Source organism: Mytilus californianus, unplaced genomic scaffold, assembly GCF_021869535.1.
Source record: "Mytilus californianus isolate M0D057914Y unplaced genomic scaffold, xbMytCali1.0.p SCAF_6, whole genome shotgun sequence".
Taxonomy (NCBI): domain Eukaryota; kingdom Metazoa; phylum Mollusca; class Bivalvia; order Mytilida; family Mytilidae; genus Mytilus; species Mytilus californianus.
The window spans coordinates 67,245,121-67,317,209 of NW_026262712.1; the positions used below are offsets into that span (position 1 = coordinate 67,245,121).

General features: G+C 33.2%; 3 protein-coding genes and 1 long non-coding RNA gene across 9 annotated transcripts; 3 read left to right on the forward strand and 1 right to left on the reverse strand.

The window, feature by feature from the left end:
• Positions 1 to 3,482: 3,482 nt before the first annotated feature.
• Positions 3,483 to 12,739, forward strand: LOC127706077 (galactoside alpha-(1,2)-fucosyltransferase 2-like). 6 transcript variants are annotated; one of them, XM_052210529.1, is made up of 6 exons: positions 3,484 to 3,569; positions 5,168 to 5,519; positions 6,177 to 6,531; positions 7,191 to 7,545; positions 9,708 to 9,747; positions 11,751 to 12,739. In XM_052210529.1, the coding sequence occupies exons 4-6, from the start codon at positions 7,525 to 7,527 to the stop codon at positions 12,653 to 12,655; spliced, it is 966 nt and encodes a 321-aa protein (XP_052066489.1). In that variant the 5' UTR covers positions 3,484 to 3,569; positions 5,168 to 5,519; positions 6,177 to 6,531; positions 7,191 to 7,524; the 3' UTR covers positions 12,656 to 12,739. The 6 variants fall into 6 exon arrangements, with proteins under 6 accessions (XP_052066491.1, XP_052066492.1, XP_052066494.1 ...); XM_052210531.1 differs by lacking the exon at positions 7,191 to 7,545 and having other exon boundaries at positions 3,483 to 3,569; XM_052210532.1 differs by lacking the exon at positions 5,168 to 5,519 and having other exon boundaries at positions 3,483 to 3,569.
• Positions 12,740 to 20,820: 8,081 nt separating this feature from the next.
• LOC127706074 (fatty acyl-CoA reductase 1-like) lies at positions 20,821 to 43,011 on the forward strand. Its single transcript, XM_052210528.1, has 14 exons — positions 20,821 to 20,860; positions 21,130 to 21,340; positions 25,421 to 25,596; positions 26,225 to 26,297; positions 28,481 to 28,587; positions 29,452 to 29,629; positions 30,711 to 30,755; positions 31,387 to 31,505; positions 31,801 to 31,868; positions 34,953 to 35,034; positions 35,431 to 35,520; positions 37,270 to 37,399; positions 39,599 to 39,726; positions 40,249 to 43,011. The coding sequence occupies exons 2-14, from the start codon at positions 21,140 to 21,142 to the stop codon at positions 40,406 to 40,408; spliced, it is 1,557 nt and encodes a 518-aa protein (XP_052066488.1). The 5' UTR covers positions 20,821 to 20,860; positions 21,130 to 21,139; the 3' UTR covers positions 40,409 to 43,011.
• An 8,957-nt stretch (positions 43,012 to 51,968) lies between these two features.
• On the reverse strand, positions 51,969 to 63,103 carry LOC127706082 (uncharacterized). Its single transcript, XR_007984204.1, has 3 exons — positions 63,073 to 63,103; positions 62,873 to 62,954; positions 51,969 to 53,834 (listed from the first exon to the last, which is right to left on the reverse strand). It is a non-coding gene; the product is annotated as an uncharacterized LOC127706082 (long non-coding RNA).
• A 492-nt stretch (positions 63,104 to 63,595) lies between these two features.
• Positions 63,596 to 64,885, forward strand: LOC127706578 (uncharacterized; the record flags this gene model as incomplete). The annotated part of the gene is made up of 2 exons (XM_052211235.1): positions 63,596 to 64,107; positions 64,378 to 64,885. Coding segments are annotated over 2 exons (1,020 nt in total), but the record flags the coding sequence as incomplete, so codon positions are not given.
• Between the last annotated feature and the right edge of the window lie 7,204 nt (positions 64,886 to 72,089).

A 72,089-nucleotide genomic window follows, 5' to 3' on the forward strand; every position in this document is an offset into this window, starting at 1 on the left:
AATGTCGATGTTTCTGTTTGAGCTCGTATAACACCGAAATCCGAGTGAATCGGATCCAGGTTTTACTCCACCGTTTGTGGTCTCGTGTAATTGCTCCTCGGAATTGATTGATCCCTCCGAGGATTTTTGGCGGTTCAAAACTAATAACGAAATTGATCTTCCTGTTTGTATGAGGCGCCGTTTTACTATTCATTCCTTATTTTGTGATATCAAAAAAAATTCTTGATATCAGGAATTCTATTTTTTGATATAAAAAAATCCCTTTTTTGATATCAGGAATTCGATTTCTTGATATCAGAAAATAATCTATATTTCTTGATATCAGAAATTCGAATTTTTGATATCAAAAACATTTTCTGATATCAAAAAATGATTTTTTTATATCAAATATTCGAATTCCTGATATCAAGAAATGATTTTTTGATATCAGAAAATAAGAAAAATATCAATGATTGCTCCCTGTGTGCCAACAAAAGCATCCGAGCTCACCCATAACCCTAACATTAGGTCTGGTGTTTCGGTCGTGTTTAAGGAAAGAATATCTCAGAGTTCGGCTTCATCAGTCATAAGAAGTTGTGTGTGTTTGTGTTTCTCACATATTAATTATTTTAAGGTTTATAGTCAACAATTGTAAGTTCCCGCTTCTTTTATAAGCAATTATTGGTTTCCTCTGAAACAGAATTGTGCAGCCAGGTTTTTGTGAAATTAATTAAGCCCCAGTGTTTTGGTAATATTGTTTTTAGTTTTTTTTCCCGTTGTTTATGTTGCAAATTTAGTAAGTCAGTTAGTTCTGTTTAGTATAGAAATAAAGAGATGTGGTATGATTGCCAATGAGACAACTATCCACCAAAGTTCAAATGAAGTGGATGTAAGAAATTATAGGCATCCATTCGACCTTCAACAATGAGGAAACCCAATACCGTATAGTCGGCTATAAAAGGCCCCGACATGAAAAATATGAAACAATTCAATATAGAAAGCTAACGGCCTAATTTATAACAAAACATATTACGAAAAACAAATATGACAGACATGAACCAACGACAATTACTGAACTACAGGCTTCTGACTTGGGACAGACACATAAAGAATGTAGCGGGATTAAACCCTAACCTAGGACACTGGTGTTACATCACAACATAGTGTACGAAGAAATTATAAAAATCATTTGAAAAGGGCTTTACTCATCAGATCGATACAAAGAAGAAAAACAGCTAGCAAAAACACAGGCCGGACGTGGCAGGGTAACAACAACAAAAAGACACAAAGTACAGATGTGAGAGTACTCTCAGTTACTGGCAGCTAGTACAAAGCCAAAAACAACTAATAAAAAAAATGCATGTCTTGTATTTTCAAATACTTCGTCTATTCATAGGGGTGCGTATCATAGATGTTTTGGGATGGAAATATATGACAGTCGACTGGTATGCGTTATACATTGTGAAATATATGCCAGTCGACTGGTATGCATTATACATTGTGAAATATATGCCAGTCGACTGGTATGCGTTATACATTGTGTTAATCCATATTAACAGAATGTATAACGCATACCAGTCGACTGGCATATATTTCCGCCCCAAAACATCTATGATACGCGCCCCTGTGGTCTATTTCGTCTTTTTACCAGCGTTTTTTGAAAGACTGCTAGTATTTCTTATGTACCGCGCCTTGCATATATCCTTTAAATTAATACATTTATTTTATATGAGCTTTTTCTGTGAAGTATTGCAAAGTTTCAGTAGGCTTGATGTACGTTTTCATTTCTAAAATACCTTCATTTTGGAAGCGTTTGTCTTTGTATTAAACGACTGTCACGAAAGTTACACTTCATTTTGAGAAAATTGGTATGTACAATTTAGGTGGGTATATGCATTGTATTAGATACATAAGGCGAAAAGATCGTGTATTACGTCAGTCGAACTTGAATATATCATCCAGACATATCGTATTTAAATCTTAAACACAACAGTGTTTTTTTTTCGATGTGTCAAGCTTTGTTAAACATTTAGTAAATTCTTAGGTCGATTAATTCCGCCGATTGGGATTGTTCGACGCAAAAGTAAATATGTTATTTTCTAGAATAATTTCAAAAATCTTCAATATATTGTCTTGTAGTGCATGGGACTCGAATTTCGTAATTAGTTGGATCGAGGTAAATCAGTACTCGTTCAGTTTCGTCAAACTGAGGATTTGTGTACATGTTTTTGCTTCAAATATTGTTATTAGATAGCAGTTTTCTGGAGACTTTGAAGTCTAAATTATGTTTATAAAACTTGAAGTGTATAAGCATTTTGTTTTTGTAACAATGGACCCTTTGTCATCAATATAATGACCAATATCGTGAGCGGTACTCCACATTATAAAACAATTGGTCTACCGGAAATATTATTTCAGATATTTCCTGATGTTTGGGCTCATGGGTGAGCTTGGATGCTTTTATTGACACACAGGGAGCCATCATTCATTTATTTTTTATTTTCTGATATCAAAAATTGATTTTTTTTTATATCAGGAATTCGAATTTTTGATATCAAAATCATTTTTTGATATCAGGAAATCTATTTCTTGATATAAAAAAATAAATCATATTTTCTGATATCAAAAATTCGAATTTCTGTTATCAAAAAATCGATTTCCTGATATCAAAAAATGAATTTTTGATATAAAAAAATTGAATTTTTGATATCAAAAAATTGAATTTTTGATATCAGAAAATATTTTTTGATATCAGAAAATAAGGAATAAATAATAAAACGGCGCCTCATATGTTTGACCCAAGTTTCACTTTTTCGGTTAACATTCTTTTCAATAACTGAACTGGCTATGTTGTTTTTATATAATAAAAAAAAACGTCGTTTTTCAGTAAACAGTTAAGATGTAAGTTAACAAATAATCTATTGATGAGCGTTTTAATTTATATGACCAAAATCATCGTCATTCTATATATGTAACCGTTATATTTAAAATGCATTCAGAGACTTAGGATACATCATGTTCCTTCATACTCACGGTCGGTTCAAAATGTATTTTACAAGGTGCCTCTTAAAAAAATCTTTCCCAAAACATAACTGCTTCAATTTTAGTCTTAAAAATTGCACATATTATATATGAATTGTTTTTTTTAACTATTATTAGTTTAATTTTCAAATGAAACCTTATTGAAGATTGCAAAAGGTAAATCAATAGACATTCTGTTCAAAACCCGAAATTAACGGTATAGAAGAAGAGAAAATGTAATTTATCTTTAATCATGATCTCAGTTATTTCGATAATATACATTCGACCGAAACAATTAAAGAAATGAAGAAATAAATAGACAAATGTAAAACTTTCTTCCTTGTTCTATATGACATTAGCGGTGCATGATCGTATCCGTCAAACAAAACGATAATGGTCGGTTGTACTGTGTGATAAATAGAAGAATTCAATAACATACACTTATACCCGTATTGAATTTCCGTTCGATAAATCACATAAAAAGGTATATTAAGTTAAAAATACACACACTATTTGTACAGGTACAATATGGTTAATTGTTAGATTTCCTCTACTGATGTACCCTGTCGGTAAGAGTGGTTTCTTTTAACACTTTTTATTTACATTTTTTGTTATCTAAATGTTGAAGAAGTATGCCTTTGTTTTGTATGCTCAATTATAGAAATTTTTTTATGATAAAGCTGTTTAATTTTGGAATTGAAATGTTCAGTTTGGATGTTCGGTTTTACAGCTACATATTGATTACACGTGAACCTACACGATTAAATGATTGATTTATTTTTTGCTTAATATGAAAATATTCCATATAATATAAAAAATATGGTCGTTTCTTGGACTTCTCCCGTTCGGCAGTTAAGCTTTGGCTAAAGTTGGTGTATACAGTGGAAGTATAAATATGCTGCCACATCATGACATCCATGACATCCGGTCCGAATAAAGACAGTAAATTCTATGCCTCGTGTTGATAGAAAGTATGTCATTATTAAACATGTTAATGAACCCTTGCAACTTCTCTTTGCGGACCCAAGGGGGGGGGGCGTTGCATGGCGATCCAAGTCAAGAATACCCTCCTTTTCCTGTGGCAGTCGCAATTCTTGTCCATCATCTTGGTCGAAGCTCTTTGCAGAAATTACCTATTGCATCAATCGTTAATTTGTTCTCGTTCTGAATATACATACACTATTTGCCACTGGACGTCTAAAAAAGCAATGTATCTTAAAGACATTAGTATTTTATGTAATAAGAACAACAATTGACTTGGCAAGGGATCAAATGCACGAATTCCGTACTTGATGTCCTTTTCAGCCTAAGAAATAAAGCATTACAAAATCAATTGTTTTTAACTTTCAGATTATTGATAGGTATGTTCAAACTTTATAGATTGTAAGAACTTTTAAATGTTATGAATATTTACGAATATTTACGGTCGATTTATGAAGAACATACGATATTACTAATTTTCATTATGTTGAATCTTTAATCAAGACGATAGAATTTCTTGGGTACTGAAGGTACTGCTGCAGATCAGAAAAAAGAGGCTAGTATATTTCCTATCTTTGTGCATTCTCTCAAAAACTCATTTCAAAACACTATAACATCACGTACTTTTAAGACAAGACATTAACATTTGTATACAATTTTTATTTCATGGCAAGTGTTTGTTGAGAATAATAAATTTTATTTTGACAAAGGGAAATCTGTATTTTAATCAGTTTGTGAATCACTATTGTATATTTTTTCAGTACTGATTTTTGTAGATCCGATTTTGGAGCTTTGCATATGTATAGAATCCTCTCTTTTATTGACCGCATGCTGATTTCAATATTTTCGGTTTTCTGACAGTTGGATTTCTGTCTTATTGGCGTATAACCAAATTCGCCTTTTATTTGAAACAGCACTACGACGTTAAGAAAAAGAACAGGCGAACAACAGTCCAAAATCTTTACACATAAAACTGAAGATTGTGCTACATAAATCCTATAAAAAAAACTGGCAGTGAACTAAAGTGGTCTGGGCTGGTTAACAGTTTCTACTCAACTAAAAGCTTCGTGTTACTTATGTTACAATCGTTGATAATGGAGTCATAATCGACGAAACGGTAAAATAATGTAACAATTCTAAAATGCAACTGAATAATACTAAACCCCTTATATCTATTGACCTATAGGTGTAGACTTGTGTAATTATTTTGGAATACAGAAGACAGAGTCGATTGAAATAGACAAGACAGTCACTTGGAATAAATCAACAGAGTCTATTAAAATATAGAAGATAGGGTCGATCGGAAGAGAGAAGACAGAGTCACTTGGAATAAAGAAGACAGAGTCGATTGGAGTTAATAAGACAGAGTCGATTGGAATAAAGAATATAGGGTTGATTGGAATAAACAAGACAGAGTCGATTGGAATAAACAAAACAGAGTCGATTAGAATAATCAAGACAGGGTCGATTGGAATAAACAAGACAGTGTCGATTGAAATACAAGATCAAGCCGTAGCATGAGAGGGTGGCTACCACAGGTACCCTTTGTTTCAAGATTTATTCAATGGGGACTTTTTTTATCGTCTCATATCTCTATTTGGAGCAAATTACAGAACACTCCTTAAACTTAATGTGAATGAAAAATGAAAAATACAACGATACACAATTTTTTAATTTTCGCATTATATTTCCAACAATAGGAGTAAATATCTACTTCATATACATTATAGTAGGCAATCAGTTATTTCATGTTTGTTCAGACCGAACTAGAACAAATTAGCAATAAATACAATACGTAGGTCCTCTGTAATATGGGTCGTCCGGGATGAAGGTCGGTAAATTTGGACTGCCACTGGAAAATAAGGGTATATCGGATAAGGACAGACATGTTGCCTTGCAACAGGCTACCTACGGACTATCAAAGAGTTGTCGCAAGGGTTCTTATCGTGCAGAGACGCAGAGCACTCTCTCTACACATAAAACTGAAGATTGTGCTACATGAATCCTATAAAAAAAACTGGCAGTGAACTAAAGTGGTCTGGGCGGGTTAACAGTTTCTACTCAACTAAAAGCTTCGTGTTACTTATGTTACAATCGTTGATAAGGGATTCATAATCGACGAAGCGGTAAAATAATGGAACCATTCTAAAATGCAACTGAATAATACTAAACCCCTTATATCTATTGACCTATAGGTGTAGACTTGTGTAATTATTTTGGAATACAGAAGACAGAGTCGATTGGAATAGACAAGACAGAGTCACTTGGAATAAATGACACAGAGTCGATTAAAATATAGAAGACAGTGTCGATTGGAAGAGAGAAGCTAGAGTCACTTGGAATTAAGAAGACAGAGTCGATTGGAGTTAATAAGACAGAGTCGATTGGAATAGAGAATATAGGGTTGGTTGGAATAAACAAGACAGAGTCGATTGGAATAAACAAAATAAAGTCGATTAGAATAATCAAAACAGGGTCGATTGGAATAAACAAGACAGTGTCGATTGAAATAGAAGATCAAGCCGTAGCATGAGAGGGTGGCTACCACAGGTACCCTTTGTTTCAAGATTTGTTCAATGAGGACTTTTTTTTATCGTCTCAAATCTCAATTTGGAGCAAATTACAGAACACTCCTTAAACTTAATGTGAATGAAAAATGAAAAATACAACGATACACAATTTTTTAATTTTCGCATTATATTTCCAACAATAGGAGTAAATATCTACTTCATATACATTATAGTAGGCAATCAGTATATTTCATGTTTGTTCAGACCGAGTTAGAACAAATTAGCAATAATTACAATACGTAGGTCCTCTGTAATATGGGTCGTCCGGGATGAAGGTCGGTAAATTTGGACTGCCACTTGAAAATAAGGGTATATTGGATAGGGACAGACATGTTGCCTTGCAACAGGCCACCTACGAACTATCAAAGAGTTGTCGCAAGGGTTCTTTTCGTGCAGAGACGCAGAGCACTCTCTCTACACATAAAACTGAAGATTGTGCTACATGAATCCTATAAAAAAAACTGGCAGTGAACTAAAGTGGTCTGGGCGGGTTAACAGTTTCTACTCAACTAAAAGCTTCGTGTTACTTATGTTACAATCGTTGATAATGGAGTCATAATCGACGAAACGGTAAAATAATGTAACAATTCTAAAATGCAACTGAATAATACTAAACCCCTTATATCTATTGACCTATAGGTGTAGACTTGTGTAATTATTTTGGAATACAGAAGACAGAGTCGTATGGAATAGACAAGACAAAGTCACTTGGAATAAATAATACAGAGTCGATTAAAATATAGAAGATAGGGTCGATTGGAAGAGAGAAGACAGAGTCACTTGGAATAAAGAAGACAGAGTCGATTGGAGTTAATAAGACAGAGTCGCTTGGAATAAAGAATATAGGGTTGATTGGAATAAACAAGACAGAGTCGATTGGAATAAACAAAATAGAGTCGATTAGAATAATCAAAACAGGGTCGATTGGAATAAACAAGACAGTTCCGATTGAAATACAAGATCAAGCCGTAGCATGAGAGGGTGGCTACCACAGGTACCCTTTGTTTCAAGATTTGTTCAATGGGGACCTATTTTCATCGTCTCAAATCTCAATTTGGAGCAAATTACAGAACACTCCTTAAACTTAATGTGAATGAAAAATGAAAAATACAACGATACACAATTTTTTTAATTTTCGCATTATATTTCCAACAATAGGAGTAAATCTCTACTTCATATACATTATAGTAGGCAATCAGTATATTTCATGTTTGTTCAGACCGAGCTAGAACAAATTTGCAATAAATACAATGCGTAGGTCCTATGTAATATGGGTCGTCCGGGATGAAGGTCGGTAAATTTGGACTGCCACTTGAAAATAAGGGTATATTGGATAGGGACAGACATGTTGCCTTGCAACAGGCCACCTACGGACTATCAAAGAGTTGTCGCAAGGGTTCATATCGTGCAGAGAGCAGAGCACTCTCTCTACACGAGGCATTGGATTTAACGTCCCCATTCAAACCGGACGTGACTGTGTATTTATACATCCCACACAGTCAAACAGTTGCCCTTCTTCAGCAAGAGATTTAGCTGCCGGTCGGAAGAAGATAAAAAAGGACCACATTTTTATTCCCAGTCACCCTTTGAGATTCAATGTTTAATATCTATGTGTTAATTTTTAGGATTGATTAATAAATTATTGATTGTTGTTGACAATGTTTGCTTTTAAAAACTTTCACTGTCAAATATTTCATTCATAACTCAGACGAGATATTTAGAGCGCCATTGACTAAAGAGGTTTTAATGTGTTAGTCACAAACAAAAATTTTACCTTTGATTTTATAATACAAGTCATGAACGAAACCAGCAAGTGGCTGTTGTAATTTTTACATGGAAAGAGCATACACGACACCCTACCAATACGTAGATTTGACGTTCCCATTTGAGACAGCTGCGTATTTAATCATCCCATTCAGCTATAAGAACCCATTTCAGTATGGGCCTTACTACCGGACGGGAAAAATTCTTGTAAATATATGTGTATAATTCAGTGAACTTTTAAACCATGATTGGAAAAAGGTTGATTGATTGTTTGTCAGGATTTTCTGACGAGAGACAAACTCACTTAAATACCAAAGTCAAACTGAGATAAAGATTATATACTTATATATATCTTAGCTGGTGCAAGTATAAAAACCTTTTATGTCGTTTTTTCAAGTTCACATTTACATAGTCTGGGGTTAAATTATTTTAGACATCAACAACTTTGTTTGAAACATTCAAGGAAAAATTTTGGACAGAAGCATCTTTCCTCTGAAGAAAAAAGTTTGCAATTTTTCCCTATTTTACTGTTGAATGGAATCAGTTTTTGGCAGTCAGCAATACACATTTACACTGACAGTGGCAATCGTGGGCGAGACATATGTTTCTGCGGGACCTTTTAGTATTATCATTTTAGGTAGATGTCCCGAATTGCAAAAACATTTGTTGATTGATTGAATGATTAATTGATTGTTGATGTATACTGCTGTTAGAGTTTAAAGCCACTCTTTTTTTTCCCGTGGGATTGACTGGGGTGTAGACATATGGTCATTCCTTGGAATTCTCCCGTTCCAGCAGTTTAACCCTAACTAAAGTGGTGCATCCGTTTGGCTGTGTGGGATGCATAAATACCCAGTCAAGTCCGGTCGGAATGGGGATGTGACCTTATCTGATCCCAGATGTGGCCTGATGTAAAACAACATACCCCCTTTTTTTCAGTCGCAGTCAAAATGTTAACCTGTTCTCGTCCTGAACATGCATGAAATATTTGCCACTTGACAATTATCAAACAACAATCAATAAATTAATAAGCACTTTTGGCTATATCTTGCAGTTCAATTAATATTAGTAGAGGAAGCCGGAGTAACCAGAGAGAACCACAGAACTTCGGCATGAAAACTGGCATTCCGGGTCAATTAAGATCGGAGTCGAACGCACCTGCCAGACCACTCGGCAGCCAAGGCCCCCGATACATTTGTACCTAGATAAGTCAATCTATAGAGAACTATAGCAATTGCGGGATCAGGATAATATCCGCGGTCTGAAATTAGTGTCACTTGATGGGATTTTACCTGGTGAATGTTTACATGTTTTATACGACCACAAATACATGTATTTACCGGCATGTTTTATAACAAATGCCAATTAAAACTTGAATATTTTATTTTGTAGTTGATCTATGGAAACAGTCGAGGAAAAGATATTATAAAATGTAAGACTTGCTCAGCACATCATAACATTGAACATCTGTCTTTTTATTTTTATTTTTTACACATCGAATTAAACAAGAATCACAAGATAGAGCATTTCTCAATATATTACGAACACTCTTACCCCAAATATATATGTGCGGTCTTAACGATGTATTCTCAATAAAATGATAACTCATCATATATAACAGGACAAAAATTGTGTACGCCAGACGCGTGTTTTGTCTACAAAAGACTCATTAATGACGATTCAATAAAAACATTAAAAAGGCCAAATAAAGTACGAAGTTGAATAGCATCGAGGACCCCAAATTCCGCAAGGTTTTGCCAAATGCAGCTAAGGTGATCTATTCCTGGGTTAGAAAATCCTTAGTATTTGTAAACAGTTAATTTTTAACCATGACCAAATCAATGATAATTCGTGTCTAATGTTAGATATTTATAATAAGGTTCATTTGTCTAGAATTGAATCTTTGCTGCACATCATATTTTTCTTATATTTTTCCCTGAACTTCTCTTATCTTGCTGCACAGATATATCACGTGAAATATATATGAACAATAATTGGTGAGTTCTGGTGACGTATACAGCCAGTAGAAAGATAAGCAATAGCATCATTACAGAGAACGTGCCAAATATTGAAGAATTCCATTTGTCAGTGTTTGCAAGGTTATTAATGTTTGTTTCTAGATTCCCACTGTAACTGTTAAAGAAAGCCCAGGTTACGTGTTCCGTCTATAAACTAGATATTTACAATACAACAGATTGTTTTGCCTTTTGTCATGTCGGAGCTTTTTTAAGCTTACGATACGGTATGATCTTGTTCATTGTTGAACGTAGGGGCCTCGGTGGCCGAGTGGTCTTATAGTCGAACTACTGTATCACTAGCCTGTCAACACTGAGTTTGTAAGTTATAATCCCGCACGTGGCAGGTGCGCTCGACTTCAATCTTAATTGATTAGGATTGTTAGTTTTCCTACCAAAGAACGGTGGTTCTCTTTGGGCACTACGGCTTCCTCCATGAATAAGAAAAATTACCGCCAATGCCGCCCAAGAAAATAAATGGTAAATGTGTCCATGGAATACATATGATGCCCCCGCTTGCATATAATGTTATAAAGGGACATAACTAGAGAACTGTAAAATTGACGCCACCCAAATTCGAACTTAATCTGAGTTTTGTGGTAATAAGCATTGTGTATAAGTTTCGTAACATCTATGAGTTTGACTGTCCCTCTGGTATCTTTCGTCCCTCCTTGATAGAGTCAAGCTGAAGTTAGAGAACGGAAACGAAAAATTCAGCAATTTTTTCATTACTTAAAGGGGCATAACTCTTGAACAATATAAGAAACCGCCACCCCATTTCAAACTTGATCTCAGTTTTGTGGTAATAAGCATTGTGTATAAGTTTTATAACATTTGGTAGAGGCAAACTAAAGTTAGAGAACGAAAATTAATTTTGGTACGTACGTACGGACGGACGGACATAAAGACGGACAAGGGTAACACTTAATACCCCCTTGGCTGAGGCGGGGGCATAAAAATAGCACAATAGTGCTGAAAATAGCGTTAAACACCAATCAATCAATCAATCTTTATTGAAATCGTATGATGACCTCTACGTCATTTGGTCTCTGATGTATAGTTGTTTCATCGGCAATAAAACCACATCTACTAAGCTTTTATAAACAATTATGAATAAGCAATCACATTTATAACTTTTTTCAAGAGTCAAAAGCTAATGTCTTAATGTGCTGTGGCAATTTGCATAACTAAAAAGGGGGTGGGCCTTGATAACAAAAGTGTTCTTTTTTTTTGATACAGTATGATTTTCCCGATAATCATGAAAACTTATCAAATATACTTCCATCCCTATTCTTTTGCATTATATTTCAACTACACTATTGGGGTGAATTTTCTAGCTTAAGCCTTTGACGCACAGCCACTATAAGCAATTTTGTTTTTCTTGTTTTTTTTTTTTTCTTATACTTTTTCACTTTTTCAGATGTAATGCTTAGTGTCATCATTTTCTGGATATCGTTTGATCCTGTAAAAAACACTTTACATTGGATGACGGTGGACAGTCTTTTGAGAGAGAATGAAGGCGTGCTGTGTGTAATGTTTGTTGGTGGTTTAGGCAATCATATATTCCAATTCGCATCAACTTTCGGAATTGCAAAATCCAAAAATATGACGGTTGTGTTAAATAGTGATTCTTTTCTCAGTGAAGTATTCAAAATCAATGTAAAATTTAACAAAACTGATTTGTTTTGTAAACAACAGAAATCACTTGATGAAAAACTGCCTGCTGCTTATGATCCAAGTTTAAGAAAGTTCAACTCTTCTTATAGTTTTCGTTTAAGAACGTATCTTCAGTCATGGAAATATTTTCATGAATACGAAAAACCTCTCAGAAACCATCTTACTTTTCGTGATCACATAGTCAAAAAAGCGAATAGCATAATAAAACAAATCTTGACGAAGTACTCTAGATCTAGAACAAACGTGACCTTAGTTGGCGTTCATATTAGGCGAGGTGATATGGTAAACAACAAGCAAGGTTTTACTGTTGCTACGCCTGAATATATAGTGAAAGCAGTTAATTATTTTTTAAACAAGTACAACGACGTTATATTCATTGTAGCATCTAATGGGTTAGAATGGGCAAAACAAAACATGCCTGGGAATATTCGTGTAGAATATGTTCATGAAAAAAGAACTATTGACATGGCAACATTATCTTCCTGTGATCACACCATTATGACTGTTGGTACTTTTGGTTGGTGGTGTGCCTGGTTGGCAGGAGGTGATGTAGTATACTTCAGTCGTCCATCAGTGAAGGGTTCTTGGTGGGACAAAAGAATTAACTTGCGTGATCACTTTTATTCCCATTGGATTGGGATACCTTGATTAACTTATGAAAATATATGTTGATGCCGGGACAACTGTAATGAAACGTTTGTAGTAAAAACAAGACAAAGTATTGATGTGCCATAGTTTGTTTTTTTTTAAATTCGTTAAGAAGAGAAGAAAAATTCTCAAGTTTTTACGACGAACATTTGACGTTAACTTGATGGGGAAAATACCACATGCACTTTGGGGGTCGAACGTAAGAAAAAAAACGAATACATTATCAAACTGAGGCTAAAATGCACAGGTTAATCTTTAAAAATCTGTTAATCACGAAAATACATATTTAATAGTATACGTTTTTTGTAGTCTATCACAAATGCTCTTTGTAGCACCACAGAAATATTTGTTACGGTTTGTGCCGTTACATTTTTACAACTTGTACACGTGGATTTCTGTTCAGAAATTTATTTATTGATCGGTGTTTAACGCCACTTCAGCACTATTGTGCTATTTCGTGGCGGTCAGTTTTTATTGGTGGAGAAAGCCGGAGTGACCGGGGAGAACCACCGACCTTCGGTAGGAAAACTATAAAAACCCAATCAACTATGATTGGAGTCGAGGGCACCTGCACCGTGCGGGATTCGAACTCCCAACCTCCGTGTTGACAGGCTAGTGACACAGTGGTTCGACTACTTAGGCTATTCTGCCACCTAGGCCACCTCAGTAATCGCAAAAACAGGATAAACCTTTAGTGGTCTATCCTATATTAATGTTAAAATATTATTTCAGTCCGAATGTCCTTATTTGCTTTCTTTCGATAACTATGATACATCGATAACTTTAATTTGTAGTTTTTGTCAAAATGTCTGACTCTACCTATTGAACAGCATTGCCTTTTTATAAGAATTTATTACCGTCAGCTTGTTAAGTACATGTGTTCAGCATCAAACATACACACTGTTCAATTAGAGAAAATTGAAATCAATTACAAAGCCTGGAAAAAAGTAATATTGTATAATACCATGTGAGTAATCAACACTTCGGAAAGTTCCCCGCTTCGCAGTACATATACTTTGAAACAGGCGAAAGTATGTGAAGGAAGATAACTCAAGCGTATATATATATATATGTAAGAGGCATTTTATTAAATTTAGGCATTTATAAGATGCCGGAAAACTTTACGCATTTTCTGAAATGCCTTTGAGATTTAGGCATTTTATATAATGACTATTTTTTTCAGGCTTTTTACAAATGCCCAGAAAGATTAAAAGGCATTTTACAAAATGCCTGAATTATTTTATAGAATGAAATTTTCACAAAAATTGTATGGAAGAACACAGCAATTTTATCTATGATAATTACTGAATGTTAACGCTTGCTGGTAAGTAGATTAGAATCTAATTATCAAAAATAAAGTCTACTGAATTATTTAAAATTCCCACAAGTACTGAACTCGACTATTATTTGTTATTTCATCAAAATATTTGGATGGAAGGTTCTGTTGATCATTTGTCCTGATTTTTTGGCAATACATCATTTGGCATTAAATCTGGTCTTAGCACTACAACCACATTTGGTGAAACCCGGACCATGACAATTTCAGCTCTGTCAACTTTTAAACGTTTGAAAAACATGGGGTTTTTTAAGCAGCACACGTATAAATATCTTCTTTTCACGTGTTTCCAAAAGATTTGAAGTAAAATTATAATGATTATGTTAACTTACATCTTTTGGGTTATCAGGGCATTCACCAGAATGAATCAGATATTCTCATAGTAGGTGATGCATGCTTAGTAGGAGACGCTTACACTTTGGACGGATGCACATTGATTTGCCTCTTTTTGATTGGTTGTTTTTATTTTAACATCAGTACACTACTGTCGCCTTAATTCATCAGATTGTGAAGACCTAAGAATGTCCTGGAGGTAGTGACGATGATAATCATATCTTCATTTCACAACCAAACACGACCTTGTATAGTGAAACCAAAGCTTTAGAGGGAAATTCGTTTTGCTGTGCAGCATGTATGAATATGATGCCTTTTGTAAGGAAAGTACCACGCTCTCTGAACGTTTAAGAACACTTCTTAAAAAGGTGCCTTTTGGAAAGTAACATCTGTCCCTACCCAATATACATTCTTTTCAAGCGGCAGTCAATAATTTTGTCCCTTACCCAAAAAATCTATTGTAGAACTTACCTATTTGATTTATATCATTTTTTCTCGTCCTGAAATATTTGCCACTGAACGCAAACAAACAACAATTAGTAAATCAAACATTATCCTTCTTTTGTTTTGAATCTAGATTTTCTAAAAATTGTCTTTAAATTTTGATTCATTGTGAGAACAATTTGTCCTTCTGTAACAAGAAGGCATAAAATTACTATCTGAAATAATAAGTAAGTACAAACTTAATGTGTTTCACTAAAAGAACCTATTACAGACATACAAACTTTCCCATGTAGTATTTGAAGAATAAACTTAATTTTACTGTACCATTAGGCATTTCATTTGCAAGATATTGTGTTTTTGTCATATCTCAATGATATTCTAATCTTTTTCTACAAATTACTGAAACTGACTATTGCTTACATCCACTTTATTTGAACTTGGGTGGATAGTTGTCTCATTGGCAATCATACCTCATCTCCTTATTTTTATAGGTATTTTTAGTCATTTTATATATGCCTGTCAAGTATAGGCATTATGTAAATTGCCGGAAAATTCAGTCATTTTACAAAATGCCTGTAACGTATATAATGATTGTGTTTCAATACAGACGAGATTGTCCATGAATTCGCCATGTACAACACATTCATGAAACATACACAAAAAAAGCCATCCAAAACTGGCAAAAGAAATGACAAATGGTACAAAGCACAAGGTTCAAGATCAAATGTTCCAAAATGATATACATTTATATACATGATAATAAAGTATGTAGACTGATTATTTCCTTATTCTTTAAAATATAAATATCCTATATCCAAATGATAAGAATTGAATTCAATAACCTTGATACCTTAACAAAAGAATAGGAAATAAATAGCTTTCTGTTAAACTGGCAAATATATAATGAACTGAGTTATCTGTTAGTTTCGTAGATTGCAAATAGTTATAAACCAGGAAATGTGTCCATAGTACACCATGCCAAAATGGGTCAAAATGGTTATTTGGCATATTATCACAGGCTCTTGTTTCTATCCATGGGAAGGTCGACTATCCATATATAATAGACCTCTAACTTCTATTATACATGGATAGTCGACCTTCCCATGAATGTAACAAGTGCCTGTGCATATTATATAATCATTTTAAAATTCACTCCCCCTTCCCAAAAAAAAGGGAGCATGTGTAATAAATTTCAAGTTGATGTGACCACAACCTTATGATATACTACCTAACCAAAACTTTAACCTGAGATTTAACAAATAATTGAATCCTGAAAACGGATAAAAACCATAATTTGGCATGTAATTTATTAAGTTCATTTCATAATCAGCATATTTTCTTAGTTCAAAGTTGATGTGAACACAACTTCATGGTAAACTACATGGACCAAAAACTTAAACCTGATATGGTACGGACGGACTAACAGACCTAGGAATGGACGGACGCCTATACTAAAAACATACTGATGTCCTTTACTATAGTAGGCAGAAGATAAACTGGTACAACAGGAATCGCCTTCACGGTACACCATACTACATCAATCACTAACACCCGACTCATGCGACGCCTTCACGGTACAACATACTACATCAACCACTAACACCCGACTCATGCGACGCCTTCACAGTACAACATACTACATCAGCCACTAACACCCGACTCATGCGACGCCTTCACAGTACAACATACTACATCAACCACTAACACCCGACTCATGCGACACCTTCACGGTACAACATACTACATCAACCACTAACACCCGACTCATGCGACGCCCTCAAGGTACAACATACTACATCAACCACTAACACCCGACTCATGCGACACCTTCACGGTACAACATACTACATCAACCACTAACACCCGACTCATGCGACACCTTCACGGTACAACATACTACATCAACCACTAACACCCGACTCATGCGACACCTTCACGGTACAACATACTACACCAACCACTAACACCCGACTCATGCGACGCCTTCACGGTACAACATACTACACCAACCACTAACACCCGACTCATGCGACCCCTTCACGGTACAACATACTACATCAACCACTAACACCCGACTCATGCGACGCCTTCACGGTACACCATACTACATCAACCACTAACACCCGACTCATGCGACGCCTTCACGGTACAACATACTACATCAACCACTAACACCCGACTCATGCGACGCCTTCACGGTACAACATACTACATCAACCACTAACACCCGACTCATGCGACGCCTTCACGGTACAACATACTACATCACCCACTAACACCCGACTCATGCGACGCCTTCACGGTACAACATACTACATCAATCACTAACACCCGACTCATGCGACGCCTTCACGGTACAACATACTACATCAACCACTAACACCCGACTCATGCGACGCCTTCACGGTACAACATACTACATCAACCACTAACACCCGACTCATGCGACGCCTTCACGGTACAACATACTACATCAACCACTAACACCCGACTCATGCGACGCCTTCACGGTACAACATACTACATCAACCACTAACACCCGACTCATGCGACGCCTTCACAGTACAACATACTACATCAACCACTAACACCCGACTCATGCGACGCCTTCACGGTACAACATACTACATCAACCACTAACACCCGACTCATGCGACGCCTTCACGGTACAACATACTACATCAACCACTAACACCCGACTCATGCGACGCCTTCACGGTACAACATACTACATCAACCACTAACACCCGACTCATGCGACGCCTTCACGGTACAACATACTACATCAACCACTAACACCCGACTCATGCGACGCCTTCACGGTACAACATACTACATCAACCACTAACACCCGACTCATGCGAATCTCTTATTTCAATTAAATTCAGGGGCGGCTCCAGGGTTTTTGAAAGGGGACGTAATTCCTGAAATAGGTATATATATTGCCAAGCGGAGTGATTTGAAAATATTTGGGATGATTGTATGCTAAAAAAGTATATATATATATTCTTATCAAAGGGGGCATACTCCCTCTACCCCACCCCAGTTTCGATTTGATTTTTGGTGTTTTAACGCCACTTTTAAGCACCGCTTTTGTGCTATTTCGTGGCGGCCAGTTTTTATTGGTGGAGGAAGCCGGAGTGCCCGGAGAAAACCACCGACCTTCGATAGGAAAACTGACAATCCTAGTCAATTAAGATTGGAGTCGAGTGCACCCGCACGAGCGGGGTTCGAACTCACAACCTCAGTGTTGACTGGCTAGTGATTACAGTAGTAACTACTTAGACCACTCGGCCACCGAGGCCTCCACCCCAGTTTCGAGTACTTATATACCAGTAACTAGCAGTTCTGGTGCATTTACAAAATTCAAAACCTAAGTGGTGAGTGGATATAACTATAAAAATTAAAGGTAAAATAGCCAAAACTATAAACACGCTTGTGGGTGGAGCTAATTAATAATATATAACATCAGTGTCTATTCTTTTAATTTTTATCCATAAGTATTTATCATGTAAGATACATAAATTGTTTTTTATAACCACATCGTTACATTTGTTTTAAAGTGCCTATCTCACAATTTTTTTATAACTTTAAACCTCTTAAAAAAAAGATCCGAACAAATAGGTGCAAAGAACTGTAGTTATACAGAACAATATTTCAGGGCATGCAGCACTCGATTTTATTCGATTTTCACGACGATATAGTTAAAATAATGGACAGCAACAAAATTAAAAAAAAAGATCCATTACATATGAGCAGCGTCGGATAGATATCGTCCTTATGCAAGTGCACGTATTCATGTATATGTATAAGACTTTGATTGATTTCGGAACATTCAAATGCAAAATAAATGAATAAGTTTGGTCTGTTTAGTAGAGTTTTTAGACTTATGTCAACTCAGTTATAGGCTTTGCATAGAGATTTTTTAACCCGAAATAGCAGGGTATTGATATTTATTTGCATTAGGCCGGTTTCTATCCGACGCAGCTCATATTCTTAAACGAAATAAAGTTTCTGCTTTGCAGTTCTAGTCGAATATTTGATAATTTCAAACTGGTCTATCAAATATGCGTAAATAAGCTTGTACAGAATAATTCATAGCACCAAAAAATAACACATGTTATGCATCAAGCGATATTCAGGATTTGTCGGATGTTTTTTGCGAGTGGCAAACAAATGCTAATGACGGGTGCAGCATGACGAGCAGGATCTCCTTACCCTTCAGAGCACCTGAGATCCCCCGGTTCAGTTCGGTTGGGTTCGTGTTGCTCAGTTTGTATTTTTCTATGTTGTGTTTTGTGTGCTAGATGTTGTTTGTCTTTTTTTTTTTTTTTTTGTCATGTCGTTGTCAATATAACAATAAGGAGATGTAGTATGATTGCCAACGAGACAACTATCCACCAAAGTTCAAATTAAGTGGATGAAAGCAATTAAAGGCAACCATACGGCCTTCAACAATGAGAAGACCCCGTACCGTATAGTCGGCTTTAAAAGGCCCCGACATGAAAAAAATATGAAACAATTCAATTGAGGAAACTAACGGCCAAAAACAAATATGAGAGACGTAAACCAATGACAACCACTGAACTACAGGCTCCTGACTTGAAGAATGTGGCGGGGTTAAACATGTTTGTTAGCGCTCAACCCTCCCCTAACCTTGGACAGTGGTGTAACACCACAACATAAGAACAAACTATAAAAATCAGTGGAAAAAGGCTTAACTCATCAGATCGATACAAAGAAAAACATCAAACAAAAACACAGACAGGACGTGGCAGGGTATATATCCCTAACAACAAAAAAGACACTAGGTACAAATGTGAGAGAACTCGCAGTTACTGACAGCTAGTTCAAAGCCAATAACAACTAATAAAAAAATCATGTATGTAAGACTAAAATATCAATCAGTACACATCCAACATCCAATGGATTTAATGTAAAGACGTCATTATCAGTCAGAGAAAACATGACCTTGTGCAATGCCAAAATATTGATATAGACAGATTGTAGTACCGTGAAAGTACATATGTATAATATTTAGTATGATTTTTATTTGCTGATAACAAATCAGTTTATTTTCGAATTATGAGTTTGAATATCTCATTGGTATATTTCGCCTCTCTTTTAGGGCAGATTGGGGTTTAGATTAGAAACGATAGATATTTTTCATATTTCGCCAAAATGGAGTTGATATCGTGCTATATTCAACAGTATAATTTAAAAGTGTAAGTCGCAAAGTTTGTTTTCATTCTACATGTTTTGCAAAACTGTCATGCAGATTTTGGAAATATTAAAGATTGAAAAAGCTCTTTCGTGTTAATACAACAAAAGCTAAATGATAAACATATTTGAGGCTGCATCTCTTATGAAATTGTGCTTTCAAAATTAAAGATAAACTGATGGGATCACCGTTCTCTTAACATAACAAAAACAATAAAGGATCGAAGCATTACAGATGGCAGTCTTAGGTCTTGCCATACAATAACACAGGGATATGCTACTTTTGGTCTTAGGTCTTGTCATACAATAACACAGGGATATATATGCTACTTTTGGTTTTGTAAATCCACTATAATAAAACATATATACATACATAGTTTGCCTTCCTAAACTCAGTTTGGTTCTCACTGTGGTCTTCTGGTATAGCCTGGCTGTCACCTATAATTGGTTAGTCCCAGATAAAGGCAAATCCAAAAATACACAGCAAATGTATTTGTTATACATCTGAACATTTTCTTTTCTTTTTTTATCTTAGTTTGCTGTTTGGTAAAAATGTTCCTACATAATCATTAATCAGTCTCTTCTCAGATAACTCAAAAATTTCTAGTCAATGACTTTTGTGAATTTGGATCAACAAAAAAAAAGATAAAACGCGTTTGCCAAAAACAAAACAGCCGATAATCGACAGTGGGTAATACATGTCGATTTTTTTTTTATGTTTTTGGTACGATGTGGCGTTTTGTTGTTAATACTTAATCAGTGTATTTTGTTGTATCTGTTATGGTTCCTTAGAGGAACAATCTTACCTGATATATTTCCTTTTTACGTCACTTCCTGTTAGTGAGAAGTTCGACTTGGCTATCGCTAGTCAGGTATTTTGGCAAATTCTCTTTAAATATGCCTATTTTGACTTAAAGTGTTTTGACTACACAACTAAAAATGATCTCTGGGATTTCTTTAAAATCATATTTTTGTTTATCACGACATTCTGACATGATTATTTACATATTTCCACATAAAAGTACAGTTGTCCAAACAACCTATATTTTGACACTTGTCGGATAAAATTACAACCTATTTTTCACTTTATTTATTACCCTTTGTCACATAACGTGTACATTTGAATTTTTCATTTTTTAAGCACCTCAGCAATGGAGTCTTCAGTTCCTTCCATACCAGAGTTTTACCGTGATAAAGGTGTCTTTATCACAGGTGCCACAGGATTCATGGGTAAAGTTTTAGTGGAAAAGATATTGCGATCTTGTCCTGAAGTGAAGACTTTGTACCTTCTTGTAAGACCGAAGAAAGGGAAGGAACCTGTACAGAGAATTGAAGAAATCGTCAGCAGTAAGGTACAATGTATAAATACACTACAGCCTACAGGTGTTATAATGTGCCACTTTAACAATACACCAATCTCAAGTTGTTTTATTATGAATGAGTTACACCAGATGGAAGCAAGTTAACTCGTACCATTGCAAACTCGTACCATGTCAACTCGTACCACTATAAGTCAACTCGTACCAATGTTAACTCGTACCACTGCGAAGTCGTACCATTGCGAACTCGTACCACTGCTAACTCGTACCATTAAAAATATATGCATTGATTTTGAAAATCTTTATAAAATATTAATTGATTTTCCTTAATTTTATACAAAAAATATTTTATAAAACAAATGAATTTCTTAATTACCATGTTATTAATTGATAAATTAAATTCCTTTGATTGTGTGATTATGTCTGTAGTTAACTAATCACATTGTCTAATACTGCTATTATATTATGATTGGTGTTATATAATTTAACAGGTTGGAATTAATTGTATAATGTTTATTATTGAATGAAATTCCTGATTATCAAAGCACAAGCTGAGATGAGTCGTCTCAAAGCCACATTTCCTCATAAAATGTTGCATGCTTGTGATGTCCCTCATAACCATAATGGATGACGACATTTGTATATGGTGTCACTCTCTAGTTAGACCCTGCCATCTACGATGACGCGGAAGTTTATTATAATGACCATCCTTATCGTTGAGGTTTATGCATGGTGGTATTGTTCATCAAAGAGCTGAATATTGTATATAAATAAATTTCATACTTTCTAAATTTTGGTCATAAACAATTTTAAACTTTTCAAAACAAGATAAATAAATTCTCTCAATAAATAAAATTCCTTTTAGAAACAATTATAAATACCAAAATCTATTCAAATGTTACTAATTTGTAATAATTAAAAATTAAATCAAATAGTTGTCAGTAAAAGTTAAATAATGGAACTGTTCAAGGGAGACAACAAAGCCAATCTGCTACAGTTTTCATTATCCAATTAGCCAAGGAAAAATCAGCTACAAATTGGTCATTGTGATTTTAAATTATATACTTTTTACAGACTTATGAGGTATTGAGTGAAATTTAAATATTTATTCATCATTAAACACCATTTGAATGCATTTAAATAAGTTGGTACAAGTTTGCAATGGTAAGAATTTACCGTGGTACGAGTTAGCAGTGGTCACTGGTGGTACGAGTTTGCAGTGGTACGAGTTTGTATTTAGTGGTACGAGTTGACAGTGGTACGAGTTTGCAATGGTACGAGATAACTATAATTCCACCAGATGACCCAAAGTCTCAAACAATCAGTTCTTGCTGTGACATAATAAAATAGGCATTGTGACAGAAAATTAGGAATTTGAATGTCATCTTTTAACATGTTTAAAGAATGCATACAAATTATATGGTAATATTTTGGTAAAAAATTCCAAAATTACTCTTTTTTTCTATTCAATGATGAGCTGAAAAACGCCATTTTATTTTTTAAAAAGATGCCATTTTGAAGTTTTGTTGAAATCTGACTCAACATTCTCAATCTAAGTCCTTCAAGATATCAAACCATTCATGCTTTTGATATTTTATAGTGTGTCTTTTTATGTTGTAATGTTACACTACTATCTCAGGTTAGGGTGAAGGTTGGCGCCTGATAAAACGCTTAAACCCGCTGCATTTGTATACACCTGTCCTAAGTCAGGAGCCTGTTGTTCAGTGATTGTCGTTTGTTGGTGTGGTTCATAAGTGTTTCTTGTTTCTCATTTTTTATATAGATACAAATGTAAGACCGTTGGTTTTTCAATTTGAATTGTTTTACACTAGTCATTTTGGAATTTGGAGCCCATTATAGCTTGCTGTTCAGTGTGAGCCAATGCTCCGTGTTGAAGGCCGTACTTAGACCTATAATTGTTTACTTTTTATACATTGTGACTTGGATGGAGAGTTGTCTCATTGGCACTCATACCACATCTTCTTATTTATATTTTGAAGTTGAATTGGGACTTTTATCATCTTGTGTAAATGTTCATGTGTAATATTCAAACAAAACAAACATCAAACTGTATATGTACAATTTTATTATGAATAAAAGAGAACTTACAATGTATGATACTTAAGGTAGCACTACAGTCAGAATTTTCTGACTCCAACCAACAGTCTTTAAAGATTGATTTCTCCAAAACTACTCAATGGATTTTTAAAATCTTTAACTCATTTTAAAGCTGAAATATTACTTTTTCTTAATCCATAGATAAATTTATTTAAGGTATGATAAATCTCAAAATATAGCTCATTAATTGCCAAAAAAGTGGTCTTCCAACTTGGATGGAAATGGCACATTCAGGTCAAATGGTAGTAAAAATTTGTTTTCATCCCTTTAATCAACCATATACAAGCTGCAAAACCGTGTCTCAGATTTTTGACATATGCCTCCAGTAAGAAGATATATTGATTTTACTGCTGGGTGCCAAACCTCATTTCACCTTTCATCTTTGGACACCTATAAATTCATTTAGAAACAAATTATCCAAAAACTGGGACACGGTATTGTAGAAAATACCCCCTTTAATCACATATATCAAAGTCAAGCCAAAGGGGGTACCCATAAAGTTTATATTTTCATTTTTTCCTAACAAATCTCATGAAAAATTGTTCTGAGAAATGACCTAAAAATGGAATTTCCCCCTTAGAACCCCTATAAATGCAACATAAATACAAAAATTCCACTGGGAACACCCCAGGAGTGTTCTGACACCATTACTTTATCAATAGAACCACACACTTTGTCTCTTTGATGCTCTAATGCTGTAAATTTTGCATTATGTGTGGCACTGTGCAACACTAACTTGGCATTTGGCGGGAGTTTGACGTCACAGATTTGACCAATATCTGTGATGTAGTAATTAAATATAGACAAAGCTCCGCCTCTGTCCAGACAGTCTAAGATAAGAGAATAACAGGATTGACCAGCTGCATATAATCAATATTTAACATCATTATTCTCACTATAAAGAATAATTTTCATTTGTATTTTAAAAAGAAATATACTATTACTGAAATTAGCTAGAACATTAAAATTGTGCATCAAAAGACATGTTCATAAAAAGATCCAAGACCATCCACTTCTTTAAAAAAAGACACTCCCACATGATTTTTGAGTTTTACGGAATTGAAAAATTTCACATCAACTTAAAATTGGTTAAAATGCCTAAAACTGTATTTAAATGTAGAAGACCAAATAGATGAAATTTATACAGGCAGTCAGAGGCTTTCAAAGATACTTTCACACTCTTTTCCATATTTTTTTTCATTTTTTGTAGATTTGTTCCCTTTAGATTTTTTTCCTTTCATATCTTTTTCTTTTTCTCTGTTTATAAACATGTTATATAAATTACTTTTGTTGCAAAATAATGAGATAAGACCACAATATTTATCTTGTGGTCAGGGATTAACAGCTGGACACTGGTACCAACAGATGATTGACATATTAGCCCCTCCCAAATGCCTATATATTTAGATTAATTACCATGTTCTTTTATTTACATATGTTACATTATCAATTTACTCCCTGTTGTGATATGATAATGACTTTGGGATTTTTACAAACTGTGCAGAATAATACTTAATTCAAAATTAGGTGATAAAAAAATTATCTTCAAAAAATCATTGTTAGACTGTAGTGCTACCTTAACTTGAAAATAATGAATGTATGAATGTATGAATGGTGGATATGGGAAGTGATTGTGTTGCAGTTAAACATACATGTATATGTACTTTAAAATGTATCTACATTGTACATGTATATTTATAGGTCTTTTCGTTTATATTTTGTTTAAAACATGTTCTTAAATTGTCTGTTTTCAAATTTTAGGATTATTAAAATGAAAAAGAAACTAAGATTTCAATTTCCTCAGGCAAAATTGATCTTACATGTAGATGGAATTGGCTATTATATTTAGGACTCATCTGGTCTTATAGCTCTTCAACTGTTTCGGTTCTTATACATCATGTACATTTGTATAAAGTGTTTTTTATTCATTTTTAATAAGTGATGTACAAAATGTATATTATTTATAAACATATGTGTATTGCTATCCTGTTACAGCTGTTTAACACATTGAGAGAGGATTATCCTGAATTCCATAAAAAGTTAATACCTGTATGTGGAGATATATTACATGACAACTTAGGTGTGTGTCAGACAGATGAACAGAAAATGATTGACAATGTACAGATTGTCTTCCATTCAGCTGCTACTGTCAGATTTGATGAAGAAATGAAGTGAGTTTACAAATTTATTCCATTGGATACTTTATGTAAAGATTATCAATTTTTCTACCAGTAGAATATTATTGTCATTAACAACAGGGAGTAACCATGGTAACAGTTTAAAAATAAGTGAGTAAGTGCAGAGAACCAGCTTATAAGTGGTGATGAGCAGCTGATATTTTACAATATCTAAATACTAAAATTGTTTATAATCAGGTCTAATGCCCTGCCCACAAGGCCACAATAGTATGGGGCGTTATGTGTTCCCATCGGTGCATCTGTCTGTCCTGTATGAGGTTAAAGTTCTTGGTCAAGGAATCTTACCATGAATTTACATGTATGTTCACATTAACTTGAAACTTAGTACACATGTTCATTATGATTGGAACTTTTTAAAATATATGCCAAATATAAGGGTTTTGGCCCAGATTTCATGGTTTGATGAACATGGAACTGTGTGATCGGAGTATTGTGTTTTATTATAATTTTTGAAAATGACACCTGACATTCAATATCGAAGAAAAAGAACACTATTTCTTATCAAAAAGACTTTGGGATATATAATTTGGAAACTCATAAGATATATAAAGCTTTTTTCTGTGATGAATTAGCTGCAACACAACTTATTCTTCTATTGTAGATTGTCAGTTGAAATGAACGTCCATGGTACTAATAGAGTTCTACAGTTCTGTAAAAAACTAGTCCACATTGAAGTAGGTACATGAAAAGTATAGATAAAGAGGACTATAAACTATAAAACAACACGGTTTTTGGTTTTATTTTTCTGAAAAATTATTAACACGATACATGTATATGGAGTAATCAAATTGTTAATGGTCTCAGAATATACAATTGCAGGGCTCGACAATAACGCTTGTCCGATTGTCCGGTACCAGAGGAAAAAAAGGTCGGACAAGTAAAAGCTATATCAAGCTTGTCCGACGGGACAAGTTAAATTATTATGCAGAAAATAAATTTAATCCAACTTTGATGAACAAAGTAATTATAAACAAAAAACAAGAAAAGAAGATAAACACAAGTATTAATTTGACATGTTTACTTGCAATCGATAATTTAAAACTGGTTCTTTGTCAGGTACTTTTTAACAGGTAAAAGGCATACATGTACTATTCTCGGAAACCAGTCTTACTGATCCGAATCAGCGATGCGCTTTGTAGATAAGGTAACTTTACAAGACAGTTCGTCACCAGCTGGAAAGATTCGGCTCCAAGTTTAATAGACAATTTGGCACCGTAGGAGACATATTTAATAGACATGATTAATAGACAGTTTGGCAACGCAGGAGACATTTCGGGACCAAGACAAATCAGTACCTCGTTTTCCTACCTTATTCTGTTGCTTTATAATAAATACCATACCATATTTTTTTTAACAAAAATATTTTTTAAATAAAAAAGAAGAAATTATTTACCATAAAATTCCCAAATCATATTTGATCATATATAGAAGAAAAAAACAATACTTGCAATACGGTGACCTATAGTTATTAATTTCTTTGTCATTTGGTCTCTTGCAGAGAGTTGTCTCATTGGCAATCATACCTCATCTTCTTTTTTTTTATTGATTGAATTTGAAGAAACTTTTTTCAACTTAAAAAACCAGGATACAAATCCAATGAGTGGAAATTGACAGGCCTATCAGACGGTGCCTCATGTGTAGAGTCTGATGAGACTTTGGCATTGATGAAAACTAGAACATAAGTCCTATGACATGACTAGATTCAGTTGTTCTCGACTCATATTTTTAAAAGGTATTTCAAAAGATATAAATCAAATTCTGTTCTATTGTTTTAATTCATTTTGTTCCCTGAATCAACTTAAAATGCAAAAAAGATTATTATTAAGATTTTTGTTGGACAAATTACAATTTCATTCGGACAAGTAAGTTTTGGTATGTACTTGTCCTACTGGACAAGTTGGAAAAAAAGTTATTGTAGAGGCCTGAATTGAATTGTACAAAGCTTATGAACTGATAGAAAATAAAGAATTGCAGGGCATTTCTATATGCTATATTCATGTTCATGATATTTGTACATTGTCATGATTGTAGGGAAATATAAAATTAATTTGTACGAGCTTTAGAAACTGAAAGAAAAGTGAGACTGGCCAAGGTTTTTTCCTGTTCGTAGCCATGATAGTCAGCACAAAGAATTTGATATTCTCCTACACTATACAAATATTGTTTTTATCCTGCAAGTTAATATTTACTATTAAACATATAGTTTTTTTTAATTCCCAACCATTAAATTTTTTTTTTAATGAAATCAGCATTACTTAAATGCAAACCACAATGAAGACCCGAGTTGAACTCTGACCTTAACGGTAATTTAAATATGACCACTTGCTCATCACAACAGGAGCAGGATACCAGGAGACTATAAATGTATACTAAATGTTTATTGCTTCATGTTATCTGTACAACTATATTTGCATAGTACAACGTGTGAGTCTTTATAATTGCAAACCTGATACTGTTGCATTTTTCTCGTTAATAAAAAACATTGCAATAATTTCTAAATTTGCAGTGTATATGCCTTTGTTAGTCTTGTATCATTTTTAATTTTAGTTTCCTGTGTATAATTTGGAGTTTAGTATGACGTCCATTATCACTGAACTAGTATACATATTTGTTTAGGGGCCAGCTGAAGGATGCCTCCGGGTGCGGGAGTTTCTCGCTGCAGTGAAGACCCATTGGTGGCCTTCAGCTGTTGTCTGCTCTATGGTCGGGTTGTTGTCTCTTTGACACATTCCCCATTTCCATTCTCAATTTTAATTTTACTGTTTAGTGCAAGTTTTGTAAAATGCTTGGGACTAATTGAGAGTTACTGTAACTGTTACATGTATGTTCACCGATGTTGTGTGATTTCTTTTTTCAGTCTTTCCTACATGTTTCCACAGCCTACGCCAATTGTAATGTAAAGAAGATAGAAGAGAAAGTGTACGAACCACCTCTTCATCCTAGTAAAATATTGGATGCTACTGGGTATGTATGAAGTGTCTTCTGTGCTGGCATGTTAACTTAAACTAAGGACATATATTATTTCCTGATTAGACCCTGGGTTCTTTGCATATTTTCAACTCTATCTATAATACATACTTATTACCACTGAATGAAATTTGAACAGCACACATAGATTTGCCTTAAAAAATACAGAAATTGATAAAATATTAAATATGTGAATATTGTGTTGTCTCTCAGAAAAAGAAAATGTTCTTTAATTAAATACTATACTCAGATCTAAAGATAATTGAAATAAGGATTCATAGCTGTATTGAATATAGATATAAGAAGATGTGGTATGAGTGCCAATGAGACAACTCTCCATCCAAGTCACAATGTGTAAAAAGTAAACAATTATAGGTCAAAGTACATCCTTCAACACTGAGCCTTGGCTCACACGAACAGCAAGCTATAAAGGGCCCCAAAATGACTAGTGTAAAACAATTCAAACAGAAAATTTGATATATGTCTTCTTCTTAAAATGACCACAACTTTGATAGTTGTCGAAATTAACATATGTCAATCATTTATTTGTAAAAGTGTGATGAGTAAAAGGGATTGTGGGGACATCCAGTTAATACCAAATAATCTTCAAACTTAGATAAACATCCATACCATATATCTCTGATGGGTTATTAAACATAAAAAATGCTGGGTAAAACAAATGTGTACAAGTCATTAGAAGATGCAATATATATATATATTCTAAAACAGTAGCCATACATATTTTGCATTTTCTAAAAGCATATACACATTCGTGTTACCCTGGATTTTTTTTATGTAGGGAAAAATCTTGAAAAGGTCACCCTTTCCTGCATTATCAAATATTTACATATTAATTAACAGATGGATGGGAACAGAGATATTAAATATGCTGACACCAAAGATGATTAAGGACAGGCCAAATACATACACATATACAAAGTCTATAGCAGAGTACTTAGTGCATGAAGCAAGAGGGGAATTACCTGTAGCTATATTTAGACCATCCATTGTTGGTGCATCATGGGAAGAACCAGTACCTGTATGTATCACAAAGCATGTAGAACATGTGTTTGACATTGTATTTTAAACAATTTATGGAATTATACAAAAACTCTGATCAAAACATCTCTCATGCAAAGTTGACCTTACTAGATTGTGACCTTACTAGGTTGTGACCTTACTAGATTGTGACTGTTCTATCTTGGTCTTTATTGCTTTTGATATTTTGAAATGTTTTTGATATTTTGCTTTCAAACTTTTAAACTCCAGCATACCCATTGAAAGTTATTTCAGAAATGTGTTGTTCTCTTTCAATAAATATATCGAAATGTATATAACAATAATGTTATGAAAGTTATGAAGGTTTAAGTGATACAAAAGCAGTTATAATCCCATATAAATAGACATGACATGAAGATAACCCTTACTGTCAATAATGGAATTAAACATATATACTGTTCATCAAGTAAAATGAATATGAAAAATGGGGTATAATTAAATGTTGTTTACTTTTCAGCTAGTGTCAAGTATTTCTTACATATTCAGTTTTGCAACAATAAATCAATTGGATAATTTCTGTAATTTGGGTCTACTGGGATGAAGAGCCTTAAATTTGAACTGAAATTGGAAAAAATATTTTAGGTGGTTAGGGAATCTTGCCTTTGCAATAGGGTTTTCTTTGATACTGAGAATGCAACCATCTCCCAACATGGGACCACAGATTTGATCTTCTAATCAGACTACAGGAGCATGATTGAATTTGCGTATAAGACTTGTTCTTGGTCAATTACTATTAATCTAAAATTACTAAAATTTCAAAAAATAAATGATCAGTAATACAAATACAATAAATACTTTTTTTAAAAATAAAATTCTTTTGAATTTACAATGATAAAAAAGAGAGTTATTTCCCTTACACCTCTAGAAAAAATAAAAAAAGAAATACTCTAATAAATAATTTCTGTACAATCAAACACCAAAACAAATGTTCCTAAAAATTTAAAAGCTATAACTGGATCCATATTTTTTTTTTCAAAACACCTGAAACTATCTAACATAACATTTGAATGTCATTTAAAATGGTTGAAAAAGTTTGAAATGTTCATATCTATTGCTTATAGGGTTGGGTTGACAACTTCAATGGACCAACAGGACTATTGGCAGCAGTAAGTTATAATTTAGAAATCTATGTTTTGTTATAGATATATCAGATTAATATTTTTATCCAAGTTATAATTAATAGAAATCACACACATGATGGTGTATTTATTGGCATACTTGAAACAGAAGCAACTGAAGTATTTCGTAAAAATAATTAAAATGCACAGGTAACAAATGTATCCATAGACTTTCTGGAAAATCATGGTTTTAACTTTATGGAGAACATTTACATTGTTACAGAATTCTGATTTTTAAGTTTAAATGAATTTAATAGTGTGTATCACTGAATCCTTTATATAAGTTCAATGTCGGGCAATGCATTTTTACTTTAACCATATATAATACCTTAAATACTATTAATCATGTAAAACACATGTTAATGTGTAAATAAATAAAGTTATGCAAGAAAAATACAACTAAAAAGTGTATGGAATATCAGTGTTTTACCTGTACCTTTGATTTTCAACTGAAAAATGCATTCACTTTGACATTTGACCTTTAACAAATGGAAAGTAGATATGATATTCATATTACCATTACATTATAAAATATAACTATCTGAAAAGTCTTGATTATATGCTAAAAGAAAATACATTCATGAACAATCTTGTTTTATATTTAATAATAATTATTTAGATAGGAAATGGTTTGTTGCGAAATATGATTGGCGACCCCAGTAAAACAGCTGACATTGTACCTGTAGATACGGCCTCTAACATGATGATTGCATGTGCATGGAACACAGCTGTAAATAGGTATGTTGATTTGTTTAAATTCTCTGCTGATTCGTGTTGTCTTGTTGGATTGCTAATATTGCCATTCCCAATTTGCAGTTTAACAGCATTGAAGAGTGCGAACAGATGTCAATGTATTATGTGTTGTGCTTCCCATTTCACTCCCAAATTCTAGAATATTGATGCTATGATTTTTATCAATATGTCAAAAGTCTTTCATTCTATACATCAGTCCAACTGGACATCAGTCCCACTGGACATTATTAATCAACCAACAATCAATCAATGACATCAATTTGCTTTTGTCTATTTTCAGATCATCAGTAGGGAATGTTTATCACTGTACTACAGGCCAGTTAAACAAATTAACCTGGGGAATGGTTGGTAAGTAAGACAAAAATGAACTTATGAACAATAACTTTACCCTGCTATTTCTTTAGACTGAATGTTAATTTTAGCCAAAAAAAAATATTATTCAATGTAACATATTTCCATTAAACAAATAAAATATTGTATATATAGAATGCAACATACCAAATCAAGTTACATTGTACAAAAAAATAAAATTAAAAAAACCCAGATTAAGTGGACTAGACTGTTATTGATTGTGTTGTTATTGACACTTCTTTTTGAAAAAAGGCCCTTGCAGTGCATTCAGATTGCTAAGTGCATTTAGTGAACTGCATATGTTTCCTAAGTTTTGTTGCATAGTATGTTTCTCAGTAATATTCTTTTATGAATTCCAGAATATAAGCTTCTTTATGAATTATAATGAACAGTATTCTCAAACAATAGAACTAAATTTAAAGGGGCATTAGCTGTCAAATTCATGTTCACCGATTTGACTCAAATTCTCATATTTTACTAAAACGTATATCCAAACAATAAGTCTAAAATAAACAATTTACGATGCACAGACTCGATAATATGTATCAGCATTTCATGTGTATTTTTGTTTAGAAGCCATCTAATTAACCATCAAGGTGACCTCAGAAGACTGCCGACAGTCATATACCCCAATATAAATATAAACATAGATATAAAGTCTGTATGATTTCATACTATAGGTTTAAAAAATATGTTAATAGTCGTTTTTTTACCTGTATAACAATGAGTTTTTGTAGATCGAATCAGTCAACCAAATTGTTTACCCTTTTTTCACTTCCAATGTTGACATTCTTTTCTTTTAAATAGCTGAACACACCTAGTTCATGCGTAACCCATCTCTAGCTAAGGGGCTCAATTGAAGTTCACATGAATACAGATTTAATGAATCAAATTATTCACTTGCAAGTGAATAATTCATTAACGATGTTTCTTTGCTTATTTTGACAAAACTGAACCAAACTGACTGCTAAAAGCGAATTATTATATCACTATTTCACTTTCGTTAATGATTGAAAAAAAAAAATCATATTTCATTTTTTTCTATATCTCGTAGCTAATGCCCCTTTAAAACCATTTACATTGCATAAGTTAAAATTTCCACTTCAATCCAGCTTTTAAAATTTTATTTAGAATTTATGTCCAGTTTTAATATTATAATCAGATACTGTGGATTTATTATTATTCGTGGGATACTACTTCTTGTGGATTTCATGGTAAAAGTTGAACAAAGAATTTAAATGTTCAACGAAAAACACAATTTCTAAAGGCTTGTAAGCAGACTTTTTGCAAAACCACAAAAATTGAAATCCATGAAAAATGAATGAATTCATAGTATTTCATTTCCTTTTTAGTACTGGTTTGAAACATAAAAATAACTTCCTTCTATAATATTTTAAGGTAGATGAACAAGTGATAGGGGCCATCTTTAACTTGCAGTTAGGTCAAATTATGTGCTCCATGTAAAAGTCCTCACTGTAAACTTAAGGTAAAGAACAGTAGCCGGTTGTACAAATGTGTCATTAGTCTAATGAGTCATTACGTCTTCATTAGCCTAATGCATCATAAAAGCTTAATGAAGACTTATTGAACCATTAGGCTAATGCCACGTTCGTACAACCGGCTGCAGCAATACAAAGATTATTTAAAACATTCCACCAAACACTACACTGAAAGGAAACTATTAATACTGTTTTGGGGTTTCTGTTAAGTGGAATGAAGATTTTGTGTTATGAATTAATTCAACATATCTCTTCTTTTCCATAAAATGATGTAGTCTAATAGAAAACCATTTTAGCTCACCTTGTCTGAAAGGCCATGTGAGCTTTTGAAATCACTCGTGTTCGGGGTCCATACATTGTTGAAAACTTACTGTTTTTTTTTTTAAATCTTCTCTGAAACTACTGGGCAAATGTTACCAAACTTTACCTGGGTGTTCCTTAGCGTATCTAGTTTTAAAATTGTAACCAGGATTTGATCCATCAATAAACATGACGGCTGTTGCTAAAAATAGAACATAGGGGGTAAAATGCAGTTGTTGGTTTATGTCTCAAAAACTAATGCAGTAAGAGCAAGTCTGAATTGATAAGTAGGTCAAGGTCTATCTCCTGCAAAATTTTCAGAAAAATCAGACAATTCTTTTTGGGGTTATTGCCCCTGAAATGTCATGTTTTTGCAAATTTCTCTGTTTTTGGTTTTCATCTTCAAAATTAATACAGAGAGAAATTTAAAACAGTAAAAATGACCATAACAATAAGATCTACAAAAAAGTCAAACTTAATAGAAATTTTCAAATGACCTGTTACATGAGTTATTGCCTTTAAATGATGATTTAACCTTTTTTGCATTTTTTTAGGAAGCTATAGTTGATAGGGAGAATCTTTAAAAAAAAATCTCATCTTCAAGTGAGGCAACATTGATGAATTGTCAGTTGACCCCTTATAAGAGTTATTGCCCTTGAAAGAAATAATTTACTTATTTTTTGCCTTTTTTCATTTAATTTATGACAAATTAAGAGAAATTGTACAAGCAAAAGTGTACAGCAAAATTAGCTCTACAAAAAAAAAAACAGCTTGCCTAAAATTCAATTAAAGGAGTTATTGCCCCTGAATGACCATTTTACCCATTTTACCTTTTTTTTTTGGCAGAAACAAAATTTTATAGAAAGCAACAACATAAAGCATAAATGTTCAGCAAAATAAGATCTACATATAAGTAAGAATAGTTGAAATTTTGTCAATTGACCCAGAGAGGAGTTATTGCCCTTGAAAAATGATTATTTTATTTCCATTTTAAGCAGTTTTTGTACAAACTATAATCAGTCATCATGGCTGAAACTGTGAGCAAACTCTTTATAGAAATTATTTCCCCTAAATGATGATTTTTATTCATTTTTTCCATTTGTGTCAAAAACTACAGGAGTAGCGAGGAACTGTAAAAAGCAAAAAATATCAGCAAAATAAGATCTACAAGTACAATGTAGGTCAACATGGCCAAATTATCTTACTAGTTATAGGATTAATTGCCATTGAATGATGTTTTATACTCCATAATAACTTAGATCTTTGCTTTTGTATTTTACAGAGAGAGATAGTTATAAGTATTTCATGAAAAACCCAGTCAACACAGTCACCAGGATACCCAATCCTAGATTTACAAAAAATTTGTAAGTTTACATTTAAACCATTTTTCTAATGAAAAAAATACATGTGGTGATGCTTCAGAAATATAAATAACAATATACAATACTCTGCAAACATTTTGTGTGTAATACAATTGTCACACTAACAATCCATATAATATCATAAGTTTTAAAGGTGCAAAATATCAAGTTCCTTACAGATCATCTGCCTACTTTACTAACAGTATATGCATTTTTAAATAACCCCCATCTCGAAGAGAGAAATTCTGAAAAATGAAAGAAATATATTTTCTAAATTTTGCTTCAAACATTATCTCTTAATCATAACTAAGCTTCTGCCAAAGTTTCATTCTATGATGGTTAGACAGATAATTGCTGTGTAACAAATTTTTAACACCAGACTGTATATTTATTTTGTAGGATTTATCATGAGATATTAATGTTGTTTGATCACATGTTACCTGCTTATATCATGGACTTTTTCTTATGGATACAAGGAAAACGTACTATGTAAGTAGATTCACAGTATTCATAATTTTAGTTAATGTTGACATTACATCAATGCTTTAATTTCCAAATTATCATGTCAAATACAAATACTCAAATAATTGATTAGTTTTAAAATATTTTATTGACTCAAAAGTAAAATAGAATGGACACAAGTAAATCATACTCATGTTGTCCTCTCCAGAAAAATAAATGATAGGAATACCTATTATTAGATGTTAGTTATTAAGTAGCTTTTTATACAACCGCAAAAAAATTTGTGGTCGTATATTGGTATGACGTCGTCTTCGTCGTCGTCGTCCGAAGACACATTGGTATTTGCACAATAACTTTATGGATCTCTATGAAATTTTACCATAAGGTTCAATACCACATAAGGAAGGTTGGGATTGATTTTGGGGGTTATGGTACCAACAGTTAAGGAATTAAGGGCCTAAAAGAGGCCAAAAATAAGCATTTTTGTAACTTCCAAACAATAACTTGTGTGTTAGTGTATCTATCTCTCTGACATTGTACCACAAGGTTCCATATCACAAAGGGAATGCTGGGATTTATTTTGGGGGTAATTGCCTTAAAATTTTAGGAATTAGGTGCCAAAAAAGGGGCAAAAAACAAGCATTTTTCTAGTTTCATGACAATAACTTGTGTGTAAGTGTATGGATCTTTATGAAATTGCACTACAAGGTACCATATCACAAAGGGAAAGCTGGAATTGAGTTTGGGGGTAATTGCCCAAAATGTTTAGGAATAAGTGGCCAAAAATAAGCATTTTTCTAGTTTCCAGACAAGAACTTGTGTTCAAGTGTATGGATCTCTCTGAAATTGTACTGCAAGGTACCATACCACAAAGGGAAGGCTGGGATTGATTTTGGGGGTAATTGCCCAAAATGTTTAGGAATAAGTGGCCAAAAATAAGCATTTTTCTAGTTTCCAGACAAGAACTTGTGTTCAAGTGTATGGATCTCTCTGAAATTGTACTGCAAGGTACCATACCACAAACGGAAGGCTGGGATTGAGTATGGGGGTAATGAATCATAAGGGGATTCAAAAAATTTGGGGGGGATTTTTTTTCCTTTTTTTTTTCTTTAAAATTTTCCGTTTTAAGTTGGTTATTTCTGATTTATATATAAAAGCAAACAATAATGATATGGGTTGAATAGGTAAATTAAATTTTTTTAAGTTCTTAGACCACATTCTTTCTGTGTCAGCAACCTATGCTGTGTCAAATATTTAATCACAATCCAAATCCAGAGCTGTATCAAGCTTGAATGTTGTGTCCATACTTGCCCCAACTTTTCAGGGTTCGACCTCTGCGGTTGTATCAAGCTGCGCCCAGTGGAGCATTTTATTTATAGTTGCAGAGCTGTATAATACACTGAAAGTGTTTTGATGGCTTTAATGCGTGATGAGAACAGCATGAACTAAAAAAAATGAATTTCATTGTCTTTCTGCAGTAGAAGAAATGTATGCTTTCACAATTTAACCCTGTCTGAACAGCACCCTTTGCAATGAAATGTTGCTTTTGGATTATATATTGATTTCAATTATTATTTACAAAAGACTGTTATTTTTGACTTTCTGACACTTTAGTTCCATTTTGACAGGTGTTTGGTTAACATCAGGTTAAGTTTTTTATGGTTTCATTTATATATATATTTATGTGGTGGTTTGGACTGTTGATCCATCAATGATTTGTATAATAAATAATGGTGTCACATTTGTTAAAAAAATGACTATTTCGTTTTATTACAGATTTGTTAAAATACAAGACAGACTACGTAGATCAGTTGGTAGTTTAGATTTTTTTACCTCAAATGAATGGGAATTTGCGAATGGCAATTTGTATATGTTGCTGAACAAAATGACAACTGAAGATCAAAAGGTAAGTGCTTCTTTCCAATTTTTTTTCCCTGTTTTTTTTGGGGGGAGGAGAGGGGTTTGGCTATTGAAATGTTTATGGATGATAAATATGATGAGCTTTTAGAAGTTGAGTAAATTTTAATGCTATAAAATAATAGGATTATATAGTCTGGTCAGTTAAGTGCAGAAATGTCATTTATAATATAACTCTGACTTCTTCAACATGTCAAAATTGACATATTTGACATAAAATTGCCATTTTACAAATATTTATCTGTAAAATTAATACGAGTAACAACATTCCCTAAAAAAGGTTTCATTTGTTATTTTTAGTCCCCTACCGACGAATTCGAAGGGGACTTTAGGTTTGCACTCTGTCCGTCTGTCTGTCCATCCGTCAGTCCGGTAAATCAGTTTTCCAGACTTTTTTTCTTTATGCTTGAAGATATTGATTTGATATTTGGTGTATTGTTTTATCATGACAAGTTACAGGTCAAGTTCGATTTTCACGATTTTAGCTTTTCTCCTTGTTCAGTTAAAGCCCTTTCCCTAGAATTAAATTTTTGATGAAATAATTATTAATTACTAGATTTCTGTTCAAAGGGAATTAACTCATTTTTAGCTCACTTGGCGTCCGTCGTTGTCGTCTGTCGTCGTTAACTTTTACAAAAATCTTCTCCACTGAAACTACTTGGCCAAATTTAACCAAACTTGGCCACAATCATCATTGGGGTATCCAGTTTAAAAAATGTGTCCGGTGACCCGGCCAACCAACCAAGATGGCCGCTATAGCTAAAAATAGAACATAGGGGTAAAATGTAGAGCATTTAGAGCAAATCTGACGGGGTAAAATTGTTTATCAGGTCAAGATCTATCTGCCCTGAAATTTTCAGATGAATCGGACAACCCGTTAAAGGTTGCTGCCCCTGAATTGGTAATTTTAAGGAAATTTTGCCGTTTTTTGGTTATTATCTTGAATATTATTATAGATAGAGATAAACTGTACACAGCAATAATGTTCAGCAAAGTAAGATCTACAAATAAGTCAACTTGACCAAAATGGTCAGTTGACCCCTTAAGGAGTTATTGCCCTTTATAGTCAATTTTTAACCATTTTTCGTAAATTTTTGTAATCTTTTACAAAAATCTTCTCCTCTGAAACTACTAAGACAAATTTAACCAAACTTGTCCACAATCATCATTAAGGTATCTAGTTTAAAAAATGTGTCCGGTGACCCCGCCCGCGAACCAAGATGGCGGACATGGCTAAAAAATAGTACATAGGGTAAAATGCAGTTTTTGGCTCATATCTCTGAAACCAAAGCATTTAGAGCAAATCTGACTAGGATAAAATTGTTCATTAGGTCAAGATCTATCTGCCCTGAAATTTTCAGACCAATCAGGCAACACGTTGTTGGGTTGCTGCCCCTGAATTGGTGATTTTAAGAAAATTTTGCAGCTTTTGGTTATTATCTTGAATATTATTATAGATAGAGATAAACTGTAAACAGCAATAATGTACAGCAAAGTAAGATCTACAAATAAGTCAACATGACCAAAATTGTCAATTGACCCCTTTAGGAGTTATTGTCCTTTATAGTCAATTTTTTACAATTTTCATAAATTTTGTAAATTTTTACAAAATATTTTCCACTGTAACTACTGGGCCAAGTTCATTATAGATAGAGATAATTGTAAGCAGCAAGAATGTTCAGTAAAGTAAGATCTACAAACACATCACCATCACCAAAACTCAATTTTGTCATGAATCCATCTGTGTCCTTTGTTTAATATGCACATAGACCAAGGTGAGCGACACAGGCTCTTTAGAGCCTCTTGTTTAACTTTCCCTAGAATTAAATTTTTGATGAAATACTTATAAATTACTAGATTTCTGTTCAAAGGGAAATAACTCTTCTTTTTTTTTTAAAGATTTGTAAAAAGACATTGTATTAAGATAATGACATTTTGGACTTTTTTCCTCTTCTTTAGTAAATTGTTTGAAGAATTTAGTGGTAGGTTTGCTCCATTACAATGAATTTTTAACTGGTAGGGGACTATGTATTGCCATGCAATACTCACAGAATGCTTGTTTAATCTAAAAGATGCAAAAATAAGACCTTGAAAAACAATTTGATTGAACACCAATTTGACGAAACGCACATTAATTACCCTAATTAATCTCTTATAATGATTATTTGTTCTTTTGTTTTATTTTTAGACATTCAACTTTGACCCTAAATTAATAGACTGGTCTAAGTATATGGAGCGCTACTGTTTAGGAACTAAACAATTTGTACTGAAAGAAGAATTGTCAGAGTTACCAAGAGCAAGGAAAACCCTCCAAAGGTTTGTAATATACAAGTATTTCATAGATTTTACAATATTAGACAGTATTCTAAATTGCCTCTAAAACCCTAATGTTAATTTTTACTCTTTTCTTATTGGAATAAGAGGACTTTAAATGTTTAAAATGTTAAGCACAATCAATGAAGTAATCATTTATATAAATTGGGTTATGGCAAAAATATATATTTAAATTGACTCGAACGATACACCATTCTTTTGAAAACTAACCACCTATATGGTCTAGTGGTAGCTTGGTGGTCTGTTCTATGAACAGCCAGGTCAAACCAATAGGGGTAAAGACTTGAAAATTGGTGTTTGCTATTAATCTGCTTAGAATGCCCAATTTTAGTTCAGGGTTTCTGCCTGGTACAAAGCAGGGTTCATAACCAAAAGATATATAAAGGGCAACATACAGACCCATACAATGGACAATATGTTAATCTCTAAATTGTCACAGGCCTATAAAGAAAAGTAAATAAATTAAACAATGATAATAAGGGAACCATGCCTTTTCTTTTTCAGATTGCAAAGAATCAACCTATGTATCAATGTGTTTGGTATAATTATTCTTTGGAGATTGTTGATGAACAGATTCACCATAGCCAAGTCACTGTGGAACTTCTTAATGGGATGGGCATTGAAGATATTCAAAAGTCTACCAACTCTTATGAAAGCCACATAATAATCATTTGTCCATTATGACAGGACAAACTTTGTTATTCTGTGATAATATTGTGAACTATAGCATTGTAGGCTTAATTTCTCAGATCGTTTCAAAATTAACCTCTGTGGAAAAAGGAACTGGATTTATAAAAAAAGATATGGTTTGTGCTTAATGTTCAAAAAACTTTTGAGAAAATTTGGACTTTTTTTTTTGTATTTAAAATTACATAATTATGATACACACCTTTTATATCAACATTTTTTATTTTTATTTCCAAATTTTGTTCTTATATATTGGTTAGTAAGAAATATTTGCAACTTGGTATTTGTTAAGTAGATGAAAATGCCTATTTGCAGTTTCTTCATTTAATGAACATTACATTATATTTTTATGTATGAACTTATGCAAAGAAAATAACACTGCCACCAACAAACTTTTCTTTAAAAAATAGACCTAATATAAATCAGATCCGGTCAGGTGTACAGGTATGAATGATTTTCTATTCATTGTTTTTATGGAATTTTATTTTAGTTGAATTTCGATTTCCATTATTTACACCATTAATATCATTTAAAATACATGAAATATACCAAAATTAAAAAAAAAATCCTAATTAAAGCATTTTTGAAATAAAAAAAAACGTATCAGACATTGCTTTATAACTCATATTCAAGACTTAATGTGAAGAGAGAAATGTAAGCATTTTAGATTAATATTATTCACTGGTTGACTATATATCAATAGAGTTAAGTTTTTCATATAACATGAAACATTCTTAAAATTAACATATTGTCAAATATCATGTAAAATTAATGGCTTGCCTCAGTAATTATCTAGAAATTGCAATCAACAATTAATTCAAATTCACATTTACAATGTAATAAAAAGAATGAATAAGATACATGACTATTAGGTTAAAAGTTTTAAAGTCAATATCCCTGGCTGAGATTTACAAACGAATATAACATTATGAATAAATCATGTAAATGGGACGCATTTTTTAAACAATACTTTTATCAGGTCTAATAATGACGACAATGTAACAATTAAAAATGGCTCTCATGTCTACTGTGGCTATAAAACTGTATTTTTCAAAGCAGTGCTATACTTTGCATCTTTAATTAAGTGTGGTTCAGAAAAATGTCTGGATACTTTTTGTTTGTTAATTTGTAGATCAAAGTTATTAGTAATTGTTGTGTATTTGAAGGTTAGAATACATAATTTTTTCATTAATATTTATTTTTTTGTGTATCTTTATTTTATACTTTTATATTTTTGTTGAAATTTATGACTTGTTACATGTGGATACCTTTCTGATTTATTTATATAAGTCATGACTGATAATTTGTTTTTGTCTACCCTGCATTTCATTGGCATTACATTGAATGAATACTAAATGACCAGTATTGTACTGTAATTCACTTGTTTACATTTGTTATCTCAAAACTTAAGGTTTAGATATAACCACTACTTGTTAATTTTGTTACCATCCTATTATAAGTGTCACTTCGAAAAACAAATTGTGGTACTACATTTTTTGTTTGGTCACTTATAAATACAAATGGTTTGATTTTTGAAAGATTTTCCAAACTTTGTTTTAGTTTTTTTTTTTTTTTCATCTCAGACCATTACATCCCATTCAGCAAGCAAAACAAAGAAAGTCACAACTTTGTTGTAACTGGATATCCAACATTGATGCTACAAAATCACTTGCCCTTAATTGTCGAGCTGTTGAGTATTATGAGCTGTCCCAACGTTTGTGTAAAAATGATATAGATATAAGAAGATGTGGTATGAGTGCCAATGAGACAACTCTCCATCAGAGTCAAAATTTATAAAAGTAAACCATTATAGGTCACAATATACATGCTTAATTGACAAGTAAATGTCTATAATTATCTTGCTGAACTTATCTTTTTAATTCATGCATCAATGGTTGATTTTTTTTAGATTTGTGGAAAAAAAAACTTTTAGTTTTTGAATGTCTTCAATGAATTTAAATCGACATATATATATTTATATCCTTAACGGTGTCAAAAAAAAGTAAGAAATGAAATATTCTCCCATAGATTTGAGCTTTTTCTATTTTTATAAAAAAAAATCATACCAAATGTTTGTTAAATTATCTCTGTCAATTAACTGATACATTTATTTGCTGTATTGGCAGTGAATTCATTTTACATTACATGTATTTACATTGTATTGCAACAGAACCATTATTACCCTATCAAATCATGATATTTTCTACAAACAGTTTGAAACTATATGGGGAAAACACATTCTCCTTCAATTTACTCCTGAGCTACAATATTTTTCCACCCATCAATGACAGCAAAGCAAACAAATAAAATGTAAGTCATTTACAACAAAAGGACAATCCATATTCTCATTTTTGTTAAGAAAAGATTTGCATTTTATTGGTTGGACTGTTGTTTGTTGCTATATTTTTTTTCATTTGGACAAAAGTATTTTCTAGATCAAGAATTACATTCGGTTGTTCCTAATAATGATGAAAATGTTAGCTACTGAATTTGAAAATAACAGCATCATTTTTTTTTTAATAGATAATATATACATGATATAATAACTGAACTTTATTGAAAAATAAAGATAGAACTATGTATTTGTTTTTGCCATTCTAAAATTGTCATTATTGATGGTGGAAGAGGATGTCTTTATTTTTCATATGCAATACATTGGAAGAAATGAATGCTAAATAATATAAAAATGTAGGAGAAATGACAAGAATCATATTATATATTATCAAAAGTATATTTAAAATCTATTGTTTTGAATATATGACCTATACTAAATAATTTTCTAGAAATCACCATATTTGGGACCTTATTAAACAGGTATTTTGATTCTCCTTAGAATTGACTTGACAAAAGTCTTGAATATTGCCTTTAATAATTAACCATGATTGTTGGCAAAATTGTAATTTGATCTTAATATCTGCATATATTTTGAAATATATTCTTCTATGAAAACAAAGTGCAAATCTTCAAAATATATTCAATATAGAAATAAGAAGATGTGGTTTGATTGCCAATGAAACAACCATCTGACTAAGTCCAAATGATGTCCATTTAAGGACTCACAGTACAGAATTTTCCAATGAGCAAATCCGATGTCATATAGATAGCTATAAAAGGTCCATGACATGATATAAGTTAAACAATTCTTACAAAAAAACAAAATAAAACCCTGATTTTTGGCAAAACAAATATGATTAACAGCTACAGACGACTACCACTGAAGTAAAGGCCCCTGAATTTGGACGAGCACATATAGAATGGTGGGGCTAATTATGTTTGTGAGCGCTTAAATCTACCCTAATTCTTAAAATTCTTCTCTAACATGGTCAGTGGTGTACCAGCATATTATAAGAACAAACTTTACAGTAGTTAGAAATGACTTGACTCATCTGATTTGCACAAAGCACAAAAAACTTATATGAAGACAAAAGACACAAAGTACCAATCTAAGGGTACTCACAGATACCGAACTATACCATAGTTCAAAGCCAATAACAAATTATAGACCAATTTTTTTGTCCTTTTTTTATGAAATGGCTTTACCTGTTGACCAGAGGTCAGTCAACATAAATTGTGTGCTGTAAATTCAGAAAATATTGCATGCATTTATTATCACCAAGATTGAAGATGAAAATATAAGATTACTTATTGCAAATTCAGGAAAATCTGCATACAGATATATGTATTCAATTTAGAATGAGATTTCTTATTATTGTGATATTCACACAGTCACTTTTTTTTGGCATTTATAAAAACAATACATTAATTATTGAATTTACAGTAATTAGATAAAAGACTCTTACTACACATAAGCATTTTGAAATCAGAAATGTATGGAAAAATACGCAAATGTGAAAGTTGTTTATAGATAAATCATGTTATCCCGTACTAAGGTATTAGTCAGAACACTTCAACAGATAAAGTGTAAAGAATTCATAAACAATATGAGAAAAGCATGGCCTGATGCAATGCCAAAATATAAGTAAATGATATTGACAGGATATAGGACTGTTAGTCTTTATACCTCTACAACAATACATTCTATGTAGAACCATGTACAAAAAAGCAACATTTAAAACTGTAAATCTAAATGAATTTATTGCATAACAAACAGACAGTTGCTGAAAATTCACAAGGTTTCACCATTAGCAAGTGAGATGCACATCTTGAATTAATAGAGTGAAAACCTAGAAATTGAAAAACTGGGTAGACAACTGGTGGGAGGAGTTCAAAAATTTCAAAAAGCTGCCACTATTCCTTTAAGAATGGTCTGACATGACCAAAACCAACTTTATTTAGACTGCCACTATTCCTTTAAGAATGGTCTAACATGACCAAAACAAACTTTAATTAGACTGCCACTATTCCTTTAAGAATGGTCTAACATGACCAAAACAAACTTTAATTAGACTGCCACTATTCCTTTAAGAATGGTCTAACATGACCAAAACAAACTTTAATTAGACTGCCACTATTCATTTAAGAATGGTCTAACATGACCAAAACAAACTTTAATTAGACTGCCACTATTCATTTAAGAATGGTCTAACATGACCAAAACAAACTTTAATTAGACTGCCACTATTCATTTAAGAATGGTCTAACATGACCAAAACAAACTTTAATTAGACTGCCACTATTCCTTTAAGAATGGTCTAACATGACCAAAACAAACTTTAATTAGACTGCCACTATTCATTTAAGAATGGTCTAACATGACCAAAACAAACTTTAATTAGACTGCCACTATTCATTTAAGAATGGTCTAACATGACCAAAACAAACTTTAATTAGACTGCCACTATTCCTTTAAGAATGGTCTAACATGACCTAACACCAATTTAATTTAGTTGCCACTACTCCTTTAAGAATGGTCTAACATGACCTAAACTAACTTAAATTAGGTTGCCACTATTCATTTAAGAATTATCCAACATGACCTAAACTAACTTTAAATATTTTACCACTATTCCTTCAAGAATGGTGGTTAATGACCTAAACCAACTTCAAATAGGCTGCTACTATTCCGTAAAAAATGGTGGTTAATGATCTAAACCATCTTCAAATAGGCTGCCACTATTCCTTTAAGAGTGGTGGCTAATGACCTTAATTTCAAATAGGCTGCCACTATTCCTTATAGAATGGTGGTTAATGACTAAAACCAGCTTCAAATAGGCTGCCATTATTCCATAAGGAATGGTAATTAATGACCTAAACCAACTTTGTCGTGTGAAGAGCAAGGTGGCACCAAAATTTAATTGAAATTTACTCTTATTATACTCTTTCAGAATTCTATGTGGAAACCAAAAACTACATCAAACTAGGACCAAGAAATTCTTAAAATGATAAATTAAAAAAAAAATATATATAAAAAATCAGAAATTTTTTTGAAGGACAAGCTCCTACAATGCTTTTTTATGCCCCACCTAGGGGCATTATGTTTTTCGGTCTGTGCGTCCGTTCGTTCGTCCGTCCGTCCGTCCGTCTGTCCCGCTTCAGGTTAAAGTTTTTGGTCAAGGTAGTTTTTGATGAAGTTGAAGTCCAATCAACTTGAAACTTAGTACACATGTTCCCTATGATATGATCTTTCTAATTTTAATGCCAAATTAGAGCTTTGACCCCAATTTCACGGCCCACTGAACATTCACCTTTAAACAAGACACCAACATTAGAAAAAGTAGAAAATTTTCCAAAATAAATTATTAAAAAAGCTTGAAATATTATGTGAAGGACAAACTGCTACCAAACTTTGTTTAAATGATACACTAATGACCATGCATTTTTAAACATAGAAAATATAAGAAAAGTTCAAGTACTGGTAATTTATAATCATTATAGTAAATGAACCCACCAATCACATTCAAACATTACAACAAAAAAATATTTCAAAATATGCTGAAAAAGTTGTGTGAAGTATTAGTTTGAATAATATATCTATGATCAGCATTTCATTCTAATGAGCTGAAAACAAGCCCCGTCCACAACGGCAATAGCAATATACTAGTACATTTTAAATATAAGTGAAAATTTTCCGAGAATCTTGCAGAGAGTTGGACTGATTGCTTCGGAAGCTAAGTACTAGTAGATTGAATATTAGGCTTAGTATCGTTAATCTGCACAGTGTCAATTGTTGACTTAAATCCAAATGAGTAATAGAATCTCTAGTTAATATCATGATGATTCACAAGTAGCAGTAACATATAGAAGATGAATTATCAACAAAACAACTTTTAATAAATATCAAATTGAAAATTCTGTAGAAAGAACTATATGTACTATCATACCACATCTTCACTTTTATATCTATGTTTAGTATGCACGTAAAAATCGTACGTAAAAATCCTAACATATTGAAAATCAGTTTACTTCAAAGTGCCTTTTCTCACATACCTCTCATCAAATGATATGTTATTGCCACTAAAACTTTCGTTTATTTGATATGAAAAAATAGAGGATCACTATATTCGATTTTGCTGTATAAATCATCCAAATGTCTCTAGCATCTAAAAAAAAAGTGATAAAAGAATATTTCTATGCACAGTGCAGTCATAACGCTGGGACTATACTATCGGGACTGGAAACTGATCGATTTGTTGAGATTTCATTGTCCCGATAGCGGTTAGTATAATGGTTTGACTATTCGGTGTTTTTTTACGCTGTGTAGAAAAAATTAACTATACTTACTTAAAAAGCTAGAGGCCCTATATAGCCTAAGTCTCTCACCTAGGTCTATGTGCATCTTCAACATTGTAGACAACTGTTTACAGTTTCCCTCTATGTTATTTAGTTTTTGCCCAAAACACAAAAGAGTGTAAACAAAAATCGTCAATTGAGGGCAATCACTACTATCTACTAACTTTTTCGGCAGAACTTGACCTGATTGCAGATCTTGTCGTATTGATCATTTTTTGTCATTTATAGTTTCTGTCTCTTTTGTTAATAAGCAAAAATTGATAAAAAAAAACGTCATTAAAGAACAATAACTCCAAAACAAGTCGACTGAAGAATTCAACCATTACAATTATTTTTAGATCTTGTCTTGCTGATCACTTTTGCTCTTTAAAGTTTCTACCTATCTATTACAGTTTTTTTAAGATTTGAGGCAAAATGACAAAAATATTGTTAAAATGGTCGTTAAAGGGCAACTACTCTAGTAACGAGTTGACTGACAATTTCCGCTATTTATCTTATTTGAATATTTTGTCTTGCTGATAATTTTTGCTGTTTAAATTTATGATAGCTTTCAAGAAAATGGGCAAAAATGGAAAATATAGTAGTAAAATTCGTCATTTTAGGGCAATATAACTCCTATAAAAAGTCGTCTGACAGTTTTGACGTAAATAGACAATAGATAGAGTTTAACATACTGAACATTTTTGCCCGTGTCAGATTTTCTCTATTTATAGCGGGTTTCAAAATAATAGACAAAACTTGCGTTTTACTCCCTATATAATGTTCTATTTTTAGCCAGATCGGCCTTCATGGGAATCCGGGTCCGTTCGTACATAAATAAATAAAAATAGGGCGAACGAACCCAGGGCGAACATGTAGTTAGGGCGAACATGTAGTTAGGGCGAACGGACCCGATACCCCTTCATGGTTGGCTGCCGGACACATTTGGCCCTTGACCCAATTTAAATTTTATATCAATAAAACGGATATTTCAGTAGGAATAATATATCATTTTGAAAGAAAATTCGACGAACATAAATTTCGAAAAATTGCAACTTATAAAGACTTCTATAAATATTCTTTTTATCCAAACACCATATCTTACTGGAATTCACTACCTGAAAATGTATGACGGTCTGAAACCCTGGAATCCTTCAAAAGTGGCATATCCACCATAACATTTAAAGGATTCACCAACTTATTTTACCACCAAAGCCACTGTACGTAATGTATTTCAATAGACTGTTTTATTTTATTGTTTATGGTAAATTTAATTAAGTCCATATGTCCATAGCACACAAGTTCCGGGTAGTTTTACACTCCTATCCAGGGGCGGATCCAGCCATTTTAAAAAGGGGGGTTCCCAACCCAGGAGTAAAAGGGGGGGATCCCACCATATGTCCCCATTCAAATGCATTGATCGACCAAAAAAAAGGGGGAGTTCCAACACCCGGACGACCGCCCCTCCCCCCCCCCCTGGATCCGCCACTGCTATCTATAAGTCTACTCCCGTATTTGGATGAAGAAGACGACGTCAATTACTGATTTTTTTAATATATTTACGTTTATTCTATACATTTGTACTACTATTTTTCTAGATATTTTTAAAATGTCTTCGAAAGTATAATAGTTACATGTACATATTTCAATTATATAGGTCCACATGCACTAGTTGCATGCAAAATTTAATAAAATTCCACGGGATCATCCATTTACATTATCTCAGACAAACAATCAATCAACGTCAAAGTGATATTTTTGACAGAAAATACATTATTTAACATTAAAAAAAGATTTTAAAGGTGGTTGTGAGTATGACAATTTACTTAGATTTAGTTCGTGTTGCTCAGTTTATAGTTTTCTAAGTTGTGTTTTCTATACTTTTTTGTTGTTTTTCGTTTTAGGCATCGCGTTGTGAATTTGTCATCGACTTATGAGTTTGAATATCTCTTTGGTATCTTCCGCATTCTTGGCATGTATCCTACATCCTCTGTATTGCAAAGTATACGTAATGTGGCAATATTTTGGATTTTGATAAATTTTGTTTGCATTTTGAAACAGCTTAATCTGAATATCAACGACATGATACATGTCGCATTAATTATTCCTCGTCAATTTCAAATTTGTGAATAAATGTAAAGAATATAATATTCCTTGTTCATTTTGATTGTGTTTCTCGAAAAAAGTCAATATATTTTTGCTGTAAACATTTTCTTTTAGATGATACAAGAATGTATTTGTTTTATACGATTCTGAAACATGAATAAAAAGAGATTTGGGATATAGGGCACAATAACAAAAATCACCAATAGGCATCTAGAGGAAAACATAGTCTCCCATGATAGACATTCGTCTATAAATATGATGCTCTAAGTTGTCCGGAGTCTATATATTTTGTGGATAAGACATTAAAATATGGCATAAAATATGTACTGACGTGAAAATGTGTTTGATTTAGGTCTACAATGCCTTTTAATTTCGCTATTGATTTGGCCTTCCAACTATTTCGACTCGAATGCACTGGTGAGTTTCATGCTGACGAAACACGCGATTGGTGTACTTAATTATGATCCTGGAATCTTTGTTGAGTTTTTGTCTCGCCTTGACGAAGTCAAAAAGCGAGACATAGATATGATGTTTCTGGCGGCGGCGACGTCAACAATGTATTACTTTGTGATTAGGTCTAGTCTATAGTGAACCACTAGTGGTAGGTCAATGATATTTGGTATGTAGTTGTATTAGCATTGGCACATCTATAACAATGGAGATTATTTGTCCCCGCTCCCTCAGTCATGGTCTATTGACTTTGAATCTTTTGCTTAGTTTTCATGTATTAGTTTGTGATTAGGTCAGTTTAAGGGAAACTGTTAAAGGTAGGTCAATGATAATTGGTATGCAGTTGTATAAGCATTAGCACATCTCATTTCCATGGAGAATATTTGGTCCTTACCCTTAAGTCACGGTCTATTGACTTTAAAACTTTTGCTTAGTTTACCCGACTAGTTTGTGATTAGGTCAGTTTAAGATGAACCACTAATGTTATGTCATTTATATTTCATATGCAAATGTATTGGCATATGCAAGTTTCATTTCCATGTGGATTATATAACCCCACCCCCTAATTATAGTTTATTGACTTTGAAACTTGTACATAGTTTACAAGTTAATGATTGTATTTAGGTTTGTTTAAAGAGAACAGCTTATGAAAAGTCAATAGTATTTGGTATGCAGTTGTATTAGATTTGGCACACCTGATTTCCATGGAGATTGTTTAGCCGTGTACCTTCAGTCATGGTTTATTGACATTGAATATTTACATAACTTACATGCTAAGGTATTGCTATTTTAATTTCAACAGTTGCATTATCAAAATAACAAATAGGCGAGACATATCTCTGTGTTAACAGCTTATTCTCAACTAGTTCTCAAAACTCGATCGATAGATTAACAACACGTGCATTAAATAACATAAAGTAACAATCGAATTGAGAAAAGAAACGGGTAATGGTGACCTTCAGATGGCCACTTAACAATTATGTAAACTAGTTCAGCGAAATACTGAAATGTTTCGCCTGCTTTACTTTAATTTCTTAATACTAATGATCCATGTAAAGTGGGCCGTGAAGGTCAGATGAACCCTGGCAAACAGACATGTACGCCTTACAATCATTCCATACACCAAATAAAGTTGACATGTTGATTATTAGCATCCGAGAAAAGGAATTATTCATAAAAATTTTAACCTTGATCACTTATATGTGAGAAATTCACATGACATAAAAACTGTACAGTTTTTTAAAAGCCACTGAAACATGAAAAGGAGGTCAAGAAAAACGTGCATATGGAAGATGGAAACACTGTAACATAAGGCATCTATATATAATGTATAATGTATGAATTGTCCAGGTATTATACTTTCTGAAGATTCAAGCATTTTACAAATAGTTTACACCCCTCCGCCTCCGGATTAGCATACCTATGTCTCGCGTTTTGCAACTTTCGTCGCATGCTAGTCACAAAAACCAATACAGGGATGACAATTTACTCTTAAATAACGGTATTCTACTAGTACTAGATAAAATTGATAAATTATTCACAAGATATTAAGTATACTCACTGTTATTGTAAGCAATTTTAATGTTATTAGTCTGTTGATAACAAAACTCATGATTAAAACAGATATTAGTGTAGATAAAATTGAATAGAAAAAGCAAAGTGGGAAGTTATCTCTTTATTGTTTGATTTGGACTTATTTTGTCTTGATAATTAATCCTCAAAGTATTCATGTTACATGTAATTATCCATTTTCTTATTACAAAACTCTCTTTCCAAATTCATTTTTTTTCAACAAAACTTTGAAAGGGATTTGTTGTTTTCCAACAATTAATATGGAATAGTTTGGGAGAACATGCTGAACCTATTACTTGAAATTGGCTTTGAAATAGCTTTCAGTAACTGTGGGTACTCTTAGATTGGTACCTTCATAAAGTGTCTTTTTTTTGTCTATATGATAGTTGAGATGTTTTGCGCATCATGCCAATCTGACTAGTCAAACCATTTCAAATCATTTTTATAGGTTGTTTTTATGTTTCACTGTAACATCAGGTTCTGGGAGGGTTGAGCGCTAACAAAAAGGATGTTTAACTCCCCCTTATTCTTTATGTACCTGTAATCTAGGGTTATCGTTGGTTACAGTCCTGTTATCTCGCTTAAAGTGTTTCAAACATTTTAGCTTTTGTATGACAGCCTCATATAGAGATAAGAAGTTGTGGTAAATTGCTAATTAGACAATTTACCATTCACCAAAGACAATAGGACAAACATTTGAACTATAGATCACCGCCTTCAGTAATTTGAAAAACTCATGATTATATTGTGCCCAAAATGTTAATGGATAAATACTTTATTTAATCAAATATGAAACAATACAATTTATTTTTAAATGTTTCATAGGAATAATCTCTTTTTCCATTTTAAATATTGATTAACCTCATAGAAGCACTGACTCTAACGGTACTGACATCAATAGAACTTTGTCAAACTACTGTGAGAGTATATACGAACGCTTTTTCCGCTGTACTTGTGACTAGCATTTTATTACCTAATCTGTCAATGTGTATTACTGTTGGCGCATGTATTCCATTATCACTAGTTAGAAGCTCTCTATAGTTTTGTCCGTTGGGAGAGATAACAACTACATTGTTCGAATCTCTTCCTACCACGTAAACATTTCCATCTCTATCTACAGATATACCCAAAGTGTTATTAAGAACACTAGTATTTTTAAAAACCCATTGTATATTTACTTGAAAGTCAATGCAGGTTACACTACCGTCGTTACAGTCTGTATAGAATATAATGTCTCCCAATGTTGCAACATACGAAAATTCAGTTACTTCGGTTTTAGTAACATTTACAATGGATTCATTATAAAGGTTGATCATTTGTATTCCTTTCTTTCCAGCACAATAAATCAACTTGTCTTCACTGTATGCTACTCCAGAGTTTACTGAATTCACTTTCAATTTTTTCTTTACTTTCCTTGTTTTTAAGTCCAACAAATTAATTTGAAGGGAATCACTTCTGTAACCAGAAGTCACAGCAAGTGAATTATCTCCTATGTACACCACATCGAATATAGGACCGAAGTTTCCAATCTTAAAATCCAGAGATCCATCTAGCTTAAAAACTTTAATAATTCTGTGTGCAAAGCATGAAATTACCTTTCTACAATCAGGCAAAAGCGTACATCCCCAGACAGCCGCCAACTTTGTGTCAAATGTCTGCACCAATGTAGGTGTCAGGCTATCGATAGTCATAGGTGGTAAAGCTACCACCATCTGAGCTTGTTTGTCCTTTTGTTTCTGATTGGATATATTACATGAATCTGCTATCATCGTGACATCTCCAAATTTTTTAATGGCAGCTATCAAACCTTGCAAGGAGGAATTAATCTTGCACGACAAGTCAATTTGATTCGCACCATCACTTTTGACTATTGATTGAATGTACTGTTCTTTTGCTACGACATCTTTTTCTATGTGTTTCAAAACGAGGAAAGTTTGCAGGTCTGAAGCGTACTGCTTGATATTACCAATATTTGTTTGGTTATCTGTGATCTCTTTTTCCTTGTCTATTAAGGACTTAAGAAGTCGTCGGATTTTGTTACTTTCTTCTTCTTCCCTCGTTTTCAGTTCTTTCAATACAGCATCCTGAAGTTTATCTAGATGAAGATTAATCCTAGCACGAGTTTCTAGAACCTCTTTTTCAATTTCTCTACTCTTTTTCCCGATTGACGCCAAATTGTCTTCCCGGTTGATTCGAAGTCTTTTAATATTCTCTGCAATTTCTGATAAGGTCTGTTCGATGTCTGCAAAAGCATTTGAAGATTTGATGTTTCGTGTTTTATCATCGATATCGGTCAATTCTTTACATTCCTTGTGTGATTCAACTACACATTTCTTGCAGCACGGACAGTCATGCTTTTTACAGAACAGCACGTATTTCTCATTGTGCTTAGCACAAGAACGTGCCAATTGTAATACTTTGTTTGGCAGTTTCTGATACTCTGCAATAGATACGGTTTCATGATTTCTTGATCCTTTTGAAATACCATGATGGTCTTTCCATCTTCACAGAGCCCTTCATCACACTCTGAACACCAGACAACTGATGGTTTTGTAATGTGGCGATAATCACAGACCCCGCAAACACTCCAGTTACTTGCCATTATTCTGCAAAAAACATTTAAACTGTTTTAAATATATACGAATTCGCAGACTTGTCAGACCTGTTTTATTTTGAATTTTCATTCACGATTCATGAAACATTTTTTTATCTTTTATAAAAGAAACTAATACTTAATTAAAAAACAATTGTTCAGAGAACAATTGAAGGTCTTTCCACATTACACATCTAAATAGTTGATAAGAAGCTACTTCCAGGTTTACTCAAAGTTACTATTGGCTTCCAATCATAGATTTCTACATACTGATTCAAAAAATATATGGTTTCTATATACTTTTGACTTATATAGGGGAGATAATTTGATACTTCCGGTTACGAAAATGTCATGTCCGGGCTCATATGATAGCTTTCTGTGCACTGATTCCAAAAAATATATTTCTATATACCTTTGCCTTAAATATGGGAGATAAATTGCTACTTCCAATTTAATAACATGGTTTACTTTCCACTGATTCCGAAAATATAAGTATCCTATACACTTTTTTTTCAAATAAGGGAGATAATTAGCTTCTTCCGGTGTCATTCAAAGATTATTGTATGCTGATTATAAAAATATATAGTTTCTTAGTATTTTTCCCTTGAATTAGTGCAAAAATAGCTACTACCGGTTTCCACAAGGTCACTTCCGGTTGATATTTTTCAAGGTCATGTTTCACCCAATACTTTGCAAAAGACACTATGGCTTTATCATTTACAAGAATGGATTAATATTTGATTTACCTTAAATTTTAACATTTTAGGGGCGATAACTCCTATAAGATATCATCAGATCACTTTGGACTGTATGAATCATTTCTTCGTCTCAACAACCCAAACATTTAGCATCAGTTCTTTTATATCTAGCTTTTATAGTATAAGATTGGACACACACAAGCAAAGGACAAAATTTAGGAAATGACCTTGACCTTTGACCTTGACACCATTTCTCTTTTTGGTGGCCCAAGAACCTCAAATCGAGATACCCTAGGTCTCTGTCACCTATGGTTCATGAGTTACATTTGCATATCACTAACGTCAAATACAAAAGGGGAAATTACTCTCATATGGGGTCTCAGTATCGCTTCGGTTAAAAATGACCGAAGCATTCAGAGGATTCAACGAGCCAAGACCTAACTAGAGGCTAAAAAGATACGTGTATTGTTCACCTTGTATCTATACATAACATACAGGTATGAAAACTGAGGATCCTACATCCCATCGATACGTATATCTTGCAATTGCTCAATGTAATGCTTTTCTCGGACAGTTTATGAAGTCTTTACACTAAATCCGTTGGATGTGTACTCATTGATATTTTAGTCTATGAAAACATGGTATATGTTTATTAGTTGAATTTGGTGCCGATCTTATGAATCAAACCATTTCCAACTGATTTTTAGTTTGTATTAATGTCGTGCTGTAACACAACCATCCCAGGTTAGGAGAAGAGGTGTGTTTTTGTGTGTTTGTGTGTGTGTGTGTGTGTAATAGAGCTTTCGAGAACATGTTTAACCCGCTACATTATTTATGTGCCTGTTCTAAGATAGACTAGACAGGAGTTTGTAATTCAGGGGTTGTTATCTGCCATATCAGTTTGGTTTTTTTTATTGCTGGAAGCATAAATTATAGGACGTTGGTGTTCTCTTTTGAATTGTTTCATATTTTACCAAGCTGGGGTCTTTTATAGCTTACTATACAGTATGGTTTTGCTTCTTGCCGGAAGTTGTACGTTGACTTATAGTTGTTTACATCCTCGTCCTTTGGTCTCTGGTGAATAATTGTGTCAAAGGCAATCATACTACATTTTTTTTTATTTTCATATTTGTAGCTGCTCATGTATCTGTTATATGTTAAAAAGATCCTTATATTTCTTTTCCAAATGTGAGTGCCCTCAAAATTCAGAATTCCTCATTTGAAACTTCATTCAAAAACGTTTGATCATAAGTTTCCCACAACCTGGCTCATTTATGTATGATTTAAAAGAGATGTGGGGTATACGTCAATAAGACACCAACCTGACGAGACCATTATTCAAAAGACACAATTAAACAAAAGACACATAGAAATTAATATAAGGTCTGAACAATAGACATGTGTTTAAACAATATGTAAAGTTCTAAATATCTCTGCGTCAAAATAAACTTGTGAATAAATTAACAGAGACTATCAAACATGTCAAAAGGGCCTGGAATGGTGTAATTTTTAAACACCATTGTCCTACATAAGTTATATATAAAGTTGAATTCTTTGATTCGTCGTTTTTACGTCATGCCAGCTAACAAATTGGACTTCGTTATCTTAGTAGTAGAACCTATAGATATATACAAAACGCCACCACTGATAGGTTCCTGACTGGCACAGCTCAAAGGTCGGATGAATGAGAGGTTTACGTGGTATATTTAAAGGCAGTAGCATATTTAAGTGCCACAATGTATCAAAAATATATATGTGAAAACCGTCTATATTCAAGCAAAAATGTAAATTTGATTGCAAATTAAACTAGAGGCTCCAAAGAGCCTGTATCGCTCAACTGGTATTTTCCGTAAAATTGATACAATACAATAAGAATATGTCTGAGAGTTACTGGCAAAAAAGTAACAAATGGGTAAAAAATTGTCTCTTAAGGACATCTTCTATAAGTAGTTCACTAACGAATTCATCCATGTTGTCTTATTTGTAGATCTTGTCCTGTTGATCCGCTTTGCTATTTACAGTTTCTCTCTATCTACTACAGTTCTGCAATAACACAAAATGGCTAAACCCCGTCTTTCAAGGGCAATAACTTCTTTAAAGTGTCGACTGAAGATTTTGTCCACTTGTCTTAATAAACGATATTGTTCTGATGATCATTTTTGCTGCAAGCAGTTTCTGTCTTTCTACTATAGTTTTCGATACAAACACAAAAATGGGTTAAAATCGTCTTTCAAGGGCAATAACTCCTATAAGAAGGACTAACGATTTTGGCCAACCTGACTAATTTGTAGATCTTATCCTGCTGATCGAATTTTTAAGCTTGCAGTGTCTCTCTATCTACTTTAGTAGTTCCAAAAAAATAAACACAATCATGGGTGAAATTCGTCCCTTAAGGGCAATAACTGCCATGAGGAGTCTACTGAAAATTCTGATCATGTTGACTTATTGCATATCTTGTCCTACAGATATTTTTTGTCATTATATTTATACATCATCGATTAAAGATAATAGCCAAAATTGCCAAAATTTTGTCAAATTGTCATTAAAGGGCAAAAACTCATTAAACGACAGTCTTATTTTGGTAAGAATGGATAGTAGGAAATGGTTTTAAAAATAATGGACAATATTTTCGTTTTATCCCCATGTTCTTATTTAAGCCTTGGTGGTTGCGTTCGACACAATTTTATAAACTATATAGCCTAAGGATGAGTGTGGTCTAGTTTGGTTCCAATGGACGCATAGTTTTATGTATACATTATTAGCATGGAGTTAAAATTCAAATATTCTTGCTCTCAAAATGTTTGTCCCTATAGGTGTCAAAATTATGTCAGTTGGATCTAGGATGATAGGAAAGTACACATGATTAATGTCTGTACTAAAACGTTACTACATTGAAGGTTGGTTGGAGGTAAAAGGTCTCTTCTGTAATTGCTAGGAAAAAACATGATGTTCCTATGGACTGGTCATTTCTAACATGAAGGGGGTAGGGAGGAAATAAAGGGTGTTCCTTGAAAATTCTGGGAATGAAAAGGGGATATCCACATTTTTAATACTTCAAATAGATGGGCATCGAAATTTGTTTACATTTTTACAATATAGATTTGAGCAATTTTGTATTTACATGCAAAACTCATAGAAAATTTGATGAATACACTAAATCAGTATCTGGTTATTCAGCAGGAGTGTCTAACGGTTGATTCAGATGTCATTTCTATATCTCTTGTTTCATCATTTTTAGCTTCAAACTTCATTTCAATATTTGTTTCATATAAGTCAATACCTTCTTCTGTTTGTTTGTTGAAAGGTTTGATGTCTTAGTTCTTGCGGGTTTTCTTGAAGCTTTTCTGATTATACTCTTTTTCATATGTTATAAGTATAATTCTAATAGCTGTTTCCTTACATGATTTATTTTAGTTATAAAATTCATAATTGATTTTAGCATATATATATCAATGGTTTAAGATAATATCTGGGAGTCAATCGTGGCATTTTTAACATGTCTTTTTATGAACAATTTTGCTAATTTCTCCCTACAATAAAAATAAATGTTGAGATCCCAATTCCTAGGTTTCAACATATTCTTCCAGGAGAGTATATTTATCTGTAGCTAAAATTGAATTAAGGTGTTGTAAATGTCATTATTTCTTATGAACCAAGAATCTTACAATCTGATTGCCTGCCTGATTACCCGGGTGTAAATAACACCCGCCCCAGTTCACCAGGGGATATTTTTTAGCCAAAATTTAAAAAAAAAAAAAACTACACAAAAAAAATAATAAAATTTTGACAAAATAAAAAAAAAAAGGCCCAAAAAAAAAAACAAAAAAAAAAACCAATTTGTGTCCAAAATTCTGTAAAAAATAATTATTCTTTATGTGTCCAAAATACCCCCCCCCCCCCCCCTTCCCCCCCTCTCAAAATTTATTTTTTCTCAAAAATTCCAAAAATTCCAAAAATTAGAATAATAGGTGACATTTGACAACAATAGCAACAACATTGTTGAAAAAATGTGTAGTGGGAGATGAATTCAATTCTTCAAAAGCATTTTTCAATTTTACACCCGAATATAAAAATGAGTAAAGGAACACTTCATAATAAATTCGTTATCTTGGTGTAATCAGGGGAGTACGGAATTTCACACCGGTGTTGAAATGCATTCAGATGTATGGATTTTCAACACCGGTGTAAAATTCAGTACACCCCTGATTACACCAAGATAACTAATAGTATTTCAGTTTGACTCATCTTTAATTTCTATCAGCATGTTGACGTAATGATAGTATCAGTAAATGTTAAGTACATTAGTAGAACCATTGTTTGTTGACATCAGAGTAAGCGTCTAGTACACAATGACCCAAACATCAGTGTAGGCGGTGACTAAACGGTAGGGAAATTTTCTGTTTACAATTTATATATGTCATATATGCAGCAGCCGGGTGACTCTTTAAAAAAAGATCAATGTCAGATGACCTCTGTCAGACAACTTCACAGGCACTTGTCTCTGAATTTGTTCCCCCTATATACCTTTTTATATTAAGGTATATAGGGGGGATTTCAGAGACAAGGGCCTGTGGACAACATGTACACTATACAATCATTTCATACACCAAATATAGCTGACTTATTACTTTTAGTATCTGAGAAATTGATATAGCCACGAAAGTTTTACATTGACTAATGATGTCAAAGTCAGATGAACCCTGTCAGATAGAAATGTATCATTCCATACACCATATATACTAGTACTAGTACAATAGTGCACACGCTGAAATGTCTCGCCTGCTTTACTGTCCACTGATTTTATGTTGAAAGTCTTAAAGATAAAGGTTTAACTACAAGTACCACATAAGCTTCAAACATTTTTAAAGATCCATGATAATGAGGTCAAGGTCAGATAAATACTGTCAGACAGACATGTACACCTTAAAATTATTCTATACACCAAACAGCTGACCTATAATTGCTATTAGTATTTGAAAAACTGACAAAAACACAAAAACTTAACATTGACTAATGAACCATGTAAATGAGGTCAAGGACAATGGACATATGTATACCTGCCAACTTTCACGATTTAGGCGTGAACTACGCGATTTTGACCCCTTGTCACGATTGCACGATCGTGATCATGAAAAAAGCTCTAAAACACTTTTTTTTTAATTTCTACATGAAAAAAATTATTGTTCCCGATCTGGAAATTGTCCCAAGGGAGACAATCGTGATCAGCCAATCAAAGTCTTTGTTTCTCATGGCCACATTAATAAGCTAATCAAAATCCTTGTTTCTCGTGATTATTGGGCATTGCAAACATGCTAAATTTTGAATTTGTTTGGAAAATTGTGTTGTATTCCTCTGTCTGTAAGTCAGAATTGTAAAAATCGTGATGATGGCAGATGAATTTTCATCTACAAGAAGGTTCTTACACAGCATAAGAAGAAAAGCATGGCTGATTGACAAAATTCAAAGATTCAGTACATGTACTCAACAAACATAATAAATAGTAGCTTATGAACATTACACTTATTGTAACAGATCGTACAGTGTTGGCATTCTTGTAATTAAACTCCAAATCATTTAAAGTACAATTTACTATCTTTTATTTTTCACAAGGAATCAGATAAATGTCCTTCTTTGTGCATGTTTTTAAATTGGAAATGTCAACAATCACTTAATATTCCTACACAGGAAAATATATATATATATCCTGGTATTCTAGCTACGTGTTCATCTTTTTTACACAATAATGTAAGTGAAAATTAAAAGTACTAGAATCATGCAAATAAAAGTAGAAAAATACTTATAAGCTCATCATCAGTATACCATATAAAAAAAAGATATGACACTTTTTCTAGAGTACAAAACAGAGCGTGCAAAAAACACCGCAAAAAATTGTAACCTTTGAAATTGTTGTCTCGCACTATAACCCCCATGGGGAATTTTCTAAAGTTAGCAGGTATGAATATGACAGAAACTTCGTAACATAAGGTATCTGCATACAAGGTATATGAAGCATCCAGGTCTGTTACCGTCTGAAATATAAAGCTTTATACGAATAGTTTACATCGCCGCAGCCGCCGGATAGTAATCCCTATGTTATGCGGAAAGTCGCAGGCCAGACAAAAATTGGTAAAAATTGGCATTCAAGGGCAATAACTCCTTTAAAGAACTGACTGACGATTTCAGTCATTTTGCACTGTTTGTAGATCTTATTTTGCTGATCATTTTCTCTCTATCTATTATAGTTTTCGAAGTGATAGCCAAAATCCAATTAGGAGTTGTCTGACAACATAAGTAAACAAAAAATGAACAGCAGGTAGAACTTAACGTTCTGAACATTTCTGTCAACATGTTTTACACATGATAAAGATGAGTGTGGCAAAGTTTTAATTGATACATGAAAATTTGTAAAAGTTAACTGACCACTGAAGCCATGTGATGAGAATAGCTTAAACTGACCCTTTGGGCTAGGTTAACTAAAATGTTTTTATTGAAATTAGTTTTCTTACTTTTTTATAGAATTTGAATGAATTATGGTTCTTATATATAGTTTCATATATATAACATGGCGTTAGAAAAGAACAAAGGGGTGTAGGAAATAACAAATTTAAGTGGTCTTTTTTTTTTATCAACAAAATTATATTCTTTGAATGAATGAATGATTAAACTATGAAAATAAATAATAATTATTCTATTATATCAATTTCTTTAAATTTATGAAAAATACATTTTGAGAAATCATTTTGCTTTCATTCACAACCCTTCGTAATTCCTTTATAAACAATTCATACACATCTAAGCATTTCAATTTTTGCTCTGAAACATAGTATGACTTGTAAATGCAAAAACCTAAAACTGTCAAAAAATAGTTTAAACCATAATATCCCTAATCTGATATTTTGTATCCAATGTAAAAAGAAATACACTTATCGGCGAATTTCCAAAAGGGGGGTTAAAATTTGTTGATTCTGATAGCTATTTTACAGCACTGAAAGCTTCATGGGTTTCCAAATTAATTACAACGGTGAACCAATCTGCCGAACTGGAAGATTATTCTTACCAAATATTTCAACAATCTGCGTAAAAATTTTCCTGTTTGTAACATTAATTTAGATAATGTAAAATCACTAAAAGAATTTGAAAAAACACAGGACTTTTATTTGCAAGTAATTTCAAGTTGGGTGAAAACAGGGGGAGGTTTAACAAAATTTAACGATCATTTTTCAAATATCAGAAAACAGAGTATTTGGGGAAATATAATACATTAAAAATTGCAACAAAAGCTTGTTCTTTCAAAACTTGGTAACAAGTGGATTGATATATATTAACGACATACTGGATCGTGAAGGAAAGTTATCAGAGGTTTTTATTTTAGAAAAATTAAGCAATAAGTCAAATTGGATTGCAGAGTTTAAGATATTAAAATCCTCCATCCCGAAGGAATGGCAGCAATTAAGTTCTGATTAAAGAAACCTCTATAAAGAGTAAAATCAGTATTTGTAATGATAAATTGAGATGGGGAAATAAACAAATACAAACAAAAGATATCTATAATAAAATGTTGTATAATAGTTTAGTAAATCAAAAATATACACAGCCAATTGGTATCAATATTTCGACAAGATATTTAAAGTTAGATTACAGGCCACATATGTCATTCGTAAACGATTTTATATTCAAATTATTAAGAGAGAACAAGATGAAATTGTTTAGATGGAAACTGCAACATTATATTATTCCCACAAAGCAGTGCTATTTAAATGGAAAATTTCTAAAAATAGTAAAATGTAATTTTTGTAAAACAGAAGAGGAAGATTACTTACATTAATTTTCTTTATTACATGTTCATTTTTAAAAGATTTTTGGGATAAAGTTGAATTTTACATCTTCTAACAAAACTCAATTTTAAAAACACGATATCAGTAAAACATATAGTATTTGGATACAAAATATAAGTGGTCTTTGTATGACTTTTTAAAGAGAAGGGCCCGGGTTGTGGGAGTTGACAAATGAGCAAGTGGGTTCGAGCTTCATTTTCTTCTGGATTTGAAATCTCCGAATAATGTAGTTCCAACCCCCACATATATACGCTGCCCCTCCCGTGATCCACATATAGGAGAAAGGCGAAATTAAAGGGAAAGCTATCCCCTGTCCGTCCTTCAAGATCTATTACTTCAACTTCTTCTTCTATACGTTATACTTAAAATTATGGAACACCTTCTCACTGGAATAATTTCCGGAATGAGTTATACTTAATCAAGCGTGTGCTGTTCTTAATCATACGTACTTACCATAAATTACTATTGTTTAATTGGTTATTAGTTTTTCTCTCCATGATCTGCTAAAAATTACTTACCCTTATATTTGAATTATCATCTGTTTACCAAATCGTTATTTTACACTTCGTTTTGATTCTTGATCAAGTCGACGGACGTTCTCTGAAAACGAAAGTGAAAAACAAATTGTAATTTAAATTCATCTCGAAGACATGTATAGTTGTTGGAAAGTGGTTTAACTAATTCTTTTAATATAACCGTCCGGCTAATTCCTAAATACCTTATCTTAAATGGTTCACTCATCATTCCTTGGCTATTTTTCTTTGTTTAGGCATGGATATGATATGTTAATTAAGTTTGCTGAAATTTTTATCTGGAATATTTATTCGAACTTAAGAGAACTAGACAGTGTGATTTTTTTTATTTCTATTGTTAATTATTCTTCAGGGCAATTTTCGATTTGCTCCGTTTGGGGTTGCCCCGCTATTCTTTGGTCCGACAACCCATTAGTCCGAAACCCCAATAGTCCGACACAGGTCGTAATCATATAGAATATTAGACGTGTTAGGAAAGGGATTTAAATACTGCGCTGATGTTAATTATAATTTCCAACGGTTCGATAGTATAGTGGGAAATTACTGTAATAACGGTACTAGTGAATACTATTGATACGGGTACTTCGTATGTACTTCGTATGTACACGTATATATACATATCACGTGATATTGATATTTAGCGGGAATATTTTCCCTTGTTGGTCACTTCTAGCCAAGCATCAGACTGGACAACAGTGAAATTTGACGGACCCCGGTTTAGATAATTCCGTTAAGCAAGTAATTGTCCAAGAAGTACAAAATGCAGTATCTGCTTCACAACAAGATACCCTTAACCAAATCACCGCCTTGATAGATAACAGACTATCCACATTCCAGGGAAATATTCAACAGTCTCAGCGAGATATCAGTCAATCCCAGATGTCCAAGATTGAAGAGACTTTGTCGGAGAACTATACTTTCCAACGGAAGGGGAACGAAAACCAGTACATACATGAGGTTAAAGTCCTGACGAAGTTGACGGAGGCAAAATCAAAGTTAGACGGACCAGATTTATCCGTAGAATCCATTCATCAAGCAAGAGACAAGATTGTTGAAGGTATGGCAATTGTAAGAGACAGACAGAAACTCATTAAACTTGCCGATTCATCCGAATTGGGGTGGAAAGTCGTGAAGGAGTACACAACTAATCCAATTGCCGATGACTCCGAAAATGAAAAGAAGATGATAAGAGCACAAAATAGAGCTGAACGTAGGAGCAAGTCAGACAAGCTGAAAAAGTCGAAGACAATCAGAAAAGTGCTTTATTCCACCAAAGAGAGAGATCCACCCCCTACCTGGAGAACAGGGAGATGTTTTAATTGTGGCAATAAGGGCCACTGGGCGAATGATTGTCCTGGAAAGAAAGACAAGTGTATTTAAAAATTTTGAATGTACTAATTTGTATAATAATATGAAAGAATATTATATTGGTCAAGCTGAAAATTCATTCAGTACAAATGTAAACAAATCAGAAGATAAACATACGATAGAAATTACTCAATCGAAACCAAGTGTCTACTAGAAGTTGATATACCTGTCTCGCCAGTAGGTAAATTGAGGTCAAAATTACATGAATGGAAAGCTATTACTACTAGTACACATATTATTGATGTTATTGAAAACGGTAATAAGTTACCGTTAAAAACGGAACCAGAGGTAAAACATTTAAAAAATAACAGATCATCTTTAAACAATGCAAAATTCGTTGTTGAAGAGATTGACAAACTTCTTCAAAAAAGGTGCATTTCTGAGATTTATTCTAAACCAACTGTAGTGAATCCACTTACAGTAGCATTTAATAAAAATAAACCAAGACTAGTACTTGATTGTAGGCATTTGAATCCACATCTGTTTAAATTTAGGTATAAGTACGAGGATACTAAGATAGCAAGAGATCTCTTTCAAAAAGGAGATTATTTATTTAGTTTTGATATAAGATCTGCTTACCATCATTTGGAAATCTCAGATATACACAGAACTTTTTTAGGTTTCGCTTAGAATTTTGATGGAAATACGAGATATACAGTCCGCCAAAAGTTAAGCACCACCTATCGATTTTTAAATCATTTAAAAAAATCAGTTAATCCTCGAAAAAGAGAAAATATTCATATAGCAATTTTGCTAACATATACCATAAACAAACCGTAGACTTAAGTTTGTTCACGTATGCAGGTTCTATGCATTTGAAATTTGCGTTCATAGAAATAGTGAAAATTACACAAATCAGAAACGGAATTTAAGTTTCACTGTGATTTTATTTTTTTACAACAATTAATCACCCATTATCAATAAAAGTCTCTACAATTAATCTTTGGTATGTTCGGCAAATTTAATGTCAATATTTGAGTCAATAGGATGTGTAACACCCTCTCTTCCGATACAGTTCCATAACACGAAGTCTCATACTCTGTACAAGCCTTCTGAACTTTAGTTGAGCAAATTAATTCCATTCAGCAACAATTGCGCTTCTTAAATCGCTAAGATTTTGAAAAGGTGGATCTCTGCGATTGAGATTTCTGCCAATGGCATCCCAGACATGTTCGATAGGGTTCATGTCTAAAGACATGGAAGGCCAAAATATAGTGTCAATGGCTTCTTGCTCTTTGTACTCTTTGTACTCGGTTACAATCCTTGCCCTGTGTGGTCTAGCATTGTCGTACATGCACAAGGGTCTTGAAGCAAGTGGAGGATTATCAAAATGAGGGACTTCAATGTTTCTAAGCACCAAATCCCTTTATGTCTGTCCGTTCATGTTACCCTGCAGAATATGCATACCCACATTACAACAGTATGAGAAGAAACCCCATACTGTAACACCACCAGCAACGTATGCAGTCGTTGGGCAAATGTTGTTTTGGTCATAAGCAGTTTTATTTCCACGGCAAACTCGTATTCTGCCGTCTTTTGGTCGTAACAGTAACTGACTCTCATTTGACCAATGAACATTTTGCCAGCTTCTCAAGTTCCAGCGTCGATGGTCATTAGCCCTTTGAAACCTGATTATACGGTGCCTGGCTGTTAGGGCAGGTCTCTTGACAACACGACGTGCTCTTAGGTAGCCTCTATGAAGTCGACGGACCTATGTTCGAGCACTAACATGACCACCTTGACGCCAGTAGTGTCTAAGTTGTGGGGCAGGAGTAAATGGGTTGGCTTTAGCGCAACCAATAAGGAGTCCGTCATCACGATCGGTAGTTAAACGGGGTCTATCATTTACAGTTCCTGTGTCAACATGACGTTGTAAAAATCTGACAATGACGGTGTGTTTAACATTGAAATGGTTACCTATGCAACTAGTGCTCCTACCGGCATTTGACATGTCAATTGCTTGTCAAGGTTCAGTCACATATAACTTACCCCTTGACATATTTCACAGTGACTTGGTGAAGGTCAAATTTCACCTGTACGCGGGGTAGTAGGAAGATGATTTAAAGGCATCGAAACAGTGTATTCGAAAAGTGCAGATGACCTTTAATAAAAAATTGCTTGGCGTGTTGATCGGAGTTTACTTTGTTTGGTCGTAATGAATTTTCTTAGTGTATGTTATAGGCAATTCATAACACCAAACATAAATATTTTTTTCGCAATAGTTAAAAAAATAGTGCCAGTTATATTTAGGTGGTGCTTAACTTTTGGCGGACTGTATATTTCGTATTCAATGTTCTTCCTTTTGGCATTTCAACTGCAGGTTACATATTTACAAAAGTACTTAGACAAGTAGTTAAGCATTTGTGATCAGAAGGCAAAAGGATAATAATGTTTCTTGACGACGGTTTGGGTGGAGATAGTAATTTTGAAAAATGCATTGAGAGCAGTCAAATGGTTAAAAATAAACTAGAACAATTGGGATTTTTGATTGCACATGAGAAGTGTTTTTGGTTACCAAGCCAGAAATTGAAACGGCTAGGGTATACGTGGGATACAAATATAGGTAAAATATTTGTTAATGAAGATAGAATTATGAAAACTGAGAAAAAGATTAGATCTTTAATAGAAGAAACAAACGAAGGGGTAGAACTTTTTGGATCTAGATTTTTAGCTAGAATTGTAGGTCAGTTGATATCTATGCAGATAGTCATTGGTGACTTAGTCAGATTGAACACTAGATACCTTTATGATTGTATCATGAGTAGAGCAAGTTGGGATGCACCAGTCAAGATTTGTAAAAAAGCAATTAATGAAATACATTTTTGGTCTATTTCATTGCAAAAGCTCAATAATGCTGGAGTCGACATTTGTAAAGTCGATAAGCATGATATTGTTGATATAGAAATGTTTTGTGACGCCTCAGATGTAGGCTTTGGTGGTTATTTAACCACAGATTTGAATGCAAAACTTTTTTGCAAGGAAATGTCCGGTAACTGGACAGAACGAGAAAGGAACGAGAGTTCCACATGGCGCGAATTAGAATGCGTCAGTAGGTTTGTACAAACTTTTGATAGTACATTTAGTGACAAAACCGTCAAAATTAATACAGACAATCAAAACGTACAAAAATTACAAGATATAGCTATTGACATTAAACAAACTTGTGTAAGTAGCAATATAAACATAATTATACAATGGGTTCCAAGAGAGAAAAATACACATGCAGACACTCTCAGTAGACACACTGATCACGATGATTGGGCTATTCATTCTGATATATTTGATGAAATTAATAGCCTATGGGGTCCATATACAATAGACAGATTCGCCACACACTATAATACACAGTGTGAACGATTTAACTCTAAAATATGGTACCCGGTACGGAAGCAGTTGATGCATTTAGTCAAAACTGGAACACAGAAACAAATTGGTTATAGTTCCACCACCATCACTAATATCCATGGTCGTACGCAAAGTAGAAAACGACAGAGCCAACATCACGCTTGTTATACCGGAATGGAAATCAGCTCCATTCTGGCCGTTGCTATTCGCATCTAATGATCTCACCAAATGTATTAAAGGTACAAAGTTTTTACCAAAAGAGCACTCAGTCGTTAAAGGTAGTAGTAAAAATGGCGTATTTGGTGAACGAATTCTGAGATTTCATATGTTAGCAATCAAACTAGAATTTTAATGTAAGTATTAGATTCAATATTATTTGCAGGTTTAAGATTGGAACAAAATGTCCAGGCTGCCATAGACAACAGTGGTGTATACCCGGACAACAAACTTAGGAATTTAGCCAACAAGATGTCATCCTTTATTGTGGAATCCAAAGCCGAGAATACCAGTAAAAAGTACTTTATGGTTTTAAACGATGGAAAACGTTTATAAATGAACACAAAATGTCAGAATTACCTACTAACCCAGTTCATGTTGCACTTTATTTGACATATCTTATTGACAAACATTGTTCTCCCAGTGTTATAGATTCCGCTGTATATTCTATTAAATGGGCACATGAGCTTAATGGTTTCAATGATCCTACTAACAATTCATATGTTAGAACATACTCACCCCTTCTCGTCCAATGAAAAGTCAGTTTTTTCCCTTCTAATTTTCATAGTACATGGCTTTCCATGCACTATAAAATGCTATGCATGAATGACTTTTCATTGTAGATTAATTATTAAAGTGAACTCTTAATAACTTTACTAACGAAGTGTACAATCCCCTGAGGCATTTTCCTTGGGAAAATAGCCTACTGATTAAAGATGAAAGAGAAAAGAATTTTAAAAAACATTTTGAACATTGCAAATCTTTATATTAATGGTACATATATATAACAAACAAAAAGTAAAATGGGGGCAAAGATGTAGGTAAAATTATCTTTTATACAATTTTTATACCAGACATTCGAGTCGATTATTTTTTTCAAGAAAACAATGTCAGACTGCTGATATATAAAGCAAAGGATTTTTTGGAGAAAAAAAACCCACAATACATGTACATTCATTAATAAAAAGTAAGCATCTGATGTTGAATGGTCGTATTTCAAATATTTATAGAGTAAGTTTTATAATTATCAAAAAATATTCAAATTTCATAAATCGGATTGATATAACATTGTGTGCTCAATAAAATCAAGAAAATTAAGGTATATAAGTAGTAAATTTTTACCTGAAGCAGAAGAAAAACTCAAATGTTTGAACAATTTATCCTTTTTGTCCTCACAAACTATGTCAGTGCTATTTCATTCCATCCATTGTAATGGTCATTACTTACCTATGTTATATACTCACTTCATTATAAAAAGTGAATTCTTATTTAGTTTTGAATATTACAATGGGAAAGGATAATTTTGTAAGGTCACTCGAAAGTGTGAATATGTTCTAAATTGGTCAGACAATACTTGGTCATGTTTTATGTAATAGTTATACACCGAGGGATAGGTGTGTCTGGGTAAGAAACCCCGAAGGCCGGAGGCCGGATGGGTTTCTTATCCAGACACACCGTATCCCGAGTTGTATAACTAACTTACACCCCAATGCTAAACCCTATATTTGTTAACATTGATTATTAAAGGGAAAATAATGGATAGCATATTTATTGACAAAATCAAACCATGAATTATAAGAATTTTTTTTTTACTTGAAACCCCACTAGTAACCTTACTTTGGCTATGTTCTTTTAAACTTTGACAAGTGAGTAGATTTTACAAATGTCAAAGTTGCTGTTTTGCATATTACCGTTAAATCCTGGTGCTAATATGGATCAGAAGTTCAAGGTTGACCGTTTCGTGCATTCTTATCACAAAAAATAAATGCATCATGCTCCTTGTATGCAGTTGTCAATATGGACGGGTATAAGACGGACGACATTTTGAGTCAAACGTTGGATTTGGCAGAAGAGACTAAAGATAAAGGCAATATTGTAACCCAAAGTACCTACCTGTATCAGTTTAAAGAAGGTAATCATAAATGTATTTTTTATGTTACGGTTTTATAAATAAAAGAAGCCCCCTTTTTCGAGAATAAACAAACATTCATATTCGGACACACTGAGGGATAGGTGTGTCTGGATTAGAAACCCGACGACCGGGATCCAAAGGGGTGGGGGTCCGGGAGTTAGAACTAGAATGTTTTTTTTTTAAATCAATGCTTTAGAATAGAGACATATGACTGGGATCAAAAATTTAACTTCAAGCAAAGGAGTATTTAGGGAGCAACCATTTTAACTTCAAAGGGGTTGGGGGAGAGGGGGGGGGTTTGGTTTTTTGTCGGAGTCAGAAATTTTTTTCTCGCAAATCGCGAACAATTTCTTCAACGCTATCAATCAAATTATTTTTCCCTAAAAGGATTTTTTTTTATTCAAAATAGATGCTTAATATTTTTTTCGCTATTGGAATTTCCTAAAATGTGTTTTTTGATATCCTGAAACAACTTGTAGTGAACACTATTAGTAATTTCTTATGTTCATGCTATTTTAAAAAATAATTAATTTCTATTGTAATGAATAACAATGGACTTTGTTTTCGGGGTGTAGAAGCAGGGGTTTCCAGAAACCCCGCTCGTCACACCCTGTGGTCAAAATCCATTGTTATTCGTAACAATAGATCTATTCAATTTACACTTGTTTCAGAAATAGAAACCATGAAGTATAACAATAGAACTGGGGTGTAAGAAGATTTAAAGCCCTCGGCTACGCCTTGGGCTTTAAATCTTCATAAAACATGACCAAGTATTGCCTAACCTTTACTTAAATCACTGACTGAATCTGCAAAACGTTTGAACGGTAGACCAGTAGTTAAAAAGGATCCAATTAACAATATTATTCTTATTGATTTATGTTCATTGTACGAAAGTTCAGAAGATTTATTGATCGTTCGCGATTTCACCATGATTTTGATAGGTTATTCAGGGTTTTTGCGTTAAGATGAGCTTAGCTCTTTAAAATGGAAAGATATCACAGTTTTCGATGACTATTTAGAAATTCACATTTTACGTAGTAAAACTGATCAATACCGACAGGGTAATAAAATTTTGATTTCAAAAGGTAGCACTTTAGCTTGTCCATTCAATATGTACAATAGATATATTCAGTTAGCTAATTTAGATGAGAAATCTGATTTATTTGTTTTTAGACCTATATTTAGATCAAGGGGTATAGCTAAATTGATACATAAGAATAAGAAGATGAGTTATACATCAGCTAAAGAAAATATTGTAAAAAGGATAAAAATCGTCGCACCTAATCTTAATCTAGGTTTACATTCTCTCCGTGCAGGCGGTGCTACCGCTGCTGCCTAGTCTGATGTGAACGAAAGGTGCATTAAGAGACACGGGAGGTGGAAGTCCGACACAAGTAAGGACGGGTACATAAATGATACATTTGAAAAGAGAATGTCAGTTTCACAAACACTTGGGTTGTAAACTGAACTTTACCCGCCCTTAAGTGGATTCAAGGGATGGAGTTTCAAAAAGAGTTTGACTATTGTTGATATGAAAAAAGAAATAATCAAGAAAGAAGGAGATTTTTTTATCTGTTTGGTCATTTTCCTCATCGTTTAGTTTTTGTTTATTTGTATTTGTCTCCAGAAAATGAGTAAGACTTACGTAGAGCTTCGCTACTTTCCCAAAATTGTGTGTGCCTTAATTCCTTTGTTTTTCGCTTAACACCAAGAAGGTATATAATTCGGACCCGGTCACAGAGAACATACAAAAAAAGTAGTACATATGTTAAACAAAATAGTTCCTACGCGTAGCTGTAACTTTGTCCAAAAGTAAAAGAAAATTGGTAATTAATTGATATCAAATGAAAGGCTCTACGTCTTAGGATCACGATAGAACCCTTGATGGAAGTTTCCCATAAATAATAAAATAGATATATGAAATTAAGATGGGGCACATGTTTGCCCTGTTGCCCAGATCGGAAGTACCTGTTTTTATACTATCCAACTTTCGGGAACCAGTGAGATCTATTATGTAATATGTGGATTTTTTAAGCACAGTCAAGTCGGGATCAGATAAATTTGCTATGAAATAACTGCCGCTTTATTCTAACTTAAGACGAAATAGCTATAAATGCTTAAAATTGCATAGTGGTTTTATTCCTGAAAACAATTTTTGAAGCAAGTGCGTGTCTGCGTTTCTATAGAATTCTGATTTTCTTCACTCAGAAAAATACAAAAAAAAAGCAAATGTTTAAGTAGCCTTGAGGTGAATTTCTGACACAATGGCTTTAATATGCATGGATTATTTGCCACTGGACGTTAAGTAGAAAACAATCAAATCAATCCACTATACTTGATACAAAGAAAAACTGGCAGTGC

Bases quoted from the DNA above. Each gene is read 5' to 3' on its own strand.
- LOC127706077 (XM_052210531.1), top strand. From the start codon at position 6,511: ATGAGAGGGTGGCTACCACAG. The intron at 6,532-9,707 runs GTACCCTTTGTT...TTTATTTTGTAG, and splicing joins TGAGAGGGTGGCTACCACAG to TTGATCTATGGAAACAGTCG. The intron at 9,748-11,750 runs GTAAGACTTGCT...TCACTTTTTCAG, and splicing joins AGGAAAAGATATTATAAAAT to ATGTAATGCTTAGTGTCATC.
- LOC127706074 (XM_052210528.1), top strand. From the start codon at position 21,140: ATGGAGTCTTCAGTTCCTTCCATACCAGAGTTTTACCGTGATAAAGGT. The intron at 30,756-31,386 runs GTAAGTTATAAT...ATAATTATTTAG, and splicing joins CAACAGGACTATTGGCAGCA to ATAGGAAATGGTTTGTTGCG. The intron at 31,506-31,800 runs GTATGTTGATTT...GTCTATTTTCAG, and splicing joins TGGAACACAGCTGTAAATAG to ATCATCAGTAGGGAATGTTT.